This window comes from Juglans microcarpa x Juglans regia, chromosome 8D (genome assembly GCF_004785595.1).
Source record: "Juglans microcarpa x Juglans regia isolate MS1-56 chromosome 8D, Jm3101_v1.0, whole genome shotgun sequence".
NCBI classification, from domain to species: domain Eukaryota; kingdom Viridiplantae; phylum Streptophyta; class Magnoliopsida; order Fagales; family Juglandaceae; genus Juglans; species Juglans microcarpa x Juglans regia.
This window is the reverse complement of record NC_054608.1, coordinates 19,388,459-19,460,547: the sequence shown is the minus strand read 5'-3', so window position 1 is coordinate 19,460,547 and position 72,089 is coordinate 19,388,459. Positions and strand designations below refer to the sequence as shown.

At 41.1% G+C, this 72,089-nt stretch overlaps 1 protein-coding gene and 1 non-coding gene across 2 annotated transcripts; both read left to right on the top strand.

Annotated features, from left to right (window-relative positions):
- Positions 1-49,839: 49,839 nt before the first annotated feature.
- LOC121243769 lies at positions 49,840-49,946 on the top strand. Its single transcript, XR_005936257.1, has one exon. It is a non-coding gene; the product is annotated as a small nucleolar RNA R71 (small nucleolar RNA).
- Positions 49,947-52,297: 2,351 nt separating this feature from the next.
- On the top strand, positions 52,298-65,331 carry LOC121241887 (leucine-rich repeat receptor protein kinase HPCA1-like). Its single transcript, XM_041139751.1, has 19 exons — positions 52,298-52,568; positions 52,780-52,913; positions 53,422-53,493; positions 54,376-54,450; positions 54,553-54,624; positions 54,842-55,006; positions 55,121-55,195; positions 55,282-55,353; positions 55,475-55,543; positions 55,650-55,718; positions 55,821-55,895; positions 55,978-56,049; positions 56,148-56,282; positions 56,379-56,848; positions 56,927-57,079; positions 57,173-57,312; positions 57,401-57,620; positions 57,703-57,938; positions 64,779-65,331. The coding sequence occupies exons 1-19, from the start codon at positions 52,563-52,565 to the stop codon at positions 65,262-65,264; spliced, it is 2,796 nt and encodes a 931-aa protein (XP_040995685.1). The 5' UTR covers positions 52,298-52,562; the 3' UTR covers positions 65,265-65,331.
- The last annotated feature ends 6,758 nt before the right edge of the window (positions 65,332-72,089 follow it).

Below are 72,089 nucleotides of genomic sequence, written 5' to 3'. Positions count from 1 at the left end.
GCACCAGTTATATTTAGTACACACAACATCTATCCGGTGGAATAAATTCTTCTGACTGGGATCAATCTGCCGCTCACTTCCAAATCCGAGTTCTGCAATCAATCTATTGGCAACCAAATCCTTCCGAGCTCCACAAATCAAGCTGCATATCATTGAATCTTTCATTTTAGACAATCCTATTAATCTTATGCGAATTTTGTACTAAGTGCTAAGATTAAGGCTAACCTTACCATCAACCCTAATGTAATTAATAACCCAAAATTATAAAGTCCTCTTGCAGACTTAAATATCCAAAATTATTCTTATTCTAAAATAGCTCAACTCCTAGTTAGCTAGGATTAAGTTTACTAAGGTCAAGGCCTAAGGAGTTTTTTATGCAGGATGTTACAGTTTACTAGTTATATTATTTATTAACTTATCATAATTTTTTGTTCATTTCTCATTTAATTGGTTGTAGAGCGCACTATCCATATCACTTAATTAATATAAGATTTGATTTGTAAGATTCAAATTTCAAAATTTATCTTTTAAATTAAATATTATGTCATGTAAATATTTTATTAGATGTATTCTTTGCAATGGCTCAAGAATAATTTTTTTTTTTTTACAAATAACAAAACAAAAAATACTTTTAAAAAGTTATTTTCAAGCTAGCATATTCTCAACTCTACCTATATATCTCCACAAAAAATCTTAATACATAATTTATTCTTTTAAAAAATATTATTCAAATATTTCTCTCATTTCCAAAAGTCCCATAACCGAATATATCTAAAAAAGATATCTTGAAATTTTCAAACACCAAACATTGCTAGCCAGTTAGTCCAGCACGTGAGATCGTGGAAAACGTTCAAGTAATAAGGATCATGATTCATGACGAGCTGGACATTGTTTCTGATGGTGGTTTTTACAGCTACAACGGGTGAGAGGAAAAAGTTTAGAGGTCAGGAATGCATGGGAGAGCTAGCACTGATAGTAAGTGAAGACTAAATTGTCCTTTCATTAAACAGATGAGACGAGATGAGATGAAAGTTGAATAAAATATTATTAAAATATAATTTTTATTTTTAAATTTGTAAAAATTAAATTATTTATTATATTTGATATGAGAATTTGAAATAATTATAATAACTATATGAAATAAGATGAGATAAAATGGTTTAATTTGGGTAACAAAAACAGGGCTAAAGAGTGGCCTCAAGATCCTGAGTCAAATAGCTAGTCAAACACGCATTTTTTGGTGTTTATTTATTACTCTTTTTGTTGAATTCTTCAGTTTACATAAACAACTGAAGTGGATTTCAATTCTAAAAAATTAATGTTACAAGAGAGGGAAGAACGAAAGGAAGAAACATAATTTATAACGATTCTTACCTTATTTTTAATTGTATATCCACGTATAGTATTAGGAACATAATTCCTTTTATATTTTTAATTCTGAGGATATTCTTATTATAAGATTACAAATTGTGAGGGGGGAAAATCCATTGGATTGGGCTAAAGGTAGGGCCCAGGTTAAAGCCTAGATCTTAGGTTTGGGTTAGATCGGGCTGGAACAAGGCCCGGATTAAGGCCTAGGTACATAATATGGACTGGGTCGAACGGTGGCACCTAGGTCAAGGCTCGGGTATAAGGCACGGGTCGGATCATGCTTATATCAGGAAGCAATACTAGAAAATACATGTCAGGTTTAAAAGGGAAGGAATATAGCATTCAATGCTAGATGAGAAAACTTGCAGCAATTCACACCTAGCATTAATGAGATGGAAAGGGTCCCAGACAAAATATACATTGCATTCAATGTAGCCCAAGGCACGAATGACACTCAGTAGCACTAAGCACTTCATAGCTCGACGAACTGACGGCAAAAGAATAGCTCGGCAAGTGGATGGCATGAATATATGATCTCATGCTATGCAATGCTCCATTACTGTGGAGACCAAGTCGGCAAGTATAAATAACACTACCTGCAGCACACAGTGGGTAATCCAACATAATTATTGTCAATATACTTCATCTTCAATCTTAGCACCATACTGACTTAAGCATCGGAGCATTAACGGACCCTAGGTCCCCCTTTGTTTCTATGCAGGTGATCGTACGAGCATTGACCGAGTAAAGCACAACATCAACAGTGGTGCCGTCTGTGGGATATCTGTTGTCCCATAACTAGCGTGTCCTTAGTATGCCAACAACAACCCACTCTCAACGCTCACAACATAAAGTAACACAGTCTGAAGCAATGGAAGCAAGACTCAATGAACAAACCGAAGCAATACGGAAACTTATGGCGGATATGGACACCCTTCGTCAAGAAAATGTAGCCTTACGAAGGGGCGAAGAAGAACCAAAGGTGGATCAACAGAGTCATCACTCTGAAGCCCGTCCTCATGCAACCACTGTAGATGAAGAATAGCGTAGAGTCAACATACACATTCTGTTAGAAGTAGCTACGCAAATGGACCAACCCTCAACGGTAGATCAACTCCTTACCAACGCTGAACTGTTGTACAGTGCTGGGATTATGGCGGTTCCATTACCTCCAAAATTCAACGTCCCTCAAATGGAAGTATATGACGAGACTAAAGACCGTTGGAACACCTGGAGACTTTCAAGGCCCATATGACCCTTAACGGCACGGCTTCCCCATCGAAGTAGCATGTAGAGCTTTTCCCCTCACTCTGAAGGGAGTAGCAAGAAAGTGGTTTGGTTCCTTATGACTATGGACAGCTTCAACGAGTTGGCACATCTCTTCTTAACACAGTTCATGGCCAGCTGAATGAGGAGAAGACCCGTGGCTTACCTTCTGACTTAAGCAAGGGGATGACGAGAGCCTCAAGTCATACCTCTCCTAGTTTAACAAAGAATGAATGATGACAGATGACCAAGACAAGAAAATTACCTTGGATGCACTGTTGGGGGGGGGGGGGGCTAGCTCCATAACCCATTCATGACTAAAATTGCTTGAAAAACCCCAACCACCCTAAGGGAGTTATGGCCCATGCCGACAGTTTCATAAATGCGGAAGATACGCTCCGAGCACTAACTGTCCCCAAGAAGAGTGACCTGGAAAGGGCAGACAAAAAGACAGTGGACTTGCATAAAGGATCGAACCAAGGGGACCTACAGAAAGGGGACTTACGAAACTAAGGTCAAAGGCAAAAAGGTCTGGCTGGGAAAGCTCGGTCCTCGTATTCATTCTAACCTAAGGGTGGAAGCTGAGGAAGAGCCACGAGAAGAGCAAAGGCGAGGTCTGTCGTGTCCCAGCTATTGTTCCTTTCATAAGAGTGGTGGACATAATACTGAAGATTGCTACACGTGGAAGAGAAAGGTGGGAGACCCGGGGCTCGCACTAACTGATATGAAAATGAGAGGAATAGACCGCAACGCGACTATTGACCCTATTCTTGGAAAGATCAGAACCAAAGCCTCATTCGGATAAACTGGAGTCCACCTCACAGGAATCACAGCCCGAGTCATAGAGATCAGGATTCCGCTAGAAGAAGTGATACCAAGAGAAGTCAAAGTCCCATCAAGAGAAATAGAAGCCCTGACAGGAGAAAGGCCACGAATCAACGCAGGGAGAGTCCGCATCGAAGAGACTCAAGAAGAGAGGAACCTCCGATAGGTGAGATTAGCACCATAGCTGGAGGATATGCTAGAGGGGGAACGACCTCCTCGGCACGGAAGGCCCATGCAAGGAGAGCCAGATATGAAGAGGTATTCTCTACGTACAAACCATCCCTTCACCACAGGGATCAGACCAGGGAGTATATTATAAGTTTTGGTGAAAAAGATGGAGAAGGTTTGTCACGCCCCCATGATGATGCTCTAGTAGTAATGGCACAAATTGCTAACTATCGGACCAGGAGAGTACTGATTGACAAAGACAGCTCTGCCGACGTCCTTTTCTAGGAGTCATTCACAAAAATAGGGATCGCCCCCGATCGGTTGCGACCTACACCTATGCCCTTTAAAGGCTTCTGGGGGACACAATTCAGTCGATCAGAGCAATCACCCTGTCCATGTTAGCTAGAACGACTCCCAAAATAGCGCCTCTTATGGTAGACTTCCTGGTGGTGAAAGCCCCATCCTCATACAATCCAATTCTTGGACGTCCGACCTTGAATCATATGAAAGTTGTAACCTCCACGTATTATCTAAAGGTAAAGTTCCCGACCCCATTGGGAGTGTGTGAAATGTGTGGTCAACAACAGACCGCAAGAGACTGCTATACTCGAGAAATGAAGTCTAAAGCGATAGCTATACAAGCTCTCGAGGAAGACCGCGGGGACCAATATTTCCACCACCTCCGGTGCTAACAGAATTGGATAGAGAAGTGAGAAATGAAGAGGCATTGATGTAGGTAGAGCCCAATGAGCCATTAGTTTTGGTACCTGTGGATCCTGAAAAACCAGAATGAACAATCTGAATGGGATCTAAGACTGAGCGGGTCCATGAAGCAGCTACTCATTGAGCATCGAGATGTGTTCACCTGGAGTCATGAAGAAATGCCTGGCATCGATGTGTCAATAATCGAGCACTGCCTTAGTGTGAACCCCGAGGCAAAAAAGGTCAAACAAAAGCGTCGCAGCTACAATGCAGAGAAGTATGCGACCATTGCCGAGGAAGTGGATCGCCTTTTAACCGCAGCGTTCATTTGGGAAGTTCATTACCTCGAATGGCTTTCAAACATTGTTTTGGTCAAAAAAGCAAGTGGGAAGTGGATGATGTGTGTAGACTTCACCGGCTTGAACAAAGCCTGTCTTAAAGATAGTTTCCCCTCCCAAGGATAGACTTAATAGTAGACACAACGGCCGGACCCTGCTCAATTTTATGGATTCTTACTCTGGTTGCAATCAGATCAGGATGAACCCTGATGATGAGGAAAAAACCGTGTTTATCATGGATCGAGGCCTCTACTACTACAGAGCAATGCCATTCGATCTCAAAAATGCTGGGGCAACATATCAACAGCTGGTCAATCGAATGTTTGAAAATCAAATCCGGAGGAACTTGGAAGTTTATGTGGATGACCTTTTGGTTAAAAGCAAGAAATCAGAACAGCATCTTGATGATCTCCAAGAAGCTTTCGTGGTACTTAGAAAATATAAAATGAAGCTCAACCCATAGAAGTGTGTTTTCGGAGTTGAATTGGGGAAATTCTTGGAATTCAAGGTATCCAAGCGTGGAATTGAGGCCAACCCTGAAAAAGTCAAGGCAATAGTGGATATGCCTCCACCCAGAACAATCAATGATGTTCAAAGGCTTGTAGGGAGGATAGCTACCCTGAGCCAATTCATTGCAAAATCAACCGATCCGTGCCTCCCTTTCTTCAAAGTCCTACAGAAAGCGTAAGAATGGGATGAAGAATGTGGAAAAGCCTTCGACGAGTTAAAGGAATACCTCACCCATCCACCTTTAATCAGTCAAACCACGCCAGGGGAAGATCTGACTGCCTACCTAGCAGTATCACCCAATGTGGTGTCCACTGTATTGACTCAAATAGAAGAAGGAATTCAATGGCCCATTTATTATATAAGCAGAGCCTTTTGGGGTGCATAGGCCATATATCCCCGAACGAAAATACTAGCATTTGCGTTAGTAATTGCTGCCAGGCGGTTAAGACCCTATTTTCAAGCTCACCCAATAAAAGTGCAAACTAATGTCCCTCTGAGAAAGATATTCCAGAAACCTGATACATCTAGTCGGATGACTAACTGGGCCATCAAGTTAAGCGAGTTTGAGATTGAATACCTTCCACGCACTACAATCAAAGGCTAGGTATTGGCAAATTTTGTAGCTGAATTCTCAAACTTTTCGGAGGAAATAATCATCACACTCCAAGGCAAACCTTGGTAGGTCTACGTTGACAGGTCATCTTGCTAGGCCAGAGGAGGAGTGGGGGTGCATATAATAATAGACTCAGAGGAAAAGCTTGACTACGCACTCAAACTCCGATTCAAGGTCACCAATAATAAGGTTGAGTATGAAGCACTTTTGTCAAGTCTGATGATAGCTAGATCGTTGGGAGCCACCGAAGTTGAAGTAAAAGCTGATTCCCAGATAGTAGTGGGACAAGTAACCGGAAAATTCCTCACGAAAGGAGAAAATTTAAAGAAATATCTACAACGGGTAGGAGAAGAGTGTGACCTCTTCCAATATTCTTCTGTCCAGCAAATCCCGAGAGGATAAAACCAGGAAGCAGACAGTCTAACAAAAGCTGCCTCAGGTCAAGAAGAAGTGCCCCTCCCAGATTATACCATAATTCAGACTATTGATGTAGCAGATGTAGGGATTCGAATGTCCACAATCCAGGGGTTACAACCATCAGAATGAGCCATCGATATTCTGAAATTCCTTTAGGAGGAAGTCCTTCCAAATGGCCGAGAAGAAGCACAGGAGACCAGGAATCGAGCTGCCTGCTTGACAATAATAAAAGGAACCTTGTATAAAAGAGGCTTTGCTGAGCCCCTTTTGAGATGTATCTCTTTCGAGCAGGCCCAATATATACTTGTGGGAATCATTCTGGCAGAAGAACACTAGCTGCATAGGCTACACGGGCAAGGCATTATTGGCCCAACTCTCTCAGTGATGCAGAAGATTTTATAAGAAAATGTCTCAAATGCCAAGAGTACGCTCCCATTCCTCATAGCCCACCCGAAAAGCTCACCTCTATTACTTCCCCATGGCCCTTTGCACAGTGGGGATGGGACCTTATTGGCCCTCTCCCCATAGGCAAAGGAGGAGTAAAGTTTATTGTAGTAGCATTGGATTACTTCCCAAAATGGGTGGAAGCAGAGGCTCTAGCAATGATCACAATGAGGGCAATTACAAACTTCCTTGGGAAATCTGTAATATGCCGCTTCGGAATTCCCCAAAGCTTCGTACCAGACAATGGAAGACAATTCGATTGCTCCCACTACCAAGAATGGTGCTCGAAACTCAAAATCAAAGCTAAATATTCCACTCTAGGACATCCACAGGCTAATGGACAAGTAGAAGCAACCAACAAAATGTTGCTTGATATCTTGAAGAAAAAGCTGGGCAGCCATAAAGGGGAGTGGGCTGAGAAACTCCCCAGCACATTGTGGGCATACTAAGCATCTGTAAGTTTGCCCTCATTTATGGCACAAAATCCATGATACCAGCTGAAGTGGCAGTGCCCATGTATCATGTACAACATTTCGACCTAGATAGCAACAACGAGAAATTGAGAGAAAACATGGACTTCTTAGAAGAAAGGGAGGAAGAAGGCATGGTTTTAAAGTAAACAAGAGTTAAAACTCTGGAAGAAGGCAAGCTAGGCCCCATATGAGAAGGGCTGTATTTGGTAACAACAACTGGGAAACCTGATTCTTATCGACTTAAGAACCAGGAAGGATGCGAATTGCCCCACCCATGGAACGCCGAGCACCTAAGGAACCATTTTGTTTGAAATACCCAAAGATTGGTTCAAACGATGTAAGGTTGTGATTTGTCAAATAAATTTTTATGGACTAATTTCAAATGTAGCACAGGACTAGAGCCATGAGCTCTGCCTTACTAACAGCTATACAAAATGTAAGTCCCAATGACTTGTCAAGCTTCGTGCAAGGTTGCTACCTGCAATGCATTGGTGAGGGAGCAAAGTCCTTAGGCTCTGCCAACCTATAGGTGCCAGTCGGAATACAAGCCTGTCCTGAGATTGGTCTTGGCGACCTTCGCGGGATACAACCCCGGTCTCTAGTTCAGCCACGAAGTATATACCACAGGACCAGAGCCATGAGCTCTGCTTTGCTAACAGCTACTCGAAATGCAAGTCCCAATGACTTGTCGAGCTTCCTGCGAGGTTGCTGTCTAGGAATCATTGGTAAGGGAACAGGGCCCTTGGGCACTGCCGACCTATAAGTGTGAGTTGGAATACAAACCAGTCCTGAGATTGGACTTGCTGACCTATGCGGGATACAAGCCCTGTCTCTAGATCGGCCATGAAGTATATAGCATAGGACCAGAGCCATGAGATCTGCCTTGCCAATAGTTATTTCAAATGCAAGTCCCAACGACTTGTTGAATTTCGTGCAAGGTTGCCGTCTGTGATGCATTGGTGAGGGAGCAGGTCCCTTGGGCTCTACGAACCTATAAGTGCCAATCAAAATACAAGCCAGTCCTGAGATTTGACTTTCTGACCAACGCAGGATACAAGCCCGGTCTTTAGATTAGCCATGAAGTATATAGCACAGGACCAGAGCCATGAGCTCTGCCCTGCTAACAGGATTTCAAAGTGCAAGGCCCAATGACTTGTCGAGCTTCGTGCAAGGTTGTTGCCTGCGATACTTTGGTGAGGGTGCAGGGGCCTTGTGCTCAGCTAACCTATTAGTGCCAATCGGAGCATAAGCCAGTCCAGAGGTTGGTCTTGCCGACCTTCACGGGATACAAGCCTGGTCTATAGATTGGCCACGAAGTATATAGCACAGCACCAAAGCCATGAGCTCTGCCTTGCCAATAGTTATTTCAAATGCAAGTCCCAATGACTTGTCGAGTTTCGTGCAAGGTTGCCACCTGCGATGCATTGGTGAGGGAGTAGGGCCCTTGGCCTCCTCCAACCTATAAGTCCCATTCTTTTGATTGGACTATCCGACCTTCACAGGATACAAGCCCGGTCTCTAGATCGGCCACGAAGTATATAGCACAGGACTAGAGCCATGAGCTCTGCCTTGCTAACATCTATTTGAAATGCTAGTCCCAATGACTTGTCGAGTTTTGTGCAAGGTTACTGCTTGCGATGCATTGGTGAAGGAGCAGGGCCATTAGGCTCTACCAACCTATAAGTGCCAGTCGGAATACAATCCAGTCCTGAGATTGGACTTTCCGACATCACGGGAGACAAGCCCAGTCTCTTGATCGACCCGAAGTATTTAGCAGAGAACTAGAGCCATGAGCTCTGCCCAGCTAACAGCTATTCGTAATGCAAGCACCAATGACTTATCGAGCTTCGTGCAAGGTTGCTACCTGTGGGGCATTGGTGAGGGAGCAAGGCCCTTGGGCTCTTGCCAACCTATAAGAGCCTGTCAGGATACAAGCCAGTCTTGAGATTGGACTTTCCAACTTTCACGGGAAGCAAGCTCGGCCTCTAGATTGGCCATGAAGTATATTGCACAAGACAAGAGCCATGAAAAGCAAGTTCCAGAGACTTGTTGAGTTTCATGTAAGGCTGCTGCCTGCGATTCATTGGTGAGGGAGAGGGGCCCTTGGGCTCTGCCAACCTATAAGTGCCAGTCCTAAGATTGGACAAGCCTTGTCTTTAGATCGATCACAGAGTATATAGCATAGGACCATAGCCATGAGCTCTGCGCTGCTAACAGCTATTTGAAATGCAATTCCCAAGGACTTGTCGAGCTTCAGGCAAGGTTGCTGCCTACGATGCTTCGGTGAAGGAGCTAGGCCATTCGGCTCTGCCAAACTATAAGTGCCAGTCGGAATACAAACTGAGATTGGACTCACGAGATACAAGCCTGGTCTCTAGATCGGCCACGAAATATATAGCACAAGACCAGAGCCATGAAATCTATCTTGCTAACAACTATTTGAAATGCAAGCCCCTATAACTTGTTGAGTTTCATACGAGGTTGCCGCCTATGATGCATTGCTGAGTGAGTAGGGCAATTGGGCTCTACCAACCTATAAGTGCCAGTCGGATTACAAGTCGGTCCTGAGAATGGACTTGGCGACCTTCGCGAGATACAACAATTACAAATAGCTATTTGAAATGCAGTGGTGAGGGAGCAGGGCCCTTAGGCTTTGCCAACCTATAAGTACCAGTAGGAATACAAGCCCGTTCTCTAGATCGGCCACGAAATATATAGCACAGGACCAGAGCCATGAGCTCTGTTTTGCTAACAGCAATTCTAAATGCAAGTCCCAATGACTTGTTGAGCTTCGTACAAGGTTGTTGCCTACGATGAGTTGGTGAGGGAGGTGGGGCCTTAGGGTCGGCCAATGTATAAGTGCAAGTCAGAATGCAAGCCAGTCCTGAGATTGGACTTGTCGACCATCGTGGGATACAAGCCCTGTCTCTAAATCGGCCACGAAGTATATAGCACAGGACTAGAGCCACGAGCTCTGCCTTGCTAACATCTATTTGATATACAAGTCCCAATGACTTGTCGAGGCTCCTGAAAGGTTGCCACTTGTGATGCATTGGTGAGTGAGCAGGATACAATGCTAAGATTGGACTTGTCGACCTTCGCGGGATACAAGCAAGATCTCTTGATTGGCCACGAAGTACTTAGCATAGGGCTAGAGCCATGAGCTCTGCCCTGCTAACAACAATTCAAAATGCAAGTCCCAATGACTTGTCGAGCTTCATGCAAGGTTGTTGCCTGCGATGAATTGGTGAGGGAGCCGGGGCCTTGGGGTTGGCCAACGTATAAGTGCCAAACATAATACAAGCCGGTCCTGAGATTGGACATGCTGTCCATCACGGGATATAATCCCTATCTCTAGATTGGACAACCTATAAGTGCCAGTCCTAAGATTGGACTTGCCGACTTTTGCAGGATACAAGCCCGATCTTTAGATCGGTGACGAAGTATATAGCACAAGACCATAGCCATGAGCTCTGCGCTGCTAACAGCTATTTGAAATGCAAGTCCAAAGGACGTGTCGAGCTTCGTGCAAGATTGCTGCCAGCGATGCACTTGTGAGGGAGCTGGACCATTGGCTTTGCCAACCTATAAGTGCCAATAGGAATGCAAGCTGAGATTGGACTCACCGACCTTCGTGGGATACAAGCCCGATCTCTACATCGGCCATGAAGTATATAGCACAGGACCGGAGCCATGAGCTCTGTGTTGCTAACATCTATTTGAAATGCAAGTCCCAATGACTTGTTGAGTTCCGAGCAAGGCTGCCACTGGCGAAGTATTGGAGAGGGAGCAGGGGCCTTGGGCTCGGCTAACCTATTAGTGCCAGTCGAAAGACAAGCTAGTCTAGAGATTGGACTTGACTACCTTCGCGGGATACAAGCCTGGTCTTTAGATTGGCCACGAATTGTATAGCACGAGACAAGAGACATGAGCTCTGCCTTACTAACAGCTATTTGAATTGGAAGTCCCAATGATTTGTTCAGTTTCGTGCAAGGTTGCCGCCTGCGAAGCATTGGTGAGGGAGCAGGGCCCTTGGCCTCTACCTACCTATGAGCGCCATTCCAGAGATTGGACTTTTCGACCTTTGCGGGATACAAGCCCAGTCTCTAGATCAGCCACAAAGTAGATAGCACAAGACCAGAGCCATGGGTTTTGCCCAGCTAACAGCTATTAAAAATGCAAGTCTCAATGACTTGTCGAGTTTCGTGCAAAGGCTGCTGCCTGCGATGCATAGGTGAGGGAGCAAGGTCCTTGGGCTTAGCAACCTATACATGCTAGTTGGAATACAAGCTGAGAATGGATTTGCTGACCTTCACGGGATACAAGCTCGGTCTCCAAATCAGCCATGAAGTATATAGCAGAGGACCATAGCCAAGAGTGCTGCGCTGCTAATAGCTATTTGAAATGCAGATCCCAAGGACTTGTCGAGCTTCGTGCAAGATTGCTGCCTGTGATGCACTGGTGAGGGAGTTGGGCCATTGGCCTCTGTCAATCTATAAGTGCCAGTCGAAATACAAGCTGAGATTGGACTTGCCGACCTTCGCGGGGACAAGCCTGATCTCTAGATCGGCCACGAAGTATATAGCACAGGACCAAAGCCATGAGCTCTGTGTTGCTAACAGCTATTTGAAATGCAAGTCCCAATGACTTGTTGAGTTTCGAGCAAGGCTGCCGTCGACGAAGCATTGGTGAGGGAGGAGGTCCCATGGCCTCTACCAACCCATAAGTGCCATTCTTGAGATTGGACCTTCTAACCTTCGCGGGATACAAGTCCGGTCTCTAGATCGACCATGAAGTATATAGCACTGGACCAGAGCCATGCGTTCTGCCCAACTAACAGCTGCTCGGAATGCAAGTTGAGCAAACTATAAGTGCTAGTCGGAATAAAAGCTGAGATTGGACTTGCCAACCTTCACGAGATCAAGCCCGTTCCCTAGATCAGCCATGAAGTATATAGCACTGGACTAGAGCCATGAGCTCTACCTTGCAAACAACTATTTGAAATACAAGACCAAATAACATGTCGAGCTTCGTGCAAAGTTGCCACCCGCGATACATTGGTGAGGGAGCACGGCCCGTAGGCTCTACCAACCTACAAGTGCAAGTCAGAATACAAGCTAATCCTGAAACTAGACTTACCGACCTTCGCAGGATACAAGTCTTGTCTCTAGATCGGCCACGAAGTATATAGCACAGGACCAGAGCCATGAGCTCTGGCTTGCTAACTGCTATTCAAAATACAAGTCCCAATGACTTGTCGAGCTTTGTGCAAGGTTGCCACCTGCAATGTATTGGAGAGGGAGCTGGGCCCTTGGACTCTGCCAGCCTATAAGTGCCAGTCGAAATATAAGCTAGTCCTGAGATTGGCCACAAAGAATATAGCACAGGACCAAAGCCACGAGTTCTACCTTGCAAACAGCTATTCGAAATACAAGTCCCAATGACTTGTCGAGCTTTGTGTAAGGTTGCTGCCTGGGATGTATTGGTGAGGGACCATGACCCCTAGGCTCTACCAACCTATAAGTGCCAGTCGGAATACAAGCCAATCCTGAGATTGGACTTTCTGAACTGCGTGTAATACAAGCCTGGTCTTTAGATCGGCCACGAAGTATATAGCACAAGACCAGAGCTATGAGCTATGGCTTGCTAACAACTACTCGAAATACAAGTCCCGATGACTTGTCGACCTTCATGCGAGGTTGCCACCTACGATGTACTACTGAGGGAGTAGGGCCCTTGGGCTCTGCCAACCTATAAGTGCTAGTAGGAACACAAGCTACTCCAGAGATTGGACTTGCGGACTTTCAAGAGATACAAGCCCTACCTCTAGATCGGCCACGAAGTATATAGCACAAGAGCAGAGCCATGAGCTCTGCCTTGTTAACAGCTATTTGAAATACAAGTCCCAATGACTTATCGAGGCTCGTGCAAGGTTGCCGCCTGCTATGCATTGGTGAGGGTGCAAGGCCCTTGGGCTCTGCCAACCTATTAGTGCCAGTCCTCAGATTGGACTTGCCGACCTTCACGGGATGCAAGCCAGGTCTCTAGATCGGCCACGAAGTATATAGCACAGGACCAGAGCCACGATCTCTACATTGCTAACAGTTAGTCGTAATACAAGTCCCAATGACTTGTTGAGCTTCTTGCAAGGTTGCCGCCTGCGATGTATAGGTGGAGGAGCAAGGCCCTTGGGCTAAGCAACGTATAAGTGCCAGTCGAAATATAAGCCAATCCTGAGATTGGACTTTTCGACCTTCGTGGGATACAAGCCCGGTGTAACACCCCCTTTCCGTAGGCTAGGAGTGTCACGTATTTGTCATAAAATAAACCTGGCAAGAGATCTCATATTTAGTAAATGAACTTTAGGATTTATTTTGTAGAAAATTGTCTAATATAATGTATTTCAAAAAATTAAATGGATAAACTGAATAAATTTATTTCATAAAAGCAAATTTTATTCTGGAAAGTCTGAAACTAAATCAACTACTCCTTGTAATCCTGGCTTGCCTGCTCGTATTCATCATCCTCACCTTGGTGGTTAAAAACATGAAAACAAACTAAAATGTGTCGAAGACTCAGCAAGAAATTCATCACAATGTAAACATAATAAACCTAAGGTTTTCATAAAAGTTTTCATGCTGAGAGTTTAAATTCTTGACTGTTCATATTTATGCTTATGCTATTCATGACTAATTTATTTGAATTAACTGACTGATCTAACTGATTTATCTGATCTAACTGATTTATCTGACTGGCCAACACACTTAACCCTGTGTGCGAGGTTGTGCACCGGCCCCACATCCCGTGGTAGCGAGGGGAGCTGCTGATAGTATTCTGGCTTACTATGGTGGACCACGCTTGAGCCTGTGGCTTGCACATCCACCCTGAAACTGAACTGCATTGGTACCATGCATCTGAATGGCCATCTTATTAACTGATCTTATCTTATCTTGCACTTGAACTTAAGATAGCTTTCGTGTCCTATACCCATGAGATGTATGACATAATACATATATAATTATAATTTCTGAATTTGAACATGATGCGGAATGACATGATCATATGCTATGCTGGATGACATGTTTGCATATGACATGAGTGGTGCATAAGTAATGGTTGTCAATGAACTGGCTTGAATAATACTTAAATATAAGCTGAACTGTGATGATCCTAATTTGTGATCAAATTACTTACCTTATTGCGCTTCTTCCTGAATATCACTTTGTAACTCGTCACCTATACGCAATATTAACTATCATTAAATATGTTTGGGAACAATATGTCCTAATATCCTACTTAATTAAATTCATAACCTACAAGATAGGCAAATAAATCTTTTGTTTAACACCATAATCAATAAATCCTGGTATTTAAATTACTTAAATACTAATAACATATTATAATTTAGTAGAATACTTGAGCTATTTTAAAATAAGTCATAAAACTTCAATTCTTAAAATAAGTTTCCTTTCTTGACATAATTATTCAATCTTATAAGAAATCTAATAAATTTTAATATTGTTTAAATATTCTTAACATACAAATTTTATTAAAAGTCTACTAAATAGACAAAGGAATATTAACTGAAATATTTGGCTCAATAGTATACTTTAAAATCCATTTCAATTTCTTTAAACACCTTCTTATAATAATGAGCCTTTGACTAATATATTTATTTAAGTAAAAACTCACTTTTAAAATATTAATCCCAACCCAATAACAAATAAAATACTCAAACCCAAATGAGTCCAAGCCCAATTAAAATTAAAAGATCATTTAAAAATAAGCCCAACATTCTTTGTCTTAGGAAAAACATTGGTCATATGGGCTTAGGGCCCAAAGGCCAGTTATGGCCGTATGGGCTTAGGGCCCAAAGGCTCAAAGGACCTGGAGAAGGACTAACATGCGACAGAAACAAAACAAATAAGGAAAAGGCCATGCGTACAGGAAACAGAGGGCTCGGGTAGAGAGAGACGTGCGATACTCAATGAGAGGAGGAGCTGGCTTGCGGCAGCTCTAGGTAGCTGGGGAAGCATTGGCGATGCAACTGGGTGGTCCCCTGGACAGAGTGGTGTGACACTGAGAGAGGAAGCGAGAGTTAGAGAGAGAAACTATTAAACTGAAAGTATTAGGGAGAGAAACAGGTGACCGACGGCGGTGGGCTTACTGGAAGGGAGTGGGCTTGATGGGGCTGAGTTGGTCGGCGGTTTTTGTGGCCGAGGAGAGGGTGCTCTGCTGCGGTGGCCGCTGGTTGCTAGGAGGGAAGCTACAGTGGCTACTGGACAGAGTAAAAGGCTTATGCACAAGTGAGTTTCTTCGTATTTTTCGCGTGTTTAAAACGAAGGGTTTTCATGGACTTTATAGACAAGGGGAAAGGGAACGTTTGCTGATAGGATTTTAGAGTTGGTTCTGATTTGGATTTATCAAATTAGAGGATAAGGATGAGTATGAGGTTAGGATCATAAAAAATCAAAAGATGAGGCTTGGTGGAGAAAGGAAGAACTAAGATTTAAATTCAAACCAAAATTCTGGTCGAACGTAAAATCTAATAAAATCTAGTAATAATTATTGGAATTAATAATAAAACAAAACTCTAATAAATTCAAACAAAATTATAATAGTAATTATTAAAATTAATAAATATAAAATCTGATAAGATTATAATAATAATCATAATAATAGAAAAAATAACTAGCAGATCTACTTATATACCCTAAACCTATGACTAATATGTTACACCCGGTCTCTAGATCGGCCATGAAGTATATTGCACAAGACCAGAGCCATGAGCTCTGCCTTGCTAACAGCTATTCGAATTGCATGTCCTGAGGACTTGTTGAGTTTCTTGAGAGCTTCGGCCTGCGATGCATTAGTGAGGCAGGAGGGCCCTTAGGCTCTACCAGCCTAAAAGTGCCACTTGGAATACAAGCCAGTCCTGAGATTGAACTTGCCGACCCTCATGGGATACAAGCTCGGTCTCTTGATCGGCCAAGAAGTATTTAGCACAGGACTAGAGCCAATAGCTCTGCCCTGCTAACAGCAATTCGAAATGCAAGTCCCAATGACTTGTTGAGCTTCGTGCAAGGTTGTCGCCTATGATGAATTGGTGAGGGAGTTGGGGCCTTGGGCTTGGACAACGTAAAAGTGCCAATCGGAATACAAGCCAGTCCTGAGATTGGACTTGCCGACCATCGCAGGATACAAGCCTGGTCTCTAGATTGGCCACAAAGTAATTAGCACAGGACCAAAGCCATGAGCTCTGGCTTGCTAACAACTATTTGAAATGCAAGTCCCAATGACTTGTTGAGTTTCATTCAAGGTTGCTGCCTGCGAAGCATTAGTTAGGGAATAGGGCCCTTGGCCTCTAGCAACCTATAAGTGCCATTCCTGAGATTGGACTTGCCAACCATCGCGGGATATAAGCCCGGTCTCTAGATCCGTCAAGAAGTTTATAACACAGGACCAGAGCCATGAGCTCTGCCTTGCTAGCAGCTATTCGAAATGCTAGTTCCAATGATTTGTCGAGTTTCATGCAAGGTTGTTGTTTGTGATGCATTGGTGATGGAGCAGGGCCCTTGGGCTCTGCCAACCTATAAGTGCCAGTTGGACTAAAAACCAGTCTAGAGATTGGACATGCCGACCTTCACGTGATTCTAGCCCAATCTCTAGATCGGCCAAGAAGTATATAGCATAGGAACAGAGCCATGAACTCTACCCAGCTAACAACTATTTGAAATGCAAGTCCTAATGACTTGTTGAGTTTTGTGCAAGGTTGCCACCTGCGAAGCATTCGTTAGGGAGTAGGGACCTAGGCCTCTACCAAACTATAAGTGCCAGTCCTAAGAGTGTATTTGCCGACCTTCATGGGATAATATCCCGGTCTCTAGATCGGCCACGAAGTATATAGCACAGGACCATAGCCATGAGCTCTACCTTGCTAACAGCTATTCGAAATACAAGTCCCAATGACTTGTCGAGGCTCGTAGACGGTTACTGCCTGCGATGCATTGGTGAAGGAGCAGGGCCCTTGGGCTCTGCCAACCAATTAGTGCTAGTCGGAATACAAGCCAATCCTGAGATTGGACTTGCCGACCTTCATGGGTTACAAGCCCCATCTTTAGATCGGCCATGAAGTATATAGCATAGGACCATAACCAAGAGCTCTACGCTGCTTACAGCTATTCGAAATGCAAGTCACAAGGACTTGTCGAGCTTCGTGCAAGGTTGTTGCCTGCAATGTACTAGTGAGGGAGCTGGGTCGTTGGGCTCTGCCAACCTATAACTCTCAGTCCTAATGTTGGACTTGCCGACCTTCTCGAGTTACAAGCCCGGTCACTAGATCGGCCACGAATTATATAGCACAGGACCATAGCCATGAGCCCTGCCTTGCTAACAACTATTCGAAATCCAAGTCCCAGCGACTTGTCGAGGCTAGTTCATAGTTGCTGTCTGCGATGCATTGGTGAGGGAGTAGGGCCCTTGGGCTCTACCAACCAATTAGTGCCAGTCGAAATATAAGCCAATCCTGAGATTGGACTTGCCGACCTTCATGGGTTACAAGCCCCATCTTTAGATCGGCCATGAAGTATATAGCATAGGACCATAACCAAGAGCTCTACGCTGCTTACAGCTATTCGAAATGCAAGTTACAAGGACTTGTCGAGCTTCGTGCAAGGTTGTTGCCTGCAATGTACTAGTGAGGGAGCTGGGTCGTTGGGCTCTGCCAACCTATAACTCTCAGTCCTAATGTTGGACTTGCCGACCTTCTCGAGTTACAAGCTCGGTCCCTAGATCGGCCACGAAGTATATAATACAGGACCAGAGCCATGAGCTCTGTCTTTCTAACAGATATTCGAAATGCAAGTCCCAATGACTTGTCGAGTTTCATGCGAGGTTGCCGCCTGCGATGCAATGGTGAGGGAGCAGGGCAATTGGGCTCTACCAACCTATAAGTGCCGGTCGAAATACAAGCTAGTCTTGAGATTGGACTTTCTAACCTTCGCGGGATACAAGCCCGGTCTCTAGATCGGCCACAAAGTATATTGCACAGGACCAGAGCCATGAGCTCTGCCTTGCTACCAACCATTCGAATTGTAAGTCCCAAGGACTTGTCGAGTTTCATGAGAGGTTATGGCTGTGATGCATTGGTGAGGCAGTGGGGCCCTTGGGCTCTACCAACCTATAAGTGCTGGTTGCAATACAAGCCAGTCCTAAGATTGGACTTGCCGACCTTCGCGATGTACAAACCCAGTCTCTTGATCAGCCACGAAGTATTTAGCATAGGACTAGAGACAGGAGCTCTGCCCTGCTATCAGGAATTTGAAATGCAAGTTCCAATGATTTGTTGAGCTTCGTGCAAGGTTGTTGCCCGCTAAGAATTGGTGAGGGAGCGGGGCCTTGGGCACGACCAACTTATAAGTGCCAATTGGAATACAAGCTAGTCCTGAGATTGGACTTACCGACCAACCCGGGATACGAACTTGGTCTTTAGATTGGCCAAGAAGTAAATAGCACAAGACCAGAGCCATGAGCTCTGCCTTGCTAACAGTTATTTGAAATATAAGTCCCAATGACTTGTCGAGGCTCGTGCAAGGTTGCCGTCTACGATGCATTGGTGAGGGAGTAGGGCCCTTACACTCAGCCAACCTATAAGTGCTTGTCCGAACACAAGCTATTCTTGAGATTGGACTTGCCGACCTTCGTGGGATACAAGTCCTGTCTCTAGACCGGCCACGAAGTATATAGCACAGGACTAGAGCCATGAGCTCTGCCTTGCTCATAGCTATACAAAATACAAGTCCCAATGGCTTGTCGAGGCTCGTGCACAGTTGCCTCCTGCGATGCATTAGTGAGGGATCAGGAGCCTTGGGTACTGCCAACCTATTTGTGCCAGTTGGAATGCAAGCCAATCCTGAGATTGTACTTGCCGACCTTCCCGGGATACAAGCTCAATTTCTAGATCGGCCACGAAGTATATAGCATAGGACCAAAGCCATGATCTCTACCTTGCTAATAGCTATTCGAAAAGCAAGTCTCAGTGACTTGTTGAGTTTCGTGCAAGGTTGCTGCCTTTGATTCATTGGTGAGGGAGAAGGGTCCTTGGGCTCCATTAACCTATAAGTGCCCATCCTAAGGTTGTACTTGCCGACCTACATGGGATACAAGCTCGGTCTCTAGATCGGCCACGAAGTATATAGCACAGGACCGTAGCCATGAGCTTAGCGCTACATATAGCTATTCGAAATGCATGTCCCAAGGTTGCTGCTTGTGATGCACTAGTAAGGGAGCTGGGCCATTGGGTTCTACCAACCTATAAGTGCCAGTCGGAATACAAGCTGAGATTGGACTTGCCGACCCTCGCGGGATACAAGTCCAATCTCTAGATCGGCCATGAAGTATATTGCACAGAAGCAGTGCCATGATATTTGCCTCGCTAACAGCTATTCGAATTGCAAGTCCTAAGGATTTGTCGAGTTTCGTGAGAGGTTATGACCTGCGATGCATTGGTGAGGCAGTTGGGCCCTTCGGCTCTACCAACCTATAAGTGCCATTCGGAATACAAGCCAGTCCGGAGATTGGACTTGCCGACCATCACAGGATACAAGCCTAGTCTTTAGATTGGCCACGCAGTAAATAGCACAAGAATAGAGCCATGAGCTCTGCCCTGCTAACAGCTATTCGAAATACAGGTCCCAATGACTTGTTGAGGCTCGTGCAAGGTTGCTGCCTACGATGCATTGGTGAGGGAGCAACGCCCTTACGCTCTCCCAACCTATAAGTGCTAGTCGAAACACAAGCTAATCCTGAGATTGGACTTGTCGACCCAGGTGGGATACAAACCCGATCTCTAGATTGACCACGAAGTATATCGCCCAGGACCAGAGCCATTAGCTCTGCCTTGCTAACAACTATTCGAAATGGAAGTCCCAATGACTTGTCGAGTTTCGTGCAAGGTTGCCGTCTGAGCTGCATTGGTGAGGCAGCAAGTCCTTTGGGCTTTACCAACCTATAAGTGCTAGTTGGAATCATGCCAGTCTTGAGATTGGACTTTCCGATCTTCGCGTATTACAAGCCCGGTCTCTAGAACGGCCACGAAGTATATAGCACAAGACCAAAGCCATGAGCTCTACCTTGCTAATAGCTATTCTAATTGGAAGTCCCAATGACTTGTCGAGTTTCGTGCAAGGTTGCCGTCTGCGATGCATTGGTGAGGCAGCAAGTCCTTTGGGCTCTACCAACCTATAAGTGCCAATTGGAATACATGCTAGTCTTGAGATTGGACTTTCCGATCTTCGCGAATTACAAGCTCGGTCTCTAGAACGGCCACGAAGTATATAGCACAAGACTAAAGCCATGAGTTCTGCCCTGCTAACAACAATTCGAAATGCAAGTCACAATGACTTGTTGAGCTTCGTGCAAGATTGTTGCCTGCGATGAATTGGTGAATGAGCCGTGGCCTTAGGCTCGGGCAATGTATAAGTGCCAGTCGGAATACAAGCCAGTCTTGAGATTTGACTTGCTGACCTTCACCAGATACAAGCCTAGTCTCTAGATCAGCCACGAAGTATATAGCACAGGACCAGAGCCATGAGCTCTGTCCAGGTAATAGCGATACCAAATGCAAGTCCTAATGACTTGTCGAGCTTCGTGCAAGGTTTACTGCTAGCGATGCATTGGTGAGGGAGCAGGGCCCTTGGGCTCTGCCAACGTATAAGTGCCAGTCGAAATACAAGCCAGTCCTGAGATTGGACTTGCCGACCTTCGCGGGATATAAGCTCGGTCCCTAGATCGGTCTCCAAGTTTATAGCATAGGACCAGAGCCATGAGCTCTTCCCTGCTAGCAGTTATTCTCAATGCAAGTCCCAATGACCAGTCGAGCTTCGTTCGGGGTTGCTGTCTACTATGCATTGGTGTGGGAGTAGGGCCCTTGGGCTTTGCCAACTTATAAGTGCCTGCCAGAATATAAGCTAGTCTCGAGATTGAGCTTGCCATCCTTCGCGGGACACAAGCTCAGTCTCTAGATCGGCCATGAAGTATATAGCACAGGACTACAGCTACGAGCTCTGTCTTGCTAACAACTATTCGAAATGCGAGTCCAAATGACCTGTCGAGCTTCCTTCGGGGTTGCTACTTACGACGCATTGGTGAGGGAGCATGGCCCTTGGGCTCGGCCAACGTATAAGTGCAAGTCGTAATACAAGTCAATCTTGAGATTGGACTTGCCAACCTTCACGGGATACAAGGCCAATCTTTAGATCGGCCACGAAATATATAGAACTAGACTAGAGCCATGAGCTTCGCCCTGCAAAAAGCTATTCACAGTGCAAGTCCCAATGACTTGTCGAGATTAGTGCATAGTTGCTGCCTACGATGCATTGGTGAGGGAGCAGGGCCCTTGCACTGAGCCAACTTATAAGTGCCAGTCAGAATACAAGCCAGTCCTGAGATTGGACATTCCGACCTTCGCGGGATACAGCAAAGTATATAGATCAACCGCGAAGTATATAGCACAGGACCAAAGTCACGAGCTCTGGCTTGCTAAAAGCTATTTGAAATACAACTCCCAATGACTTGTTGAGTTTCGTGCAAGGTTGCCGCCTATGAAGCATTGGTGAGGGAATGGGGCCCTTGGGCCCTGTCATCGTATAAGAGCACTAGCATTGGCTTGGTCAAATGCATCTTTAAAATTTAGCCAATACCACACTTTTTTACATTTACCTAGTCCATTTAAATTCAATCCCCACATTGGATTAGCCATTTACTCTCTATAAAATAATAAAATATTATTAAATTAATAATTTCTTTATTTAATTTATTTGTATCACATTTTATAATTCTACCAATTTAAAATTATTAATAATTATATTCTAATTAAATTAATATTAAAAAATCATATTTTCAATGGTCATTTAATACTAATAACCAAAAATTAAGATTAAACTTATCTAAAATTCTATTTAAATCCAAATATCTAATATTCTATCTAAATATTCACTAACCATATTTTCAATGGAGTGAGAAATTATTATTTTAACTTTCAATGAATCAATTTGGTTCTTCAAATTTGGCCAATCACTGTAGCATAAATCCAAATTGTTTTAGAGTTGCCCAAACCAATATGGGGTCTTTTTACGACAATTTATCTAAATTTTGGCCAACCTTCAACTTTGCTCAAGCCAATGCTAGTGCTCTAAGTGCCAGTCGGAATGCAAGGCAATCTTGAGATTGGACTTGCCGACCTTCGCAGTCCACAACCCTGATCTCTAGGTCGGCCAAGAAGTATATAGCATAGGACCAGAGCCACGAGCTCTTACTTGCTAACAGCTATTCGAAAAACAAGTCCCATTGACTTTTTGTGCTTCATGCAAGGTTGCCGCCTGTGACGCAATGGTGTGGCAACGGGGCCCTTGCGCTCTGCCAATCTATAACTACCAGTCGAAATACATGCTGAGATTGGACTTGCCGGCCCTCGTGAGATGCAAGCCCGGTCTCTATATCGTCCATGAAGTATATAGCATAGGACTAGAGCCACGTGCTCTGGCTTGCTAAAAGCTATTCGAAATACAAGTCCCAATGACTTGTCGAGCTTCGTGCAAGGTTGCCACCTGCGATACATTGGTGAGGGAGTAGGGTTCTTGGGCTCTGCCAACCTCTATGTGCCCGTCAGAATACAAGCCAGTCCTAAGATTGGATTTGCCGACCTTTAAGGGAAACAAGCTTGGTCTCTAGATCGGTTACGAAGTATATAGCATAGGACCAGAGCCATTAGCTCTGCCTTTCCAATAGCTATTTGAACTGGAATGATTTGTTGAGTTTTGTGCAAGGTTGCTGCCTGCGATGCATTAGTGAGGGAGAAGGAACTCTCGGCTTTGCCAACCTATAAACGCCAGTCCTGAGATTTGACATTCCGACCTTCGCGGGATACAAGCTCAGTCTCTAGATCGGCCATGAAGTATACAATAGAGGACTAAAGCCATGAGCTCTGCCCTGCTAACAGAGAGGACTTTTCTTTGACTATTTTTATACTTTCGAGCTTCATGCAAGGTTGCTGCCTGCGATGCACTGGTGAGATAGCTCTGCCATTGGGATCTACCAATCCATAAGTGCCAGTCAGAACACAATTTGAGATTGGACTTGACCACCCTTGCGGGATACTATCCCTAGATCGGCCACGAAGTATATAGCATAGGACCAGAGCCATGAGCCCTGCCTTGCTAACAACTATTCGAAACAAAAGTCTCAATGACATGTCGAGCTTCATGCAAGGTTGCCGCCTACGATGCATTGGTGAGGGAGTAGGGCCCTTGGGCTCTGCCAGCCTATAAGTGCCAGTCAGAATACAAGCCAATCTTGAGATTGGACTTGCCGACCTTCCCGAGATACACTCCCGATCTGCAGATCGGCCTCGAAGTATATAGCACAGGACTAGAGCCACGAGCTCTGGCTGGCTAAAAGCTATTTGAAATACAAGTCCCAATGACTTCTTGACCTTAGTGCAAGGTTGCCGCCTGTGATGCATTGGTGAGGGAACGGTGCCCTTGGGCTCTGTCAACCTATAAGTGCCAGTCGGAAGGGAAGGCAATCCTGATATCGGACTTGCTGACCTTCGCGGTCCACAACCCCGATCTCTAGGTCGACCATGAAGTATACAGCACAGGACCAGAGCCATGAGCTTTGTCCAACTAACAGCGATACCAAATGCAAGTCCCAATGACTTGTCGAGCTTCATGCAAGGTTTGCTGCCAACGATGCATTGGTGAGGGAGCAGGGCCCTTGGGCTCTACCAACGTATAAGTGCCAGTCGGAATACAAGCCAGTCCTAAGATTTGACTTGCCGACCTTCGCAGGATATAAGCCCGGTCCCTAGTTCAGTCTCGAAGTATATAGCACAGGACTAGAGCCATGAGGTCTTCCCTGCTAATAGTTATTCTTAATGCAAATCCCAATGACTTGTCGAGCTTCGTTCGGGGTTGTTGTATGCGATGCATTGGTGTGGGAGCAGGGCCTTTGGGCTTTGCCAACCTATAAGTGCTTGCCGGAATACAAGCTAATCTTGAGATTGGACTTACGATCCTTTCCGGGACACAAGCTCAGTCTCTAGATCGGCCACGAAGTATATAGCACAGGACTAGAGCCACAAGCTCTGTCTTGCTAACAGCTATTCAAAATGCGAGTCCCAATGACTTGTAGAGCTTCCTTCGGGGTTGCTGCCTGTGATGCATTGGTGAGGGAGCATGGCCCTTGGGCTCGGCCAGCATATAAGTGCAAGACGTAATACAAGTCAATCTTGAGATTGGACTTGCTGACCTTTGCCGGATACAAGGCCGATCTTTAGATCAGCCACGAAATATATAGAACTAGACCAGAGCCATGAGCTCTGCCCTGCAAAAAGCTATTCACAGTGCAAGTCCCAATGACTTGTCGAGATTCGTGCATAGTTGCTGCCTACGATTCATTGGTGAAGGAGCAGAGCCCTTCGGCTGAACCAACCTATAAGGGCCAGTCGGAATACAAGCCAGTCCTGAGATTGGACATTCCAACCTTCACGGGATACACGCCAGGTCTCTAGATCGACCGCAAAGTATATAGCACAAGACCAGAGCCACGAGCTCTGGCTTGCTAAAAGCTATTTCAAATACAAATCCCAATGACTTGTTGAGCTACGTGCAAGGTTGCGGCCTGTGATACATTGGCGAGGGAACGGAGCCCTTGGGCTCTGTCAACCTATAAGTGCCAGTCGGAATGCAAGGCAATTGTGAGATCGGACTTGCCGACCTTCACGGTCCACAACCCCGATCTCTAGGTCGGCCACGAAGTATATAGCATAGGACCAGAGCCACGACCTCTGCCTCGCTAACAGCTATTCGAAATACAAGTCCAATGACTTTTTGTGCTTCATGCAAGGTTGCCGCCTGCAATGCATTGGTGGGGGGAACGGGGCCCTTGTGCCCTGCTAATCTATAAGTGCCAGTCGAAATACATGCTGAGATTTGACTTGCCGGCCCTCGAGAGATGCAAGCTCGGTCTCTATACCGTCCATGAAGTACATAGCACAGGAATAGAGCCACGTGCTCTGGCTTGCTAAAAGCTATTCGAAATACAAGTCCCAATGACTTGTCGAGCTTTGTGCAAGGTTGCCACCTGCGATACATTGGTGGGGGAGCAGGGTCCTTGGGCTCTGCCAACCTCTATGTGCCCGTCGGAATACAAGCCAGTCCTAAGATTGGATTTGCAGACCTTCATGGGAAACAAGCTCGGTCTCTAGATCGGTTACGAAGTATATAGCACAGGACCAGAGGCATTAGCTCTGCCTTTCTAACAGCTATTTGAACTGGAATGACTTGTTGAGTTTTGTGCAAGGTTACCGCCTGCGATGCATGGGCTAAGGAGAAGGCCTCTCGGCTCTGCCAACCTATAAGTGCCAGTCCTAAGATTTCACATTCCGACCTTCGCGGGATACAAGCCCAGTCTCTAGATCCGCCACGAAGTATACAGCAGAGTACTGGAGCCATGAGCTCTGCTCTGCTAACAGCTATTCGAAATGGAAGTCCCAATGACTTGTCTAGCTTCGTGCAGGGTTGCTGCCTGCGATGCACAAGTGAGGGATTTGTGCCATTGGGACCTACCAACCTATATAAGTGCCAGTCAGAATACATGCTCAGATTGGACTTGACCACCCTCACAAGATACAAGCCCGATCCCTATATCGGCCACGAAGTATATAGCATAGGACCAGAGGCACGAGCTCTGCCTTGGTAACAGCTATTCGAAATACAAGTCTCAATGACTTATCGAGCTTCATGCAAGGTTGCCGCCTATGATGCATTGGTGAGGGAGCAGGGCCCTTGGGCTATGCCAACCTATAAGTGCCAGTCAGAATACAAGCCAATCCTGAGATTGGACTTGCCGACCTTCGCGGGATACACACCCTTTCTCTAGATCGGCCGCGAAGTATATAGCACAGGACCAGAGCCACGAGCTCTGGCTGGCTAAAAGCTATTTCAAATACAAGTCCGAATGACTTGTTGACCTTAGTGCAAGGTTGCCGCCTGTGATGCATTGGTGAGGGAACGGGGCCATTGGGCTCTGTCAACCTATAAGTGCCAGTTGGAATGCAAGGCAATCCTGAGATCGGACCTGCCGACCTTCACTGTCCACAACCCCGATCTCTAGGTTGGCCACGAAGTATATAGCACAGGACCAGAGCCACGAGCTCTGCCTTGCTAACAGTTATTCGAATTGCAAGTCCCAATGACGTTTTTTGCTTCGTGCAAGGTTGCAGCCTGCGACGCATTGGTGAGAGAGCGGGGCCCTTGCGCTCTACCAATCTATAAGTGCAAGTCGAAATACTTGCTGACATTGGACTTACCGGCCCTCGCGAGATGCTAGCCCAGTCCCAAGAGGGACCACGAAGTATATACCACAAGACCCGAGCCACGTGTTCTGACTTGCTAAAAGCTATTCGAAATACAAGTCCCAATGACTTGTTGAGCTTCGTGCAAGGTTGCAACCTACAATGCAATGGTGAGGGAGGAGGCACTTGGGCTCTGCCAATCTATATGTGCCAATCGGATTACAAGCCAATCCTGAGAATGGACTTGCCGACCTTCGCGGGATACAAGCCCAATCTCTACATCAGCCCCAAAGTATATTGCACAGAAGCAGAGCCATGAGCTCTGCCTTGCTAACAGCTATTCGAATTGCAAGTCCCAAGGACTTGTCGAGTTTCGTGAGAGGTTGCAGCCTGCGATGCATTGGTGAGGCAGCTGCCCCTTTGGGCTCTACCAACCTATAAGTGCCATTTGGAATACAAGCCAGTCTTGAGATTGGACTTACCTCGTGTAAGGTTGCCGCCTACGATGCATTGGTGAGGGACCAGGGCCCTTGCACTCTGCCAACCTATAAGTGCTAGTCGAAACACAAGCTAATCCTGAGATTGGACTTGCCGACCCACGTGGGATACAAACCTGATCTCTAGATCAGCCACGAAGTATATCGCCTAGGACCAGAGCCATGAGCTCTGCCTTGCTAACAGCTATTCGAAATGCAAGCCCGAATGACATGTCGAGTTTCGTGCAAGGTTTCTGCCAGCGATGTAATAGTGAAGGAGCAGGGCAATTAGGCTAGACTAACCAATAAGTGCCAGTCGGAATACAAGCCAGTCTTGAGATTGGACTTTCCGGCCTTCGCGGGATACAAGCTTGGTCTCTAGATCGGCCACGATGTATATTGCACAGGACCAGAGCCATGAGCTCTGCCTTGGTAATAGCTATTCGAATTGGAAGTCCCAACGACTTGTCGAGTTTCATGCAAGGTTGTTGCCTGAGATGCATTGGTGAGGCAGCAAGGCCTTTGAGCTCAACCAACCTATAAGTGCCAGTTGGAATATATGCCAGTCCTGAGATTGGACTTTCTGATCTTCGTATATTATAAGCCCGGTCTCTAGATCGGCAACGAAGTATATAGCACTGGACCAAAGCCAAGAGCTCTGCCCCACTAATAGCTATATAGAATCCAAGTTCGAATGACTCTTTAAGCATCGTGCAAGGTTTGGTGCCTGTGATGCATTGATGAGGGAGGAGGGCCTTTGGGCTCTGCCAGCCTATAAGTGTCAATCAGAATACAAGCCAGTCCTGAGATTGGATTTGCTGACCTTCACAGGATAGAAGCTCGGTCTCTAGATCGGCCACGAAGTATATAACAGAGGACTAGAGCCATGAGCTCTACCTTGCTAACAACTATTCGAAATGCAAGTCCCAATGACTTATCGAGTTTTGTGCAAGGTTGCATCCTGCAATTCATTGGTGAGGGAGCAGGGCCCTTGGGCTCTACCAACCTATAAGTGCCAATCCTAAGATTGGACTTTCTGGCCTTCGCAGGATACAAGCCCGGTCTCTAGATTGGCCACGATGTATCTAGCACAAGACCAGAGCCATGAGCTCTGCCCTACTAAAAACTATTAGAAATGCAATTCCCAATGACTTGTCAAGCTTCGTGCGAGGTTGGTGCTTGCGATGCATAGGTGAGGGAGCTGGGCCCTTTGGCTCTGCCAACCTATAAGTGCAAGTCGAAATACAAGCCAGTTTTGAGATTGGACTTGCCTACCTTCGCGGGATACAAGCCCGGTCTCTCGATCAGCCACGAAGTTTATAGTACAGGACCACAGCCTTGGGCTCTACCAACCTATAAGTGCCAGCCGGAATACAAGCTAAGATTGGACTTGCCGACCTTTGCAGGATACAAGCCCTGTCTCTAGATCGGCCACAAAGTATAAAGCACAGGACCAGAGCCATGAGCTCTGCCTTGCTAAAAGCTACTCGAAAAGTAAGTCCTAATGACTTGTCGAGTTTCATGCATGGTTGCAGCCTACGATGCATTGGTGAGGGAGCAGGGCCCTTTGGCTCTCCCAACCTATAAGTGCAAGTCGGAATACAAACCAGTTCTGAGATTGGACTTGCCTACCTTCGCCGGATACAAGCCCGGTCTCTAGATCAGCCACGAAGTTTATAGTATAGGACTAGAGCCATAAGCTCTGCCCAGCTATCTGCTATTCGAAATGCAAGTCCCAATGACTTGTCAAGCTCTGTGCAATCGTTTTGCCTGCGATGCATTGGTGAGGAAGCAGGGCCTTTGGGCTCTACCAACCTATAAGTGCCAATCGGAATACAAGCCAGTCCTGAGATTCGACTTGCTGACCTTCACCTGGTCTGTAGATGGGCCACGAAGTGTTTAGCACAAGACCAGAGCCATGAGCACTGCCATGCTAACAGCTATCTGAAATGCAAGTCCTAATGACTTGTCAAATTTCGTGCATGGTTGTTGTCTGCGATGCATTGATGAGGGAGCAGGGCCCTTGGGCTCGGCCAACCTATAAGTGCCAATCGGAATACAAGTCAGTGCTGAGATTGGATTTACTGATCTTCACGGGATACAAGCACGGTCTCTAGATCGGCCACGATCTATATTATTTGGAGAAATTAAGGTTTCGGCAATTTTTGTGAAATATAGATTATTTTAGTATTTTAGGTTTAAATTTTTAAGTACGTGATTAATTAGAAATTTAAGGAAATTACTTGCCTATTTTATAGGAAATCAACTTCGCTCCAACGATATTGGATTAACATTACCAGGTAAGTAGCTTGATCATAAAGTTGGATTAACACACGTTAGCTAGTTAGATATATTATTATTTAAGTAAATTCTTTAAAAGCCAATGTTTATGTACTATGCATATCATGATATCTGAAAGCACGACATTCATTATAATCCATGATCATGTTTAATTTTGCATATTAAAGTTATATACGTATTATTCACATCATGTATCTCACGTTACATAAGACACGCAAACTTTTATATGATTAAGTATAAGATAAATGTCATATTAATAAGATGGCCATTCAGATGCATTGTACCAAAGCAGTCAGGGTGGATGAACAAACCACAGACTCGAGCGTGGTCCACCACAGTATATTACTATCAAATCAGATCAACGGTTCTCCCTATGGCCATTGGGGGACTGGTGCACAACATTGCACACAAAATTAAGTATGTTGGTCAGTTAGATAAGTTAGATAATTTAGACCAATCAGATAATTCAAGACAAGTCATGCATGTCATAAGCATACGCATGAATAGTAATGATTATAAATTCTCAGCATGAAATATTTTACAGGTGTAGTATGTTTAGTATGTTTACGTTATTATGAGTTTCTTACTGAGTTTTTAACTCATTTTAGTTATTTTATGTTTTCAAACCACCAAAATCAAAATATTTATGAAAGTAAAGCAGCAAGATGAGACTTGGTCCAAGGAGGTGGGGTAAAGGTTTAGATGATGTACAGAGTTTTTAAGTTATTATATTACAAAATTTTGAAAAATTTTAATACGTACTTCCACATAGTCTCTTTTATGATTGCAGCATTTTGAACGACTTTAGTTATTATAAAGAATCTTTGAAAATATTTTTTAAGTCAAGTTTAATAATAGCACATAGATTCCTAAGATTTTATAAAAATGACATGATTCTTAAGCATATGGGAGCAGGCTGTTGTAGAGTATGAGCTTATCCTATAGACTTAGAGCTTTTGGCTTCCCTCGAGGATTAGAGTAGATGACACACACACACACACACACACATAGAAGGTGTGTGCGCTTTTCTTTAAGTTTCAAAAATCCCAAAGCATGAGGGATGAGTTCAAAAAGGTGAGGCTTTTATACAGAGAGTTAAGAAAGGGGCCTCAAATTTCCTAACGTGGGTTGGCTGGTGAATTGGTGAAAAATCCACTTTTCAGGTGTACGTTGGATGGTGGGGTGATAGCAACGAAGAGGTCGCGTTCTGCGCATCTCGAAATTTCGGCCAAAGATAAGGGACACTAAGGCTATCGCTTGTCAATGTCGCCCATGTGTTCAAAAGCTTCTGCATATTCAAGTCTGTGATCATTCTTTCCCAAGCAGGCTCCTTGTAGAAATGCTGTTGTTTGAGTCTGATCCTTTGTGAGGTTACTCGTTACTCTCTTAGCACTCCTAGCTTGCCAATGGGAACTCCAAAATTTCTAGGCACCCGACTATCCTCACACTGGTTGTTTGTTGCTCACCCTAAAATGTGTTTCATGCTACATGTTGCTCGTCGTTGCATTTCTATTGCCCTTAGCATAATGTACGCGTTTATCTTTGCTCACTCGTATCGTTGCTGACATGAAACATGGTATTTCCTATTCGCTTATCTATCCTTTACTTGCCTGATGATAATCTCGCATGTCCTTTGGTTGCCTTACCTTTGCTCGTCCAAAATGTCACTCACTCCATTCGTTATCCACTATTTTCCTAATCCTTTGCCTACCAATGGTCGAGCTTGCCTGTGTCTTTGTTTGCCTAGGCTTTGACTCGCTTAGACTCTTTGACATGACTATACAACTCTCTTAGTCTCATACATGGGACTAACTTCTAAGGGCGCAATTCTCACATCCTAAAGAAAACTTCGTCCTTGAAATCTAGGGCTACTGCCACTATCATTACAAACAGTAAACAAGGGATGAATCAAAATTGTACCTTAGTTGTTGCCTCCATTTTCGTTGGTTGGTTCGTTGGGCAATGGTGGGGGTACATTTGATCCCTCAAACGTGGTACTCTACGAGTAGTGTGAAGTTGTTCGTCACCAAAATCAAAATAGGCATCTACAAATGTGTTTGGATCCAGCCCTTCATTTGGCTGGCTTAGAGGACCTTCCACTAGTTATCTTTCCCCTTTTCTTTATCACCTCCTTTTGACGCGTTGTAGTCTCTCTTCAGCCACTTTGCTAGATTTTGCCTCTGAATGAGTAACTCTCTGTATGTGACTCATCTCGATTTTCTAGTGGAGTTCTTGTTCCCATGTTGTGAGTCTAACCTTATGTGGTCTTGCCGACTAGGTGAAGACAACTCCATTATTGTAGTCTAGGACTCAACAGTAATGCCTCACAATCTCAGCTCATTGTTGTTCTCCCCGTAGCCTTGTCACTTCACACCTTTTGTACATGAATCATCTAATTACTTTTGGTGGTTGAATGACTTTTCGAGCAGTTCTCTTGGATCTTACCATGATAATTGCAAGCTCTAAATAGCAGTAACACTTAGAACACTTAAATAAGCATAGAAGGATGAATAGGGTCAATAGATATATATATAAGGTCGCATCTACCAAATAGTTAGATTGGTATTAATGACCCCCTTTATAACATGACTGTTGGGTTACTAGAAATCGAACAAATAGGGAAAATGTTCCCTCATGACCTTTTCACTTTCCCAGTGATGTCAACGATTTCTAGGCTTCCGCACGATACCTTTACTAAAGGTGTCTTGGACCTTAGCATTTGTTTCTTCCAATCCAAAATCTGCACCTACATTTCTTCATACCTAAGATTTGACTGAAACTGAATCTCCATAGGATTAACTATTCGTGGTTCTTGTTTCCTAAAAAGCTTCTCAGAGTGGAGACGTGGAATAGATCATGCACATCTCCAAATTTGGTCATAAGGGAAACTCTATAGGCCACTAGGCCTATCTTTTCCACCACTTAATAAGGTCTAGCATACCTCAAAACTTAAGTTTCCTTTCTTTCCAAATCTTCTTATGCCCTTCTTGGGTGACACCTTGATGTACACCCAATCGCTTTCCTCGAAGGTCAAGTTTCTTCTTCGTGTGTTGGCATAACTTTTTTGTTGACTTTCTATTGCTGCCATATTTTCTAGTATGATCCTAACTTATTCCTTCATTTCTTGAATTAACTTTGGCCCACTGAGCTAGACTTCTCCAACTTCATCCTAGCACAGGGGCAACCTACACTTCCTTCCATAAAGGACTTCATAAAACACCATTTGTATGGTTACTTGGTAACTATTGTTACAGGCAAACTCGATTGTATATGATTCTCTCAAGTACCCCTAAATTCAAGTGCACATACCCTTAGTATGTGTATCTAAATAGTCCGTTCTGATTGGTCAGTCATCAGCTTGTGGGTATTAGGCGCTACTAGTTTTCAATTTAGTGCCCATAGTTGCTTACAAACTCTTCTAGAAATAGGAGGAGAACCTTAGATCTCTATCCAAATATCTCCTTAACATACAATTGGCTCAATTTCCCTAGAGTATCCATGTTAATAACTAGAAGAAAATGGACACTCTTGGTCAATCTGTTCACAATTAACCACACTAAATCTTTCCACTTGAAGCCCTTGACAACCCAACCACAAAATCCATTGCTATATATTTCCATTTCCATTATGGGATTGGTAGGGGCTGCTAATTCCTAGTGGGTCTTTGGTGTTCCGCTTTTACTTGCCAACACGTGAGACACCTCTCAATGAAATAAGCTATGCCCGCTTCATCCCTTCCCACCAAAACATTTTCTTTAGATCTCAGTACACTTTGTACTTCCAGGATGTAACAAGTAAGGTGTTGCATGGACTTCAACAAGTATCTTTTTCTTGATCCTCAAATCTACAGGGATCACTCTATGGTCCTTATATAGTAGGATGCCATTCATACTAAGATTGAAGTGCATGGGTCCTTTCACCTTCCTGACCCTTCGTCGAATGTCCATTAACTTTGAATCTCTCATTTGTTGCACCTTTAGCACATCTTAGTCCATTACCCTTGCTTCCTGCATTGTGGTGATGACCTCCTCTTCCTGAAAGCCTTCTAACAATAGTCTTATCATCCCACTGAAGAGGGAATCTATCTCCAAAGAGTTGCATATTCCACTGAGATTTTTGATAGTGCATCGGTGACCAAGTTGGCCTTTCCAGAGTGATACTTGATCCCGTATTGGTAGTTTCTAATTATTTCCAACCACCTCTTTTGCCTCATGTTGAAGTTCTTCTAGATGAAAAGATGCTTCAGACTCTTGTGGTTTGTATATATCCCACAAGCTAACCCATAGAGATAATGTCCCTAAATCTTCAAGGTGAAGACCACTGTCACTAACTCTAAATTATGAGTGGGGTAGTTCTTTTCCTGGTCCTTTTATTGACTTCATGCTTTTGCCACTACCCAACCTTCTTAAATCAAAATGTATCCAAGGCCATATTTGTATGCATCGTTGAAATCACCAATGACTTGTTAGGCTTTGGCAAAACCAACATTGGAGCCACGGTTAACAACCTCTTTAACTCTAGGAAACTTCGTTCACATTTCTCAGCCCACACGAGCTTGGCATTCTTCCTCTTCAGAGCTATGAGTGGACCTGAGAGTTTAGAGAAACCCTCCATAAACCTCTAGGTAGTATCTGACAAGTCCCTCAAAACTTCTAACCGCATGAACTGTCATGTGATGTTGCCGGTCTACTATTGTTGCTGCTTTGCTGGGGTCCACTACAACTCATTGTAGATCACATGCCCCAAAAATTTCACTTTCTCTAGCAAAAACTGACACTTGCTATGTTTTGCTTAGAGCTGATGCTCCCGTAGTTTTCCCAATACTAATCGTAGGTGGTTAATGTGGCTTCCAAATCCCAAGAATAGACCAAACTATTGTCGATGTTTACCACCACAAAAATATCCAAAACCCAATTCATGATATCCATGAATGTTGTAGGGGCATTGGCCAGTCTGAAAGGTATCACCGTGAACTCACAGTGCCTATATCTATTCCTAAGGTAGTCTTGGGCACGTCACTTTCCTTAATCCTCAGCTACTAATACCTCGACCTAAGATCGATTTTGGATAATAATGTCACTCCTTGCAATTGATTGAGTAGATGGTTGATCCTATGAAAGGGATATTTATTTTTTAATGTCGTCTTATTCAAGTCTCGATAACCTCTGCAAATTCGAAAGGTTCCTTCCTTCTTCTTGACAAACAATACCGGTGCTCCCCAAGGTGACAAACTTCGTCTAATAAACCCTTTATCCAGAAGCTCTTGCAGTTGTGCCTTCAACAACAATGGTGCCATTCTATAGGGTGCCTTATGTACTAGAGTTGCCCCCCATTTTAAATCGATTGCGAACTCAATCTACCTGATTGTAGGTAATCTAGGGAGATCATTGGTGAATACATTTGGGAACTCCTCGTTGACAGGAATCACTGAATTCCTCTACATTGGCTTAATCACTATCTACACCAGGTATGTTTCCGCTCCACTAGCCATATCCCTCTTAGCTTCTAGGGCTAAAATCACTTTTGGCAATGTGCTAAGCCTACTACTAGCGAACTCCATTACTTTGCCTTTGGGTAGTTGGAAACTAACCACCCGACTTTAGAAATTTATGTTGGCATAGCGCTGGAATAGCTACTGCATTCCAAGAATATCGAGCCCTAGCAAATCGAATACTATGAGGTTTGCTTCAAGCACTAAGCCCACCAACCCTAAGGGGCAACCGAAAGCGACTCTAATGCCTGCTACTACTTCCCTTATTGGCAAAGTCAGTTCACACTTTGTTGCATAGTGTCCATCCGTAAACTACACATCCTAGTGAATGTTGTAGATACGAATGATTGAAATGCACTCGAGTTGTACAAGGTACACGCATAGCACCTGAACAGCTTGACTCTTCCTGATACTGTCAAATCCTCTACTTTTATGACCAAACTTATCATCCAATACGTCCTAAACTTTAATTGAGAGGGCCCATGCATGTAATGACGCTAGCCTCTTGGGTTTCTAGGGTATCCCCATCAACTTCTCCTAGTGTCAAGACATACACTCATGCTTGCACGGACCTCCTTTGACCCATCCCACCTCCAGTTAGGCTGATCCTACCTCTTTGGGCCGCGCTGCGGCATTCCTGCGCGAAATGCATGGTTTGACCACATCTAAAACACATGCTAGTTGATGGCAAACCATTTTGTGGGAGCTATTGCACTAGCTGCACATAGGCATCCGACCTCCCATGCGCATTTCGAGAACTGCTTGCAATCCACATCTCGTAGCTAGATACAAAATTTTGAGGGAACCCGAAACTATTTCCTTCCCCAACATGTGCCCTTCCTTTTAGACCTGTTGTCATGGCTACCAAGCTATGATGCTAACGCTTAGCAATGGAGGCCACTTCCACTAGCCTCTAGAAGTCTTGTATCTACAGACAAACCACTTGGGAGTCTTGTAATGGAAGTCTTGTATCTATTGTCAAGATGGGGCAATATCTTAAACCAGACCCCTATACTATTCCTCAGGCTGCACTAGTTCTCCTTCCTTGTAACACTCTTCATACCCTATGTTTGCATCAAAATCTACACTTTTGCTCCTTAGTGGTTCTACCATAGTGAGATTTCAAGAAAATTTCACTACGTTATAACTCAAGACATCAACTATTAATGCAAGACAATGGAAATGAATATAAGTAAGTTAACTTCAGAATAAGTAGAAGGAAGATCATACATACCGAGGCACTAGCCTCCATGCAAATAAAGTAAACACAGCTCACAATAAAAATCATCGAGGACCCGATGCACAAATAACCACATAACATGTATTTCTTGGACTCCAGGTCTAATCCATAGTGTGAAAGCCATTTTACCCACCTTTTTCCATTTATTAACATGTGCACCACGATCTTCCCTTAAAATGGCCGCGCACATACCTTAGCTCCCTTTTGATGCACCTTGTGTCTGACTTTGTAACGGTCAACCCCTGGCTTCACACTCCGTCCTTGACTAGTAAAGAGGCCATGACTTTGACCCAACAGCATTATCATCTCTCCTAAGCTTGTTGTTATCCATCGATAACTCAGGAGATGTCACTCAATTCTTAGATGCTCCCAAGTAACTAGAAAAGCTCCACTATGATAATGTCCCATCTTAACTTGGAATCGTGACCCACTCACACAGCTTATATACTCCTCTTAAAACAAGAAAGTAGGTACATTTTACCAAGTAACATAAACTCTTTAAACTCCTTAACAAAGACAAGAAGTAAATCATAGTGGGGTATTATGTATCCAGAAAATATCAATAGAATGGGGACAAAGAAGTTGCAAATCCCAACATGACATACTCATAGTCATTAACCAACATTGCTAGCACTATCATAGAGAAGAACCTACCTTAGCAATGAGCTTTCACTCAAATGCTTGTTAATGATTCGACCTTCGTTGGTTTATTGTAGACTTTGATGTCTGAAATCATGAGTGAGCTTATCCTACAGAGTTAGAGCTTTTAAGTTCTCTCGAGGATTAGTGCAGACAATACACACACGCACACAGAGATAGATAGATAGAAGATGTGTGTGATTTTCTCTAAGTTTCGAAAATCTCAAAGTGTGAGAGATGACTTCAGCAAGGCGAGGCTTTCAAGCAAAGAAGTCTGCTTTTCATGGGCTTTATAGTGTCTGATGTGGCTTGGCTGGTGAATCGGTAAAAATATGCTATTGAAGTGTACGCTGGATGAAGGGGTGATAAGGAAAAGAGGACATGGTCTACGCCTCTTAGGATTTCGGCCAAGGAGAAGGGATGCTCAATCTGTCGCTTGTGAATGTTGCCAACATGTTCAGAAGCTTATACCTTTGGTCAGGCGTATTCAAGTCTGTGATCTTTCTTACCCATGCATGCTCCTTGTAGAAACATTGTCTTTTGAGTCTGATTCGTTATGAGGTTACTCACTACTCTCTGAGCACTACTAAGTTGCCTCTGGGCACTAAATATTTTCTTGGCACCTGGCTAACCTCGCACAGGGTAATTTGTTGCTTGCCACGATATGAATTACGCACTACACGTTGCTCACCATTGTATTTCTATTGCCCTTACCACATTGCACTCATTTATCTTTTCTCACTTGTGTCATTGCTCACACGAAACATCATATCACTTATCTATCATTTACTCGCTGGATGTTAATCTCGCATGTCGTTTGGTCGCCTTACGTATGATTGCCCAAAATGTCGCTTCTTCCATTCGTTATCCATTGTTTTCCTGATCTTTTGCTCACCTAGGGACACGCTTGCCTGGGTCTTTATTAGCTTAGGCTTTTGCTCGCCTGGACTATTAGATAGGACAATACGAATTTCTTAGTCTCATGCACATGATGTTCCTTTCTTCTAACGGCACAGTTCTCACAATGAGAAACTGTACAATCACCAACATTAGTGGATTTGCACACAAATGACCTATAGATGTAGGTTTTTATGTTAAACAACGTAAATATCCGTGTCGCTTTTTATTTACATTTTATATGTTTAATTTATTATTTATTTCTAGGATGAGCATTCGAGCACCATATCAACATCCAAACTATTATCATGGGCTATTCAATCGTATTATTGGGCTTGGACAATATTGAAAAGTTACATCGACAAGTAGTAAACTTTTGCTCAATATCCTACTAGGAATCGCCAACAATCTTGGGGTGAGCAATGTTTGTGTACAAAGCATTCTCCGTTAGAGTAAAGGAGAAACTGGGAAAAAGAATTTCGTTGTCTCTTGTGTTTGCTAAATTATAAAGATTAGATATTAGATGATAAATTTTTTTTAATAGCACCGAATATCCAAGAATAAAGTCTCGACTAATCTTGGGATGCATAGGCTCTCGACAACGAATTCCCAACAAGTGATGACCTTGGGTAATTCAATGGGAAGTTCTCTTAGTCCAATTGACGACTCCTAAAATTTATTTGCACTCAAGAGGATTCAAACCTTAGATCTAAATGAAGCATACCACCAAAACCAAGACCTTTACCACTTGAGCCAACCCCTAAAGGTTTGGACGACAACAGACTTCACACCAAATGTCGTGTGTTTCTAATGTTGTGCAGAGGTGGTGGGAGGACCGCATCACAATCAACAAGACATTAACACTTCAACTAAGTAAAAAAACGATGATATTAAAACTTAAACTAAGTAGCAAATGATAATGATGACAATATTTGTCACTGTAGTTCCAGTTTTGCTGAGGAAACATATGTTAAAGGGTCTAGATCAGCATTGTTGGTTGAAATTGCAAGTGCAGGAATCATAACAAGTAGTAAAGTTTTAAAGAAAATAGTGTCGAATCCATAGGGACTAATCATGCTATTGAGTATTGAAATTTACCAAATTATTTACTATTTGGAAATAAAATCGAAATTTTAAAGATTTTAACACCTAAATTAAACTAAAGTGCATGAAAAAAATAAATTAAAAGGATAAGAGAATTAAACTTAAGGTTGTAGAGATAATAAAAATAATTCTAGGGTTTCCGATTCACCATAACTAATCCTATGCGAATTTCCTAATTGAATTAATTATACTTATTTTGTATTGTTGATAATCAAGTCTCTCTAATTTATTCATTAATATTTCTCAAGCATTAAAAAAATATCTCAACAAGAAAATTTTCTACATCTCTGTAAAAATTTTAAACCTTTCAAAATTCATTAAGAACAAAGAAACCCTCATAAAGATTATGCAAGTCCATAGATATCTCTATCCTACGGATTCCTTATGGTATCTCAAACATAGGCTGAAACAGTTATCACTTCTTAGTCTCAAATTGAATCCCAAATCATGTAAACGGAGATCAATCATTCACAAGCATTAAGTCCAGAATGAACTACTCAAAAATATGAAACAAATACTAAATTAATTAAATTAAAGAAATATTCACATAATCATAGTTAGGCTACATTGTAGCCCTAGAAAAGAGAATTTAGTTCATAATAAAACTGAATAAAAACATAATCAAAGAGTTTAACATCTAGCAATTGAAAGAGATTCGGAATAAAGAAAAAAAAACTCAAAACCTCGGCTTTTTCTTGATGTTGGCTGCTCCCCTCCGAAGCCAAGTCATAGACTCTTGATGCTCTCCTTTTTTCGTTGACGCTGTCCTCACAAAGAAAGAAAATCAATTCCCAATCCGCACTATCAATTTTGCAGATTTTCAGGCTTAGATTGCTGGCCTTTTCTCTTGGAAAATGTGAGAATCACAAGAACTATATTTCAAGAACAATTGTAGCCAGTTAAGTTAGCTTTCCAACGCCTTTTGAATCAGCTCAATCCAATCTCTGACGTGAAAGATATTGTGAGAATATTCAAGACCGTGCAGAAACGCTTCCAATTTGGGATTACGTTAATCCCCTTTGTTTCCTTTCTTGAATGTACCAAAATGCCATTCTTTTAAACTAAATTTTCTCATTCCTTCAAATACAAGAAAATAAATAAAAATCAAATCAAATCAAACCAAAAGAAATAAAAGAAAACTAACAATTTTAATAAGTAAAACAGTAATAAAAATCATGTAAAAATTACACTTATCAAATTTTCTCAAACTTCAAATTTGCTAGCCCTCAAGCAAAGAAAAAGAGAAAAATAACTAAAAACAAGAATTGATTTAATTCATAAAATTTGTTGCCTCAAAGATTGCCTAAAGTTTATAATCTAAAGGAATCATTCAATATTACACAAGTCCAAAAGTTAATTCAAAACTTAATTCCATCTCATTATCAATAATCTCATTCATACATAGCTATCATTCTCACTTTGTTATGAGCTCCCTGGATGATTTTATACAAACAAGTAAATACATAATAGATCTCTAGTTATGAAATTGATAATTCAAACTCCATAGGCTTGCATTTCAAATTGCTCTCCACTAATGTAGAACAAAAATATTACCAAAGATCAATAGGTCTTTATTAGGCTTGTAATGTAAGGCTAAGGTAAGGGCTACAAAGAAATGATAGGATTAAAACAAAGCAAGAGAACTTAATTTTGAACACAAACAAAACAAATAGAGCATACTCACTTCTAACGCATACACTTCTTTTCAATCCTTTGAATCTCTCAAAACACATCTCTTTATCGTACTTCCAAAGAAAAGATCCTTCTTCTTCTTCTTCTTCTTTTTTGTATAAGAATTCAAAGAGCCTTTGAATTTTTTTTCTTCGATTTTTTTTTCGAATAACTTTCCAATACCTTGTTGACATTTCACACCCCCAAAATTATGACTTTGATAGCATGGATTGTGATAAACTTTCTACCTCTCACACCTTCCATGCTCTTTTGACTTTGTGTAAGCTTAACTCTCTTAAAAGGTAAGGAAATCAGTGTTTAATCTCAAATAGGGTAGGAAATATGATGTTTTAAAAGAACAACAAAAAAATATGTAAGGCCAAAGTATAATTCAACAAAGCTCAAAGGGGTGACTAGGGATAAAAATAATAAATAGGTAAGCTTGAAAGGCTCAATCGATTAAAAGAATGCCTAAATCATTTCACAAGTAATATTTTGTCTAGGATCTCACCTCAAGTGTCATCAAACAAGTTCTAGAATTTGTTGAGACCATACAAATTTACAATATTCATATAAAATTTCTCTAGGTATGGAAAACAATTAATGATCATGATAAGCATTCATTGAATATAGACAATCTTAAATTATGAAAAATCAAGTCAATGATTAACAAATAGACTAAAAGAATAAGAATTTTTCCTAAAAATTATAATCAATTTCAACCATTTTCTTACCATTGGCTTTTTATTCATCAAACCAAACACAAAGAAAAATAAATTTTAAAATATAAACTCCCTTCCCCCTAACTTAAATAACACATTGTCCTCAATGAGAAAGAAGAAGAAAAATGAAAAAAGAATGAGAAAATGTAAGAAGTGCTCCCCGGATTTCTAATTGAATGTTGTCTTTGAAAGTGCAACCATGTAACACATTGGAGAGCCCCCAAACTTATGCAAACCTACAAGATGTAACACATTAAGGAGAAAAACAAAAAAACTTGGGTTGCCTCCCAAAAAAAGCACTTTGTTTAAAGTCTATAGCTAGACATTCTCCAAATCATTATTTAGAATTGGCGAGATTGATGAAAAACTTTTGCATGCTAAATTCTCCATCCACATAAGGCTTTAACCTCTGTCCATTAACCTTGAATGTCCCTTTTGTCTTATGATGAACTTCTTCTGCTCCATATGGAAAAACACAAGTCACAACAAATGGTCTCGACCACCTAGATCGCAAATTTCACGGAAAAAGTCGAAGTCTTGAATTGAATAGTAAAACTTTCTTCCCCACTTCAAACTCCCTTCTCAAAATATGATTATCATGCCATCTTTTAGTTTTATCCTTGTAAATCCGAGCATTCTCATAAACATCATTGCGAAACTTAACCATCTCATTAATTTGCAACATCCTCTTCTCACCTGCAACCTTTAAATCAAAATTAAGTGTCCTCATCGCCTAATAAGCTCTATGTTCTAGCTCCAAGGGTAAATGGCATGCTTTTTCATAAACTAACCGATGAGGTGACAATCCAGTCAGTGTTTTAAATGATGTCCTATATGCCCATAATGCATCATCTAACCTTCGTGCCCAATCCTTTCGTGAGATACTAACGATCTTCTCAAGTATGTGCTTCAACTCCCTATTGGACACCTTGACTTGGCCACTTGTTTGATTCGATAAGGGGTTGCCACATGATGAGTAACTCTATACATAGAAAGTAAAGCTTCAAATTGACTGTTGCAAAAATGCTTCCCACCATCACTAAATATCGCCCTTGGATGCCAAATTGGGAATAGAAATTTTTTCAAAGAAAATTTTCCACAACCCTAGCATCATTGGTCAGCAAGGCAACAGCTTCCACTCACTTGGAGATGTAATCTACAGCCACCAAAATAAGTTTGTTAGAATATGAAGATGGAAAAAGACCCATAAAATCTATCCCCCAAACATCAAACAATTCAATCACTAACCCGTTGACAATGATCACATAAATTAACAAAATTAAAAGAATCCTTAAAAATAGAAGGCCAATAAAACCCAGATTGTAAAAGTTTTGCTGTTGTTTTTGCTCCACCAAAGTGGCCGCCCACTTCCAATAAGTGGCAATGTCGGAGTATTCTCTCCATCCCTTCTTCGGGAACACATCTCCTAATTATATGGTCCGCATAATGCCAGAATAGAAAACGCTCCTCCTAAAAGTAATACTTTAAGTCAGAGAATAACTTCTTCTGTTGATATGTCATCCCGGGAAGTAGAATTTGCGACAACAAGTAGTTGACTATGTCAGCATACCATGGAACAACCTGTACAACCATCAAATGCTCATCTGGAAATGCTTCATTAATTGGCAATTGCTGCTCATCATCAGTACCCTTAGGCTCAATCCGGACAAGTGATCTACCACCAATATCCATCGAAGAAATCTTGGTTTAGCATTCTTCTTCGCAAGCATGTACTAAAGAGCGGAGTGATCGGTATAGACAACTACCTTCGAACCTATCAAGTAAGAACAAAATTTATCAAAAGCAAAAACAACCACTAATATTTCTTTTTCACTACTAGCATAATTAAGTTGAGCTTCCATTAAAGTCCTACTTGCGTAATAAATAACACGAAAGATTTTATCTTTTCTCTGCCCTAAAACAGCCCCTATAGCAAAATCACTAGCATCACACATCAATTCAGAAGGTAAATTCCAATCCGTTGAAACAATTATAGGTGCTGAAATTAATTTCTTTTTCAATATTTCAAAAGCATGCAAGCATTCATGAGAAAATCAAACGGTGTATCTTTCATCAAAAGATTGCAAAGAGATTTAGTAATTTGAGAAAAATTCTTAATGAATCGTCGATAAAATCCAGCGTGACCCAAGAAACTTCTCATGCCCTTCACATTGGCTGGTGGTGGGAGTTTGTCAATAACATTTATTCTGGCTCGATCGACTTCAAGTCCCTTGAAGGAAATTCGATGGCCAAGCACTATCCCTTCCTCAACTATAAAGTGGCATTTTTCCCAGTTTAAAACTAAATTAGTCTCCCCACATCGTTGCAAGACCAAAGATAAATTAGATAAATAATTATCAAAAGAATAACCAAAAATCGAGAAGTCATCCATGAAGACTTCTATAAATTTTTTCACCACGTCGGAGAAAATGAACATCATGCATATCTGGAACGTGGTCGGAGCATTGCAAAGACCAAAAGGCATTCTTCTATATGCAAAAGTTTCGTAAGGACAAGTGAAAGTAGTCTTCTCTTGATCTTCGGGAGCAATTTCAAATTGATTATATCCGGAATACCCATTTAGAAAATAATAGTAAGCATGGCCAGCGAGTCTTTATAACATTTGGTTGATAAAAGGCAGTGAAAAATGATCTTTTCAAGTTGCATCATTAAGTCTTCAATAATCTATCCAAACTCGCCATCCCGTGTGTCCTTATTGGTATAAGTTCATTGTTGTCATTCTTTACCACTGTATTCCCCCTTTCTTTGGGACCACTTTAACTGGATTCACCCATGCACTATCCGAGATTGGATAGATAATTCCAGCATCTAAGAGTTTCAATACTTCTTTATGCACCACTTCTTGCATTGATGGATTCAATCTCCATTGCGGTTGAACTTTCAGCTTGAAACTATCTTCCATTAAAATCTTATGTATACAAGTAGAAGGACTAATTCCCTTGATATTCGAGATTGTCCATCCCAAAGCCATCTTATGCTCCCTTCAAACTCTCAACAACTTCTCCTCCTCTATATCACTCAAAGAACTATTAATAATAACCAGAAAAGTAGAGTCTTGGCCTAAGAAAGCATACCTCAAATTTGACGGAAGCGGTTTAAACTCAAAGTTTGGGTGGTTCCTTACTTGAAGATGTCGGCATGGATGGCCCTAGCTCTTCCAATTTCGGCTCTACGGAAGGATGAAAGGATGGTGCAGCTTTCAAATATCTTACACACTCCCCAACCTCTTCATTCTCTTATTCAAGAGTTGCATAATGAGTAATACACACTTCAAGTGGCAGAAAATCCAGCCCTATAGGTCTCAACTACCTGTAACGCCCCATCCCCTTGGGTTAGAAGAGTTGGATCCTATCACCTAAAATCATCTCGAATAACACATTTAAAATAACACAAGGTCTCCATAAAATATTAACTTATTTGTTCAACACAAATATCCATATTCTTCCATAAGGTCACAAAAGAAGTACCTTAATAACATACATACAAGTTTCCACAAAAACTCTTAAATCTCCATGATTGAAAATAGCAAAGCAACATAAAATATCAACATTACCAAAAAGACTCTCCAAAAAGTCATTGTACCATAGGCACTTAATCTTCTACGATCATCAAAAGTTGATATTACTCCCTATTCCTGACTTCCAGCTGATGCATCAAAATTATATGAAAAATAATTGTGGAGATAAGGGTGAGTTATCAACAACTCAGTAAGCAGAGAACATATACTAGTAAATAAACATGAGCATTTACTGAATTCAAAATGTAAAACAAAATATTTTTATTTTAAGAATACAGAATCAGAACATGTTATAAAAAATATCAGAGTGAAAGTTCAGAAATATTCTTATACAAAATTTTCTTTAGCATAGCATAACTGAAACATCATAGCAGAACAGAATTACATGTTTAACCTCCATGGTAGGGTTGTGCAAACCTCGGTGGCCAATCAAGCATAAACAAAATGTGAATTTTCTCCTTATTATTCTCGGAGCCACTAATGTGTATCCAAGAAAGACCACGCAGAAAACCACTTTGTTTTCAAAGTGGGTGCACCAAAACAAAAAGGTTGGTACCAAACCTAACAAAGGCCACAATTTTACATCCGTGGTAAGGTCAAAATGAAACAGAAACAGAATGTCATGCCAGAGGTTTCAGAAATCATATCACATCATATCAAAGTACATAACATTTTCAGAACAGAACAGAATCAGATCACAAAAACATAATTTATGCACAAAATTTCATATTCGCTCTCTTTTGCACAATTTAGAAACAAAATGCAAAACGAAGCTCATGCCTTCACCAGTCATGCCAGAAAATACTTTATTCTCATACAGCATTTCATGAGTAATGCAGAACAAATAACTAAGATCATTTCAAAATTTCTTTTCATAACAAAATATGTATATTTTCCAAAATCGACCTTAGATCATTTTATTTTATGCAAAGTCTAGCATAGGAACTCCGTTTACCTGAATTTCTTAACATTTCAGAAATTTCCTCAACAATGCGAAACATCTAAAATCGTCACCTATAAAATAGTCACAAAAGTATCGTAAATTTCCGATCAAACACATATCTCGATATTTAAACCTAAAATGCTAGAAATTAACTTATTTTAATTCCTCAATACCCAAAAATTCTCATAATTCTAAAATACCATAATTTTCCAAATCCATCAATATCCACTTAACTTATATTAGGTTAATTTCATCTGTATCCTAAAATACTAACTTAACAATATAAGGCCACAATAGTGTTGAACGAAAGTTGCTCGTCACCTATAAGTTGCCACATAATTTCCATAAATATCTGAATTTACAACTTTTTCAATACTTAAACCTGAAACGCTAAGTAACCTCTTTAAACAAAACTCTAAATTTCTCAAAACCTTAAAATATCATAAATCCTCAAATACCTCGATATTCACTTAAATAATAAAAAGAATCTCTGACTAATTAAGTTCTAACTTATTTATTAACGGAATCTAACTATAAAAATTAATACTAAATAATATAATTATAAACCATAATTATTTTCTGTTAAACCACTTTTAAGACTAATTTAAAAATGATCTGAAGTACATTTAAAAATAGCAGAGTTTTTCTATAATGAGACCCAAGCCCATCAATAGTAAAAAAAAAAAATATCAAGTTCACCGAAATAATCCTAAAAACAATTGGTAGTTTTATAACTGGAAGGGTAAAAAAAATGTAAAAACGCTTAAAAGGTATAAATTGCTTTACATGTAAACAATAACTAAAGGACTGGATGGCATTTCCATAAAATACTTACAAGATCATGACTAAAGCTAACCAAAGGTTATCACTGCATCTACTTGTTTCTGGAGAACAAGAAAAACCAGAGAATGGTGTCGGGAGAAAATATTTTTACCGAGAGAGAGAGAGAGAGATGAGCGAGAGAGAGAGAAAGAGAAAGAGATGAGCGAGAGAGAGGGAATGGAGAGAGAAAGTGATCATGACATGAGGAATGAGGTGTTACCTAGAGGAGAGAGAGCAGTGGCTTGTAGCGACAGCCGTTGTTGGGAACCCTAAGAGAGATTTGGAGAAGTAAGACAGATTTGAAGTGAGAATTGGGATTTCAGTTGAGAAGTGAAGTGAAAAAGTGTTAGAATTTGAAACAGCGTCAGGTAGGAGTTGATGAAGTGCAACGTTTAACCAAGACGAAGTGTAGCATTCCATTAATGCTTGGAAGAGGGTTGTAGTATGTCTTAGTGATCAGACACTGCGTTTTGGTGAAATATTCAAATGATGTGTTTTGATTACTATTATTTCAGTATTGAGTTTGTGTGGTGAGTATAGCAAAGTTTGAGTTTGTTATGCAACAAAATGTGGAAAATGTGTTGCGTATATGAGGGAGAAGGTAAGAAGGGGATATCATCTTGAATGTACTAAAATTCTAGTATGAATTTGGAGGAAGGGTTGCCTTGAACTAGCCCAGCGTGATTACACGTTTCTTTCTCATAATTTCTATCAAACATCCACTCTGCCATTTTCAAATTGTTCTTCCTTTGTGAACTTTCTTATTTCTTCTACCCGATTATAGCCAACACAAATTCCTCATCACGAAAAAGGATCTTAACGGCCTTGTAGTATGGTGGCAACGTGGAGGTGAGAGTTGGCGGCGTGGAATGGTTGGTTTGAGGCACTCGATGGAGACAAAACTTCCTCTATTTTGAGAAGTAAAAACAGGGGCCTCTTAAACGTGCAGTGGTAGCTTGGGCGATGGTGGTGTAAGTTAGAGGTTTTAAGGTAGTGATCCGGTGATTTCTATTTTGCAAGGGAGGTCTCAACACATTGGGTGGTGGTGCAGTGTAGTGCTATGGTGGCTGAGCAGTGAGCTACAGTGCAAAAGATTTCGTGGAGGAGCTTGGTAGGGAGATCCTAGTTTCGCGTGGTGGTGGTTAGCGGCAATGGAAAAATCTCAAACACACTTAGAGAGGTGATTGCATGCGGAGGAGACAAGTGATTGACGTATGTGAAGGGCTTGGCTTCGGTGTGGTTAATTTAAGGTGGTGCGTGGGTTGTTGCAGTTTATGGGGAAAAAATTTAAGGTGGTAGTCGGTTTTCATTTGAGCTGAGTAGCAAAGTGAAATATTTATTTCACCAAAAGAAAAATCCAGGCAGTGGAAGCTGTGCTTGCTTCTTGGACACATGGGGACGTGCATGATGAGTGTTGTGGTGGCCTCGTCATGCTTAATGGAAATTTAAGTAGATGGTGCGGCGTGATTTACATCCATGGGTCAATATATATATATATATATATATATATATATATATATATATATATATAAGATAGTGGTTTAAGGAAATTTTTATCATGAAGGGAACTCTAAAATTGTGACTCAAGTGTGCTTGAAATTGGGCACGTTAATGGGCTTGGACTTGATAAATAACTTGGGCCATAATTCTCATATCCAAAATAAATCTCTTGTGCAATAATATCTTTGATGTTTAGAAAAATAAATAAATAAATAAATTTATTGGGCCAAGTTCTAATTATTATGGCCCCTTGGTCTGCGAATTATTAATTAGGACTTTATCCAATCATTGAGCCCAATGAAGTTCATACTCTGCCAAAATAAATTTTGGGCCCGTAACTTGCTCTGAAATTATTTGTTTAAATCTCAAATGGGTTTTTCGTACACGAGCCCAAAAATATTTACAAAGCAGACTCAGGCTAAGCCCAAGTGTTACACTACCACTAAGTCTTAGTCACTAATTTGAAAACAAGAGTGTACTTCGGAAGGAGAATCCATAGCCTTAAATACATCAAAAGTAACCTGCTTATCATCAACCCTCAAAATAAGTTTCCCTTGTTAGACATCGATTAAAGTTCTCCCTGTAGCAAGAAAAGGTCGCCTCAAAATCAAAGGTATTTCCTTATCCTCCTCCATGTCTAGCACAATAAAATTAGCCGAAAAATAAACTTGTCCACCTTCACCAAAACGTCTTTAACGAGTCCTCTCGAGTGCTTGATAGACTTGTCCACCAATTGTAAAGAGACTGTAGTAGGCTTTGCTTCTCCAAGACCTAACTTCCTGAAAATCGAAAATGGCATAAGATTAATATTTACTCCTAAATCACATAAAACTTTATCAAAATAAATACTTCCTATAGTGCAAGGAATTGTAAAACTCCTTGGATCTTTCAATTTAGGAGGCAACTTCTGTTGTAAAATTGCGCTACTCTCTTCAGTTAACATTATTGTCTCATGCTCTTCCAACTTCCACTTGTTTGATAAAATATCCTTAAAAAACTAAGCATATTTAGGCATTTGCTCCAAAGCTTCAATAAGAAGAATATTAATATGCAATTGCTTAAAAATACTAAGAAATTTAGAGAATTGATTATCAAACTTATTTTTTTTAAGACTTTGAGGAAAATGAAACGGCAGATCATAAATTGTAGGAGAATTAGTTTCAGATGTAAACTTCCTAAAATTCAAGGGTTTTGAAGCTTCTTTATTCTCCTTAGAATTTATGGCTTACTGATCGACCACTTGCTACTCCAATTCCTCCATCTTTGGCTCGGACTCCACATGATTTCCAGCCTTATCTTGCTCGATACTTGCTGTTTGTGGCTGCTCAATTGTCCTCCCACTTCTCAATGCTATTGCTTTGACATGTTCCTTAGCATTGGTAATGGTATTGCTTGGCAAAATTCCCACTGTCCTCTTTGTAAGAATGTTTAAAAGCTAACCAATTTGAGCATCAAGGTTATGAATCAAAGCTGAATTGGTTTGGATTGCCAAATCTATCTTTTGCACATATTGCATGAACATCTCCTCAAGTATCGGCTTCTTTTCTTGTTGTAGAAAATTTTGTGGTGGTCTAGCTGCCCATTGATTGTTGCTCCATGAAAAATTTGGGTGATTTCTCCATTCGGGATTGAACGTGTTTGAATAAAGATGGTTTTGACATTGAAAATTGGATACGTAATTAGCTTGTTTAGAATTTGATTGAGCAAAAGGATTCCTCACTAGGAAATCGATACTTGAGTGATTTCCTGCACAATAACCACACACAACATTAGTTTGAATAGCATTAACATTCATTTTACCTAGTTGTTTAGATAAAGTTTTCATTTGTGCTGCTAATGTGGTAATATAATCAAGTTCAAAAACTCCAACCGCCTTTCTTGGCATTCCTCCAAAAGTTCATAAGCTGCTTCATGAGTTTTACTCATTAAAGCCCCTCTAGCTACTACATCAACCATGGACTTGCTTGTAGCTTCCAAACCATTGTAGAATGTTTGGACTTGCAGCCATGTCAGAAGGTCATGATGAGGACACTTTCGCATTAAATCTTTGTACCTCTCCCATGCTTCATACAAAGATTCATTCTCAAATTAAGTGAATGGGGTAATATCATTCCTTAGCTTTGCTGTCTTGGCTAGAGGGAAATACTTTGCCAAAACTTTTTGTATTAACTCTCCCAAGTAGTAATGACACCAGGTGGTAGAGAATTTAGCTAGGTTTTTGCTTTTTCTTTGAGTGAAAAAGGGAAAAGTCTCAACCGAATAGCATCATCCGTCACTCCATTGTGCTTGAAGGTGTCCCAAATCTCTAGAAAATTTGTGATATGAACATTAGAATCCTCCTGCAATAGCCCCCCAAACTGAACAGTTTGCTATATCATTTGAATTATATCTATCTTAATCTCGAAACTACTAGCTTGTATAGCCGGCCTCCTTATGTTAGATGTAGCCCCTTAACCGAGGGCATAACATAGTCCCTCAAAGCCCTAGTAGCCTCTCCAATCCGTTGATCTGCCATAGTGATGGCAGATGTGGTGACTTCTTGCTTCTTCTTTTTATTGATTCGACGTAAAGTTCTCTCAATCTTGGGATCAAAAAATGTAGACTCTAATGGTTTAGATCGGGGCATACATTTCTAAATCTTGAAATAAAATAAAAAATCCAAATTAGTAACGATCTAGTTAATATCAATATCAATAACAAATAGTTAAACCCCAACAATGGCGCCAAAAACTTGTTGGTTGAAATCGTAAGTGCACGAATCGTAACAACTAGTAAAGTTTTAAAGAAAAAAGTGTAGAACTCACAATGACTAATTATGCTATTGAGTATTGAAATTTAACAAATTATTTACTATTTGGAAATAAAATTGAAATTTTAAAGATTTTAACACCTAAATTAAACTAAAGTGCTTGACAAAAATAAATTAAAAGGAAAAGAGAATAAAACTTAAGGTTGTAGAGATAATAAAAATAATTCTAGGGTTTCCGATTCACCATATCTAATCCTATGCGAATTTCCTATTTGAATTAATTATAATTATTTTCTATTGCTGATAATCAAGTCTCTCTAATTTATTCATTAATCTTTCTCAAGCATTAAAAAAATATCCCAACAAGCAAATTTTCTACATCTCTTTTAAAATTCTAAATATGTCAAAATTCATTAAGAACAAAGAAATCCTCATAAAGATTATGCAAGTCCATAAATATCTCTATCCTACGGATTCCTTATGGTATCTCAAACATAGGCTAAAACAATTATCACTTCTCAGTCTCAAATTGAATCCCAAATCATGTAAACGGTGATCAGTCATTCACAAGCATTAAGTCCAGAATGAACTACACAACAACATGAAACAAATACTAAATTAATTCAATTAAAGAAAGATTCCCGTAATCATAGTTAGGCTACATTGTAGCCCTAGAAAAGAGAATTTAGTTTAACATCCAGCAATTGAAAGAGATTCGAAATAATTAAAAAAAAGAAACTCAGAAACTCGGCTCTTCCTTGATGTTGGCTGCTCCCCTCCAAAACCAAGTCATAGAGATGCTCTCCTTTTTTCGTTGAAGCCATTCTCATAAAGAAAGAAAATCAATCTCCAATTTGTGCTATCAATTCTGCATATTTTTAGGCTTAGATTGCTGGCCATTTTTTGCTTGGAAAACGTAGGAATTACAACAACTCTATTTCAGGAACAATTGTAGCCTGTTAAGTTAGTTTTCGAACACCATTTGAATCAGCTCAATCTGATCTCTGACACGAGAGATTTGGTGAGAATATTCAAAACTTTCTAGAGACGCTTCCAATTCGGGATTACGTTAAACCCATTTGTTTCCTTTCTTAAATGTACCAAAAATCCATTCTTTTGGACTTAAACTTTTCATTCCTTCAAACACAAGCAAATAAATAAAAATCAAGTCAAATCAAAAGAAATAAAGGAAAACTGACAATTTTAATTAGTAAAAGAGTAATAAAAATCATGTAAAAGTTACACTTATCAAGCACCGAAAATATCAGTCATTGAGGAGTGACTTATAGTATCATGCGTTGGTCTAGTATTGAGCAGGGGGATGAACGAGTTAGGTTAGGGGTACATTTGGATCCTAAACCCATATCAACTTATCATTACAACTTTTTTAAATTCTAACACAAAATATAATAAACAATTCAATTTTTTCAAATCTCAAAATAATAATAATATTAAAAAATAATATTCTAACAATATTTTATAATCTTAACTCAACTCAAGTCAATATCCAAACGCAACCTAGGTTTGGATAGTGAGTTGAGATTATATAAATTGAGATGAAAGTTAAAAGTTGAATAGAATATTATTAAAATATTAGTTTTTAATATTATTATTTTTTAAAATTTAAAAAAATTAAATTATTTATTATATTTTATGTAGAAATTTATAAAAATAATAATAATAAGATTAGATAAGAGAAAATGAGTTGATAATATTTCTCCATCCAAACTGAGCCGTCTTCCACGAAGAAGACAAAGACGAAGACCTGTACGTTGACTTATCTCTTCTTTGATATATAGGAATGTGTGGTGAGATACTTATTAAGCGCACCCGCACACAGAGAGAAAAGAGACAGATCATCGAGCTGGGAGAGAGAGAAAGAGAGAGATTAACGTGCAGGAAGTCGATCGGCATGAAGTTGCAGCTGCTCTTTCTGCAGGCTTTGTTTCTTTCAGGAATTCACTTCATCGACTCATTTACTGATCCTCATGATGGTATGTAACAGATCACCACGCCGCCATATATGTGTGTGTGTGTGCGCATATATATATATATATATATATATATATATATATTCTTAAAATAAAATAAAATACATGCATGATCAGCAAGTTAACTAGTCCATTTATCATTTTTCTAATGCTAAAAGTGATCCATCTTGAAATTATTAGTTGACAATTAAACATTTTACCATGGTGCATGCAGTTGCGCGCAGTACTCACCGCCCTGAAGGCCGCGTGGAAAAACACACCACCAAGCTGGGGGTATTCAGAGGATCCATGTGGATTACCCGTTTGGGATGGAGTTACTTGCAACAACAATTCTAGGGTTACTGCGTTGTAAACATCTTAATTCCCACTATTACATAACATTAACATGATATATTAACACGAGTCTTACAAAATGGAGCATATATAGCATAGGCATGGCATATCATGATCTAAACATTATATGGCATACATGTGATTTTCATAACATCTCATCCATCCAACAACAATTTGTACGAACACAGCATCAATAGTCTTATTCACAAGCATATCATTGTAATTCATCGAGGTTCATGCAAAATCAGAAGATATGAATGGTGTCTCGGCTATCTGTGTAGGAAATTTGGTTTTCACGTGGGAAGGTTCTGGCCGTGAGAATTCTTTGTTTGATGGAGGGACTGTCGTGGGGAAATGAGGATTTATCTCAAAACTGATCTGATAAAATAATTACTATAATAATAATAATAATAATAATAATAATAATAATAATAATAATAATAATACTAAAATTCTAAGCCTTAATTTAGGACCCGTATGTTACACCTTATTTTGTGGATTCCGTTGTTTTAAACCACTTCAGGAAATTATCAACGATGGGCCTTGAAGGGAAGCTTGAAGGTGACATTGGGGAACTCACTGAATTGACATCATTGTAAGTGTTATTCTAATTTCTTTTTCTTTAAATGAAAACACATGCATATTCTTAATGAAAAGAGTTTTGCTACTTGTAAAATTGGTTAGTCAACAAACCACTTGCTATATAGGCCGATTCATTAACAGGCCCTTCACTTTCCTTTGCCAAGCTATGTTCTACTTGCACCATCGTCCCTTGCCTAGCCACCTGGTGTTGTCCTTCCAAATTTTTCGGATAATAGCGTATTGTCCTGATTAATAGCCTCACGATTCACAGGTTTAATGCTGTCATTCTGGTTAGCCTGTGAGTTTTTAACAACGTGGTGCATATTCTGGGCTTTCTCTATGGGTTTGGGTCTTCTAGCCAACAGAGTATTCTCAGAGCCATTTCGACAGACACCTGCTGGGTATCCTTGTTGTCTACATTTGGTGCAATAAGGAGGGACTTATTCATACACCACAGGCGGCCAAAAACCTTTAGTCTCCAATGTTCCAACCCAGAATCCATCAATCAATGTTTTAGATATATCCATTTTAATTTCCATGACGAAAGACTATCATCCAAACTTGGGTCCATAAACTGCATGCCTACGCCTGATTCCCAAAGATCATATATAGTTCTAATTCTAAAATAGAACTATATATGATCTGTTACATACCATCATTTAATGGTGAATTGAGGGTGTAAAAATCACACCTGCAAATAGGCTTATTCTTTTGCATAATAATAAAAAATACTAGAAAGTCTTTTAGCGCTTCCTTTCTCTTCTCAAAAAAATTGAAATAACTGCAAACTCCAAAAGTCTGAGTTAATGCATATTTTTCTTTCTCTCTCTTAATGGCTTGTTGGGCATGTGCGATATATGTGCCTTGAAGTGCTACTAACATTATTAAATTTCAGGGACCTATCATTTAACCGCAGGCTCACAGGTTCCCTCTCTCCACGGCTAGGGGATTTGAGAAAGCTAACTATCTTGTATGATCCAATAAGCAAGCTGTAATTTCCTATTTCCTATCCATCAACAGTGAGAAGCATATATATATATATATATATATTTTTTTGTCTTTCATGTTTCAGACTCCTAGCTGGTTGCAGCTTCAGTGGTGACATTCCAGATGAATTGGGAAATCTTTCAGAACTCTACTTCTTGTAAGTTCTCCCAATGCTTATAAGATCACTACATGAATCACAATGCCAGTATTTTTTCTCTATCTCCAAGAATGAGGTGATACTCAATTTTATCACAATATGGCGTATAATCATAATTTTTCTCTATCACAAAATGAGTACCGCGTGCCCATATATATTTCGAGAGTACCTAATAATTAGCACTTTTATACTTTATTCAATACTCTCTCCCTCTCAGGGCTCTCAATTCAAACAACTTAACTGGAAAGGTACCTCCATCTTTGGGTAAACTCTCCAAACTCTACTGGCTAGACATCGCGGATAATATGTTGACAGGACCTCTTCCGATATCAACCTCCATGGGGGCCCCAGGCTTGGACCTTCTTTTGAACGCTGAACACTTGTGAGTTCATTCTATTATTAAGATAAATGCTAGAATTTGAATATGTTTAAGGATACAAAACGTTGATTATTGCATCCATAAAAGAAGAATAATGTGATGTATTTAAACTTGCAGCCATTTCAATCAGAACAACCTTTCAGGTCCCATTCCAGAAAAACTATTCAGCTCTAATATGAAATTGATACACATGTACGTTGATACCAACTATTAGTTTATTTTCATGCATGCTTTAAATGCTTTCTTCTACTTCTAATTAATGCTTTCTTCAAAGACAGATTATTTGATGGAAATCAACTTAATGGAAGTATCCCGCCAACATTAGGACTTGTAAAAACTCTTGAAGTTCTGTGAGTAAAATACACCCTAATTTAATGACGCATTGGTGTTATTCAACTAACCTTAATTTTCAGTACATGTCCACTCTCTGGTACTGTTCTTGAGAATTAAAACTATTCCAATTTGCAACAGTCGGCTTGACAGAAATGCTCTGACAGGAAGTGTCCCAGATCTCAGCAACCTAACAAACATTGTTAAATTGTGGGTACTTTTTCACAACATTCATATAGTACTGGTGTTTTTCTTTTAGTATAATCATATAATATACTGGTGGTTACCATTTTTCTCCTTCTTGCTATCGACTTAGGAATTTTGCTCAAAATAAATTGACGGGTGCTTTACCAGACTTGACTCAAATGATGAAACTCAATTACTTGTAAGTAGATGCATGGTGCTGCTTGAAATTGCCAATTTCATTTTTGAGTAATTTCTTCTTTGTATGCACTGATGAACCTTGTATGATGGTTTATTTTACCAGGGACCTTAGTAATAACTCATTTGAGCCATCAGAAGCTCCAACGTGGTTCTCAGCCTTATCATCACTCACCACACTGTAAGTCTTCAATCTTTCACAGATAAGAATTCTACAAACTTCCCTCAAATTTTAGCAATACCTTTACGCGATTGGTGCGCAGGATTATGGAAAATGGATCACTTCAAGGGCCTGTACCACGAGAACTGTTTAGCTTTCCACAAATACAGCAAGTGTAAGTTGATATATTATTGGTATATTGTAAGTTGATATATTATTGGTATATCAAATAAACTGACAGTTTGATAACTCATACTTGATTTCAATTCTCAGGAAATTGAGAAACAACAAATTTAATGACACATTGGACATGGGTGAAAACATCAGCCCACAACTAATGCTTGTTGATTTACAAAACAACCACATTTCTTCTGTAACTGTGCGCAATAATTACCGTAATACCTTAATGTGAGTGAACTCATGGCTCTAACTTTTCAATTTCCAAAATGTGTTGTTTATTTTATTCTGACCATCAACCTTCTTTGTCAATTGGATGTACTTCAGACTAGTAGGAAACCCAGTGTGTCCCTCTACTATGTTGAAGGATTCTTATTGCCAGCAAAATCAAAAACCAACAAACTATTCTACTAGCCTGGCTAGATGTGCAAGTACATTATGTCCTCTTAATCAAAAGTGCAGCCCTCAAAGTTGTGAATGCGCCTATCCATATGAAGGGACATTATATTTTAGAGGACCCCTTTTCAGGGAATTGTCCAATGTAACTGTATTTCGTATACTGGAAATTAAGTTGACGATGAACTTGCGTCTCCTTCCGGGTTCAATTTATATTCAAGATACCTGGTTCAATTCTGATGACTATCTTCAAATGCAACTGGCACTCTTTCCATCAATCGGAAAATACTTTAATCGATCTGAGATTCAGAGAATTGGGTTCTCCTTGACTTATCAAGCAGATAAGCTACCTCATATGTTTGGACCCTATTATTTCATGGCATATCCTTATGCTTTCCCAGGTTCAAATCATATCTTTGCTCTGTGTATGTGAGAGAGAGAAAATTTTATCTCTACCTGACAATGAAATTTTTCTTCAGCCAAACGTGGAAAAACCTATATTAGCACTGGTGTAATGATTGGGATAGCAATTTGTTGTGCCATTTTGGTATTGGGGCTCCTGGGAGTAGGGAAATATGCCATTCGACAAAAGAAACGAGCAGAAGAAGCCATTAGATCAAATGAACCGTTTGGTAATTTATACCTAAAATAAATTTTATTGTAATTGATTGTTATATATAGTTCAAATTCAAGACTAAGTATCTAACCATTTCTCCATATCCTAGCTACTTGGGCATCAAGTGGCAATGATAGCACTGGTGCACCACAGTTAAAAGGTGCAAGATTGTTCTCTTATGATGAACTCCAAATGTGCACCAATAATATTGCCGAGAGAAATGTGATAGGTTCTGGAGGGTATGGCCAGGTAAATGTCTCAATATTCATGAGTCCAAATTTTGCAAAAATTCGCTTCCAAGAACTGTTTGTTGATCGTGTTTTTATGTTCTTCCCAGGTTTATAGAGGGATGCTTTCTGATGGAGAAGTTGTTGCTATCAAAAGAGCTCGACAAGGATCAATGCAGGGTGCACTTGAGTTCAAGACTGAAATTGAATTACTTTCCCGAGTTCATCACAAGAATCTTGTTGGTCTTGTGGGTTTTTGTTTCGAACAAGGAGAGCAGATGCTGGTCTATGAATTTATGCCTAATGGAACAATTAGAGATAGCTTGTCAGGTACGCACATTCATATCAATTTAATTACCTCTTTGCAAATGTCTAATATATAGGAAACTATTTGCCTAAATATGAATTGTAGGAAACTCTGGCATTTATCTTGATTGGAAGAGAAGACTCCACGTTGCTCTTGGTTCAGCCAGAGGATTAGCTTACCTACATGAGCTTGCTCATCCTCCTATCATCCATAGAGATGTTAAGTCCACGAATATTCTGTTGGATGAAAATTTGACGGCAAAGGTTGCAGATTTTGGCTTGTCTAAGCTAGTATCAGATGCGTTGACATGCCATGTTTCAACTCAAGTCAAAGGCACGATGGTAAGTGTTCCTATACACGCTATTATATCATGTGTAGCATCTCCTGACCTCTCAAGGGTAGAGAATGCTGCTACTCTTAAAAACCTACACGTGAGCCACGTTTAAAAGATTCTACAATGGTAAAACCGTTTTAAATGAGTCTGAGAAAATGAGTCTATGAGTGTGGAAAATAAACTGGTTTAAGGCCTTTGGTGGTGGTAATGGATAGACTTAACCATGAGACAACGGAGTCTGCCCAACTACTTAAGTGAAAGGCAAGCCATGCCTGCTTCCACCGTATATTTTCTTTTAGATTTTACTATTATTAGCATCGTTGTTGTTGTTGTTGTCATCATCATTATTATGGTAATCCCACTATATGATTTGTTTTATAGTCAATGACAATGAGTATTTGTTGGTGAAGAATTTCCTATTCTCTTATTTAAGATTGGCGACACTTTCCTAGAGTTAGGGGATGAGTTTCTGGAAAACCCTTGGGATGATTTGAAGGGGTTGCATGCAACCTCTTGTTTATAGAGATTGTGATTACTAGGTTTCATTGATGCCTACAAGGACTAGGAGTCCCAGTTTAGCTAGGAATTCCTAGCAACATTATTTTTCAAATTTTGATTGTTGAAACAGGATTCCTGTAAGGCCCAGTTTTATTCTTCTTTGTGAAGCCCGGATCGTGCGCAAGGGCTCGGCCCCTTTCTTTGGAGGAGTGTGAAACGACGCCGTTTTGGGTAAGTATTGCCTTCTTCAACTGCCTCCCGATTCCTTCTCCCTCCCTTACTCTTTCGGTTTTCTGGTTTTCCCGTCTCTCTCTCACACGTTACCCACTTTCCTTCCCGATTTCATCTCTTCCTTTTTGTTGGGTCTATTCGTGAGTCCGAATGTAATGCCCTAGCATTTTCTCCACTTTCTTTTTCCCCACTTTCGGTTTTTCCCTCAAAATCGATTTCTCACTCTGTCGCATTCCCCCATTGCTGTAGACCACTGAGCTCCTCATTCTCGCGTCCCTCTATTGCTGCGGTTCGGTGCGTCTCTCCCTCTCGCATTCTCCTCTATTGCTCAGTAGCGGAGGCACTGTTGTGTTGAGCAAGAAACATTATTTCTAGCCTTGGTTGCCGAGAGTTTCTCTAGTGGATAATTTTTGTTCTCTTTTCTCTTCCTATTTAAGAGTTCACATATTTCCTACTCTTTCTTGAAATAGTTATTGAAAATAAATTTTTCATTCTTGTGCAACCCGTGAACTGGGGATTTTCGTTCTGTGCGCTTGTGTGCTGTAGTGTAGTGAATTCTAAATTCTACCTGGTTTCGTTTAAACGTTGAGCCTTCACTGTAAGTTTTCACTTCGTTGAGTATGTTATTATTTTGGTTTGTTGGTTTGGTGTTTTAGAAATAAATAGAAGGGGGTTTTGCTGGGTGCCGATTAACATCTAGAAGTGTTGGGATTTTTCTACTGTTGAGGTTGAACGGAGGGAAACGTGCAATGTGTAGTGTTCTTTTGGTTAAATTGTTGGTGATTGCTTGGGATTATGAGCTGCTGAAATAAGGGTGATTTATGGATGATTTGAGTTGACATTGGATTTTATGGTTGTACTGGACAATACTAAGATTAGTATAGAGTTTTTGGGTTGAAATGCGGGCTGTCCAGATTACTATATGGTCGTATTAGTGAGTTGTTTTGCTATATTATGGATTGAGATTATGAGTTTTAATTATTAGATGGACGTTATGTCAATTGTCGTTTAATACTCAGTGTATATACTTTGTTTCTATCAATAGGTGACGAGATTTTTAGAGATCGATTTCAAGACATAGATAATACGCTGCAAGAGTCAGGTAAGCGGGGTTCCTATGCTAGGTTTTATACAAGTTAATAAAACTGAGGTTGACTTTATGAAAACTTGCATATTTGTGATGTAATGGGAACTTGGGAAAACAAAGTTCAACCTCGGTCGCTTATTTACATTATTCATGAGATCTGTGTGAAAAAAAAAATTATATTCTGACATGCATTGTGTAGACATGAGCTAAATTTTGTCATGTAGTTTCTGAAATCTAAAAAAGGAGCGATATTGAGAATCTGAAAAATTGTGCAGTTATTTAGAAAGATGTTCTGGCTTTTGTTTTCAGTGTGTGTAAACTGGCTGATTCTGTTTTGGTATTCTGTATTATTTTGATATAACATCTGAAAACCTTTGGCATGGTGTACTGGTTTTTTATCTGACTCTGTCTCTGCTTTGCTTTGCTCTACTCTGTTATGCTTTGTTCTGTTTTGGGTTGGTACCAACTTCTCTGTCTCTAAGTGCACCCACTTTGGAAACAAAGTGGTTTTATTGTGGTCTTTCATGTGTGCACACTCGGGGGTCCGAGAAGAATAAAGGAAAGATTTCACCTCTGCCTCTACCCGGTTTGGCCATCGGGGTTAGCACACCCCTACCACAGGGGTGAAATATGGTCTCTGCTCTGTGTGATGTTCTGTTTTGATGTGATAATGATACTTAGTTTATGTTATGCTAAAGTATTATGGGTTTTACTTGTCTTAAAACTATCGCTCTGTTACGTTTAGAAAATATGTTTTTGTTTTGCAAGATAACTCTATAAAATATTTTGTTCTGCGTATTGCACTTTGTAACTGCTCATGTTTGCACGCTAGAATATGTCTCCTACTTACTGAGTTGTTGATAACTCACCCCCATTTTTTCATAATATTTTCAAATGATGTGGATAGTCCAACTGAGGACCGGGTTTAGTTTGGTGAGCATGATTAAGCCGAGGAGGGGATGTTAAGAGAAGGAATTCTGATGTCTTTCAGATTTAATGTCTCTTAGATTTAATTTTATCTTGGGTTAGTAAGACTCGTTAAAGTTATCAGTATGGTTTGTTATGACTACCTGGAGATTATGGACTCCTTAGTTTATTTTTTGTTCTGTTGCAATATTGGTTTTATAGACTTTTCAAGGTGTTTGTTTGGAAGACTTGAGTTTGGGTTTTGATAATAAAGTTTTGATGGAGATTTATTTTAGTTATGTCGGAATATGTGTTTATAAGTCACAAGTAGTAATTCTCCAAGCCACCCGGGTTTGGGGCATTACAATTCCTACACTATTTGATAAATTAGGCAACTTGAAGTCCTAAGGCTGCTAGGACTCCATGTTTGTGTAGGATTAGGCTTCCTAGCCTTATGGGATTTCTTTGATTTCTGTTATAAGCAAGGTGCTGGAGTGGAAGAGCTGCAGCCTGCGTAGGGCTTATGGCAGTGGGCAACGTGGATGAGGGTGCTTCTGTGTGTTGAAGACAGAAAAGGAAGGTGTTAGTTGTTAGTTGTATTTGAAGAATAAGATCTGGAACGATGTCGTATTGCATTGGATTAGTTACTGGGTTCGATTAGTAGAACGTTGTCGTTTAGCACTTTTCATTCTTATTGATTGTAATGCAGTCGTTTCTTACTTACTAAAAGTGTAAGGGGCTTTGTTAAACACTATCGTTTCATACGAATACTCAGTATAAATAAAGATGGTTGGAGGGAAACGCTCTCAACCGAAAAGTATATTCAGGAACTCGATCCTTCCTCTCTTTTCTACTATTCTCTCTTCTTCTTCTCATACGAATACTAAGTCTTTTAATGAGTTGAAAGTTGTTGTCACTAGCCCTCCTGTTCTTGCTTTGCCTGACTTCACCAAAACATTTGTCATTGAATGTGATGCTTGTGCAACTGATATAGGAGCAGTTTTGATGCAAGACCAAAGGCCCTTAGCCTTTTTCAGTCAAGCTTTGAAAGGAAAAAATTTAACTCTTTCCACTTATGAAAAAGAGTTTCTAGCCTTAGTGCTAGCAGTTAAGAAGTGGAGGCCATATCTTTTAGGAAGTGCTTTTGTGATCAAAACTGATCACCATAGCCTTAAATATTTGCTTGAGCAGAAGATTGGCATTGTTGCTCAGCAAAGATGGCTTTCTAAGCTCCTTGGTTATGAGTTTACTATTGAGTATAAGCAAGGTGTGGCGAACAAGGTGGCTGATGCTTGTCTCGTAGAGATCAGGTTGATGAGCTTGGAGAGTTGGCAGCCTTGTCATTCCCTACACCAACATGGCTCTCAGAGTTGAAAGCAGCTTATGATGCAAATCAGAATGTGCACAACCTAATTACTACATTGCAGTTTGATCCTACTTCTAATTCTTCATTCAAGCTAAGACATGGCATTTTGTTTAAAAAAAGACAGAATTTATGTGCCTGACTCTCTTCCATTGAAGTAACAGATTTTGAATTACTTGCACTCTAGTCCTGTTGCTGGTCATTCTGGTTTTCACAAATATTTGCACAGAGCTAGAGTGGATTTTTATTGGCCTGGTCTCAAGCATGATGTCAAACAATTTATTCGTGAATGTGAAACTTGCCAAAGAAATAAGATCCAAAATCTCCTTCCAGCTGGGTTCTTACAGCCCTTACCTATTCCTGAGCAAATATGGACTGACCTTTCAATGGATTTTGTTGAGGGTTTGCCCATTTCTAAGGGGTATTCTGTCATTATGGTTGTGGTGGACAGATTGTCAAAATATGCTCATTTTATGTTCTTGAAACATCGATTCACAACTGCTCAGGTGGCTTTACTATTCTTCAACAATGTTTTTAAACTGTATGGTTTACCTAAAACCATTGTTTCTGATCGTGGTTCAACATTTACCAGTTCATTTTGGAAGGAACTTTTCAGATTGCAAGGGGTTAATCTTTCTTATTCTTCAGCCTATCACCCTCAAAGTGGTGGCCAAATAGAAGCTGTCAACAAGTGCCTTGAACACTTTCTGAGATCTTTTTCTAGTGATAAACCAAAGTTATGGGTAGATTGGCTTTCTTTAACTGAGTGGTGGTAAAATTCCACCTTTCATACTTCCACAAAGATGACTCCCTTCGAAGCTATTTATGGGACTCCTCCAATTAGGCTTCAAGCCTACATTCCTGGTTTAACTACAAATCAGTCTGGGGACCAATTGTTGCAGACTCGAGAGCAAATTTTGGCAACACTTAAGTCCAATTTATCTCTTGCTTAAGATAGAATGAAGTATTATTATGACAAGCACAGGACTGACAGAAAATTCTCAGTGGGGGATTGGGTTTAACTTAAACTTCAACCCTATAGGCAGCAATCTGTGTCACTTAGGAGGAATCTTAAGCTTTCACCTCGCTATTTTGGGCCATTTCAGATTACTCACATAATTGACAAAGTGGCATATTGATTATGTTTGCCCTCAGATTCTCTCTTGCATCCTGTTTTTCATGTTTCTGTGTTGAAGAAAAAAATTGGAGACCAGCTCACACCCTTCTCTTCCCTACCTCCAGTTGACTTGCAAGGTGAGTTTAGGCCTTAACTTGAGAAAATTTTGGAGCGCAGGAGTGTTAAGAGGGACAACAGAGCTGTGGTAGAAGTCCTCATCCAATGGGAAGGTGCTGGAGTGGAAGACTCCACCTGGGAACCTTATTGGAAACTTCGGCAACAATTTCCCCACCTTGTGGGCAAGGTGCTTTAAAGGGGGAGGGTGTGTTATGAGCAAGGTGCTGGAGTGGAAGGGTTGCAGCCTGCATAAGGCTTATGGTAGTAGGCAAGGTGTTCGTGGATGAGGGTGCTTCTGTGTGTTGAAGATAGAAAAGGAAGGTGTTAGTTGTTAGTTGTATTTGAAGAATAAGATCTGGAACGATGTCGTATTGTATTGGAGTAGTTACTGGATTCGATTAGTAGAACATTGTCATGTAGCACTTTTCATTCTTATTGATTGTAACGCAATCATTTCTTACTAAAAGTGTAAGGGGGGTTGTTAAACACTGTCGTTTCAATATTCAATATAAATAAAGATGGTTGGAGGTAAAAGCTCTCAACCGAAAAGTATATTCAGGAATTCGATCCTTCCTCTCTTCTCTACTATTCTCTCTTCTTCTCATATTCTTGGAGAGTGACTCTCTCTAAGCAGTCGGTTTGGGTCCATTACAATTTCCTAGGGGGAATAAGAAGTTCTAGTGTTGAAGGAACAACTTGGCTGGGGTTTTAGGAGCAAGAACGGGCCCTAATTTTCTCAGTTAGGCTTCTACTGGGTTGTCAGCCCTTTAATTGGGCTTAACCCAATATTTTTATATTTTTGCAGGACTAATGTTTCTAATTGGACCTATGATGTCAACAATGGGCTCAGGAGCGTTTGTATGGTTGTTCTTGTTTTCTTTCTAGCAGGGCTAGGGTTCGTATTATCACTAGGATTTCTTTGTATGTCAAGAAATGCAACCCTTTAGGGCTTTCATTTAAAATAGACGATTGTGTAAGTCTCCTGTCCAGTGGGAGATTTCCCTTTTGTAATTCCAGGGCTTGAGGTCTTCAATATGACACATTGCGAGAAACAGTAACATCTTTTTTTTTTTTTTTTTTTTTTTTTTTAAATATAAAGCCAAATGGAAAAGTTGTTTTGTATCAACATGATGCTCTAGGATTTATGCTTCTATATTAATTCTTCACAAGATCCTCTCACGTTCACTTAACCAAAGTTTACTGCTAGTGAATGTGTTGTCACAATTGAACCATGTACTTTGAGGATGGTGAAGGATTTAACTTCTGCATAATGATTGTGGTTAATAGATTTGCAAGGGAGTATCTTTGGGGAGGTTAAGACAACCAAATTGGTAGATTAACTTATATCAAAGTACATTTTTATTATTTCACTTTCTTGTTTATGCATGGTATTGTAAAATTCAAAGTACATGCAGATCCTTCCAATCCTACAATAAACTTAAAAACGTATGTGTAATACACTTTAGATTCTACATTCATTGGGATCCTCTCTTGATTTTAATATTTAGGAAATGCCTTCTACTTGCAGGGTTATCTTGATCCTGAATATTACCAGACTCAACAGTTAACTACGAAGAGTGATGTTTACAGCTTTGGAGTATTTATGCTTGAACTGCTAACAGCCAAGCGACCGATTGAGAAAGGAAAGTTCATCGTCCGACAAGTAACAACGATGATGAACAAGGACGATGAAGAGCACTATGGCTTGCGAGATATGATTGATTCATCCATTAGAGCCACAACAAATCTTATAGGGCTTGGGCAATTCTTGGAAATTAGTATGCAAAGCGTTGAAGATTTACCTGAAGACCGTCCAACAATGAGTGAAGTAGTAAAGGCACTTGAAACTATATTACAGAACGATGGGGTGGCTACAAACACATCTACAGCTGACTTTGGAGCTTCAACGGATGCTTCTAAGCATCCTTGGCCCAAAAAGGATGTTAGTAGCATTGATGTCTTTGATTATAGTGGTGCATACAGCGTCTCAACAAGAGTACTTGAACCCAAGTAGCCAGGCTTATGACTAGCAGCTTGTATGTCCCTTAAATTTAGAGAAAAGTGAATTTTGTACCCTAAAACTGCTAGAAGTGAGCTTCATATTTTGTAGTCCAAACTATCATATCGAACACATTACAGTTTACACTTAGAAACTACTAAAAATAGCAATGCTAGATACAGTCACGGAGTATGCAATTGTCATGCAATCCTTTCAAAAAAGAGTGAGATCTATTATTAAATCAATACCTTTTGATGAAAACTGGAAGATTCAAGCACAAAATATGAGGAAAACCAGAAGAGAGACTCTTGTAAATGATAATAAGAGGAGGAACCATTTATGGTACAACGTTTATACCAACAATCAACTTGTTTTCCTCATTTTCTTTTCGGATTTTACTAGTAAAACAATAAACTTTTCTCCTTCTTGAACAAAAATCTCTCGAGACAAAGATGAAGATAGAAGAATAAGACGTACGGCTTGATGATTTTGCAATCTGCGGTGAGTTAAATTGAGCATTGTACATAAGAAACTGATAATCTTGTTCTGTAAGAGATGCAAATACAAGGATGGTATGCTTAGCAACACCCTGTAGTTAAGCGGGGTGAAGAATATGCTTAGAAAAATAAAAACAATTAAGCAGAGGTTAATCCACATATCAAAACTTAGTAGTTAAATGAGCAAAGATTAAGCTTGACAATAACCAATCAGCTAAGTGAGGCTGCTACGCTTGGTAATCTAGAAGTCAAGTTGAGAGTCATACTACTTGGCAAAAACTCCTGCAAAGTTTGTGCTAGTATTTTGTCTTCTAATAATAACACTTGCATGTTTTCCTACATTAATAAAAATGAGAAATTATAGCTACAGTCGTGAATGTGCAAACACCGCGCAATCACTATGAAAAAAGTGAATATATAAGACACTAATATGAAAAAAAATTAATTTTTTAATAGTGGACCCCACTTTTTTTCAAAACGACTGCATATTATTTACACACTCTATCATTATATGTAGCATTACTAATAAAAATATTGTACTGAGATAAGGATACTTGTATTGGACCCATATGGTCAATAAGGTCAGAACATGGATAATTTTATTGACCTAAATTATGTTTAATGGGCAATGCATGACCAAATGCATAAACTAAAATTAGAAACTAAAAAACTTTCTTCAAACCTGTGAATACAGCAAACGAATCATTAGACGACAATGCTATGAGAGCTACTAAGTAGGCTATGCTAAGAGATTGTTCAAAGCGTAAGGGAAGAAGGAGGTAGCCATATAGAAGAGACTAGGATATTGAAGATGATAATGAAACCTACTCAACCTATAACGAAACCAAAAAACATACACAATAGCTACAAACACAAGGAAACTAAGAAAAAATACCAGAACTAAAAAATCAAATTTAGGAAAAATAATCTCGTTATATATTTTAATTAAATCCATTATTTTTCTCCTATGTAATAGTACTATACAACTTGTATCTAAACGACTGCACTTGTTTATATATTCAGAGACTCGCAAAGATGCTTTCACTGCGAGTGAGACATTTTCTCAAACACTTTATCCTCATTTGTCTATATGAGGAAGAATTGCTTTCTTTCACTTCTTTTGGTGAGGCAGAGATGATGCATCAATGTCTTTACCAAAATATGAACGAACTTTGTTTTTATGAACCAAGCCAACTAATACCTCTCTTAATAGCAACCCTTACTATAAAAGTACATATATACGTGCGAAAACTCCTTGTAGATGGCTTGTGCACCTTGGGATTAGTTGGGACGTTGTTCCAATAAAAAAAAAAGTATATATATAGGGAAAAAAGCACTGAATGTCAACTGATAAAACAAAATTAAAAGTGTAAGGAGATAATTCTTCTCCATCTTTCTACAAGCCCAAATAATGTAAGCCCATGAGGGACCTAGGGAAAAAGGGGAGGTCTGGGAAGGCCTAACCTGGTGCAACGATTCTCCTATAAGAGAAGCCACTGGGGAGCCCATCCTATAAGCAAAACCAACTCGAGAAGCAACCCTCATGCGGGAAAGACAAACGACGGGGACAGATGGGACTCATTGCCCTGACACGTCCCAGTAATGCCTGACCCTCGAGAACCTGTACAGGCAGGTGGGCAAAAGATGTAGAGGACCCCGATCTCTTGACAACAAGTATGGAGAGACTTGACAATAACCACTCATAGGTAGAAGTTCAGTTAGAAAGTCACGCCGCATTAAAGGTGCCGCTCCCCGTACTCTACGCCACATTAATGCGCCACCCCAGGAGCCACGCTGCATTTAAGGATTCTGACCAAACACAGTCGAGACAACGTGAGCGCCATAAGACAAGGTACGAAGTGTCCCTACCCAAAAACATTGTATAAAAGTCGACCTCCAGGTATGAATGACTCTCTCTGATTCTTTTAAACACTCGCACAAACTACTAAGGAAATATACTATCTTAAGCATTGGAGACTCCCAGCCTCCACTAAGGCCACTCTTTCTATCTATTTTCTTAAGTGTGTAGGTGTGAGGACCAAGACTCGAGCTGCTGGAACCAGATCCGAAGGATGTTTTCTTAAGTGACATCGTTTGTGGGATCCCTATCGACTTCACGTGTTCTTCGTATGCCTACGATAACACCCCTTCTCAGAGAACTCGAGTACAGGAAGAAGCAACATCAACAAATATGGAAAAAAGGCTCATGACGATGGAGCAGCTGGTGGGAAAGCAAACTACCGAAGTAAAGACCCTCTGAAAAGAGAATGGGACACTCAGAGTAGCCACCAACGGACCAGAAAATAATGCAGGGCCAAGCAACAGTGAGCACATAGAATCCATAAACGTAGGAGGGGAAGGTGACGCGGAGGAAGAAAGAAGAAACATGCAGAATGAGATGCATAACCTCAAAGTCAAAGGGAAGTACAAAGAGATGGCAAAAAAGATGGGCACATCATCATTAGTAGACCAACTACTCACTAGCACGGGTTTACCATACAGTAAAGAGGTGATGGTTGTGCCCATGCCACCGAAGTTTCGACTTCCCCTCATGAACATGTACGATGGGACCAGGAACTCCCTTGAACACCTGGAGCCCTTCAAAGCCCACATGACCTTGCATGGTTTCCCAGGAGAAGTGACTTTGTAGAGCTTTCTAGCTGACCTTGAAGGGACCAGTGAGAGTATGGTTCGGCTCCATGGTGCGCAGATCCATAGAAAGCTTTGGGGAGTTGGCCCATCCGTTCCTCACACAGTTTGTGGCAAGCAGAAGAAGGAGATGCCCCGCGGCGTATCTCCTTACCATCAAGCAGAAGGAAGATGAAGGTTTGAAAGTATACTGATCCAAGTTCAATAAAAGAGCGCATGACTATGGACGACTAAGACGAGAAGATAACTTTAGCAACGCTTTTAGGAGAGGTATGGCCCCAATCCCAGTTCATGGCAAAATTGGCAAGGAGGACTCCCGCCACGTTATGAGAGTTTATGGATCAAGCCGATAACTTCAGTTCCAAGGGCTCATTAGGCTCTACTTGCTGTAGAGCTTGCTCGTCTTGGACTTCATTGTCCCATTTGGCCAAGGTGGGCGATGAGGGTGGTTTGGCGACCTTTAGGGCTTCTTTGAGAGTTCTGACCTCCCTCCCCTCATGCCTCAACACCCATGTGTAACATTCTTGGGCCAGCACCTGTTCGCCTCAGATCTCTCTCACTCCTGTGTAGGTAGGGAACTTCATCTCAAGATGGTACGTGGATGTTACTGCCTTCAAATTGTTCAAGGTTAAGTGACCCAATGTCGCATTGTATGAGGACGGGACTTTCACTACTAGGAAATCGGCCATCGTAGCTAAAGTCTTAGGTCCCGGCTTGGATGGATAGGGTTATGGCTCCCATTGCATGGACAATGTCTCTTGTGAAACCTTTGAATGACATCGGCGCAGAGCGTAATTGGTTCGGACCAATTCCCATCCTAACGAAGGCCTCCCAGAATAGGATATTTGCCGAGCTGCCATTGTCGACCAAGACTCTCTGTGTGGTGAAGTTAGCCACCTACACGGTGACCACTAGGGCATCATCATGGGGGTGGAGGATGCATTCTTTGTCCTTCTCATTGAACGTTATGGCAGCTCCCCCGGTGTGCCTCTCGTACTGGTGGCGCTATCGTGAATACTTCCTCGTACCTAGCCCTATAGGTGTGGGCCCTTCGTGCAGATGAGGTGGGTCTGCCTCCAGCATATCCCCCACGATCGTGCGAATTTCACCTATCGAGGTTCCTACCCTAATTGGGATTCAACATCACGGGCTCCTTTAGGCCCCCCTTCTGGCCCTCTGTCTCCTTGGACCCTCACTTCGCCAGGGCCTTAGGTGGCCATTTGATCGTCATGCCGGTGTTTCTTCCCCTTCTTGTCCTTGTTCCAACGAGTTCCCCAATTCTTCCATTCTTCATTTCAATGTATAGCAGTCCTCAATTCGATGCCGGTCAAACTGGTGGTAGGTACAGTATCTAGCACTCTCCTGACCTCATTGAGGTTCCTCCCGCAAGCTCGGGCGGTGGTCTCCTTCCACGGCCATATTCGTGTGCGTACGTGGTTTGCCAAGCACCTAGGCCAGTGCCTCGTTTTGTCGTTTGTCTTCCTGTGCACCTTTCTTGTTTCCTTCATGGTTCGCCCCACTGTTCCGCCCTGTAGCTTTCTTGTTCTCTTGTTCCAGTTCTGCTCTCCAAGGGGCCTTCAAAGCCCTGAGGGTGTCCCCGGCATTTATAAAGTCATCGGCTCGGTCCATGAACTCTCTTAGAGTCGTGGAGGTTTTTCGTGCTAGATCCCCCCTAGCAGGGTTGCCAGGGTGATCTTCTCATCTTGGTTGTTGGTGGTCATACACTCTTGATTGAATTGGGAGAGGTACAACTTCAGGCTCTTGTTATCATGTTGCTTTACCGTTAGGAAGTAGGCGGTCGAGCAACTCGTGTTTCGGCTAGCCATGAACTACGTTAGGAAGAGACGGGCCATCTCGCAAAAGCTGTCAATGGACCCTCGTGGCAGGGATTCGAGCAGACTCTTGCTGCGCGTTAGAAAGGCTCGGCACGCGACCTCTCTTGGGTACCCGTGAAGGGTCATGTGGGTTTTGAACATCTCCAAGTGTTCTAGTGGGTCTCTGGACCCGTTGTACGCTTCCATTTGTGGGACCTTAACTTAGTCAGGAGAAGGATTACCATTACTTCTATGCAGTATGGCAAGTTCGTGGTAGTGAGCAGCTGATCCACAGAGGACGATGTGCCCATTTGCTTGGCCATTTCTGCATACTTGTCTCTGAGCGCCTGGAGCTCGAGCTGCATCATGTGTCTCTCTTCTTCGGCCATAACGACCTTTGGTGCGCCCCGCGATTTAGGGTGTTCATTGTGGCCGGTTCCGCTCCTTCTACCAGTTCTTCGTAGTGCAACATTTTCTTGTCAGAGGCCTTTTACTTCCTCCATCAGCCTCTTTATCATGTCTCCCATCTCGGTGAGCCTTGCCTCCATTGTTCTGAACTAGACTTCTTCTCTTTGCGAAGTCTGGGAACAAGTCGTTGCCGACATGCAAAGGACATGCTTCTATAGGATGAATCCCACAGATGGTGCCACTATTGATATTGTGTTTCACAGCCCAAGCAACTCTGCCCTCCTAGTTTGGTCGGTTCTTGTGTATAAAAGGAATGAAGGCTCGGGGTGGTGGGGGATACCTTTGATGCCTATGTTTGGGTTCTGAACCAATGATTTGTCTAAGCTTTCAACTAATGTGTGTGTTTTTGCCCCCAAGGGTGAGGTATTTATACCTGGTAAGGGCGATCCCTTGTTAGGCTGATCGTGGTGGTGCCACTCCGTACCCAGACCACATCCTCTGCCAGCTCCCTGCCATGTGACAGACCATCCATGCCTAATCATCATGACCGCTGACAACCTTGGGCCCTCGTCGTGGTGTGCCCGCTTTCGTCCTTCATTAAATGCGGCGTCGCCTTAGTCAGGTGCTCCCACCTTCCAGGTCTTGTCCAACTATCGGCGCTCAGGGACCTAGGGTGTCCCTAATCCTGTGTGTGCACTTGTCGGCTAGTAGTCATATCAGGCTCCCTGGCTTAGACCTCGTGCTCCGTGTGTGTTGCCTTGCAGCTTCGCTATGGGCTTCATGCGCTGACCTTGTCCTTCATGGCTTGGCCTGAGCCATCCTGTTCTTTTACCGGTCTGCCATTAGGCCTGCCCGTGTTGTGTGGGCTGGGCTTGTTCGATCGAGCCCATCACTGGGAGTAGCTCCCCTCACACCCTGAGTTTTGGAAAACGCTGTTAGGTGCCTTTACACTCAATGTCATATTGATGTGGGCCTCATTCTTGGGATCATGTCGAGGAAATTAAAGTGATCATAATTCACTAAAGCTCTAATTACCAATTCTATTTCACTTGCGAACTACCACCTTATTGTCATTTGTTCCTCTTAACTATTACCTCTTCATCACTTGCTACATGAGTTTTGATTCCGTACAACTCAGCTTGAGAACCATCACTAGCATTGTCCATTTGAGCTAGATTTTTTCCTGGCTCAGTTTGGAACTCGGATAACCGAGTTCTGGACGCGATTATCGATTTGGGTGATAACCAAATTACCAACCCACCTATATTCAAGGATAGGTATGGATAAATGAGGCAGATATCGAGTTTTAAACCCAGTACCCACAATTAGAGTTTACTTTTTCTTTTTTTCTTTTTTTTTTTTTAAAAAAAAAAGAAGTTTATGCCCAAAATGAGGTGATTTCTTATTTTAAAAAAAATTAGTAAAATAAAATTTTTAAAAAAGTAAAAAAAAATCTTGGATATAACTCGGAT

Excerpts from the sequence above, each read along its gene's own strand:
- LOC121241887 (XM_041139751.1), top strand. Across the intron at positions 53,494-54,375 it reads CTCACTGAATTGACATCATT|GGACCTATCATTTAACCGCA; the intron begins GTAAGTGTTATT and ends ATTAAATTTCAG. Across the intron at positions 54,625-54,841 it reads CTTTCAGAACTCTACTTCTT|GGCTCTCAATTCAAACAACT; the intron begins GTAAGTTCTCCC and ends TCTCCCTCTCAG.